Consider the following 64,920-nt stretch of genomic DNA (forward strand, 5'->3'; position numbering starts at 1 on the left):
CCCTCCCCTCTGAACCTTCAGTATTCCTACAGGTTCACAATTGTATATTCTGCCTTACACCTTGTCATAAGCACACATTTCATTTCCAATGTTAATCTCTACCTCCTTTATGTAGCCAGTTGTCTAGTTCCTGGTTTTCCCAGTAACCTCTTGTCCCAGTCAATCTGACCAGCTCTGCTCTTGCCCCATTGAAGTCAGCTCTCTGTCAATTGGTTTTTCTCACCCTGGATTGTTGCATGTCATTCTCCACCACCATCCTGGACCTGGTGCCACAATAATCATTGTCTCCTCTCTCTCACTGCCACTTCATCCAATTGGCTCATTTCCACGGACCAGGTCCAACAATACACCTTTCTCACAACTTGATGAGGGGACTATTAGGGCAGCCCATGGCAGGAGTTAACACAAAATGGCTGCTTATAGATTTTTAGTTGACATAAAGATGATGGAGAAGATTTTTAGATGTAGCAATAGAAATAGCTTGTTTAGTTCAGTATTAAAATGCGACGAAAAGTTAGGGCAATCATTGCTTTGTGGACAGGATAAATTCAAGGTCACAAAATTAAGATAGCACAAAGAATTAATACACAGAGTCCTGTTACAAACACAGCTGCAAATGTTTGTACAGACAGTTTTGTAAAGAATATCCTTGAAAGGATGGGAGACATCTGGTCACCGGTCGGAAGTTTAAAGTTTAGCAAGAATTAAAAGAAAAGTATGATCCTGAATGAGTGTTGGATTTCTCATTGAATTACTCTCTGGCTGGAGTCTCCCCTTTCTGTTGTGTATCCCAGTCACTTGCATCCTGTATCAGCTTGAGTGAAACGATACCATTATCGAGGAACCAGCTGCAACAGCCATAAAGCCAGAAATACAAGCACAGCAACTGAAATAAAGAGGGCACAGAAACTGGCCAAAAAACAAGGTATGCTGGGAATACCTCAGTCCCAGACACACAGTTAGACAAAGACAATTCTACCTGGAGACGGTCCTTGCAAGATTAACTGAACTACCATCTGGCACTGTCTCAATTGCTTTCTGTAACTTCAAACATACAACATCCACAACATTACCCTCATTCATTGCTTGTGTGACCTCTTCAAAGAACTCAATTAATTTTGTCAGATATGACCTGCTCTTGAAAAAGTCATGTTGACTGTCCAGCATTAACTTATTTTTCTCTAAGCGTGTATTTATCTTAGTCGAGAATGTGGTGCTGGAAAAGCACAGCAGGTCAGGCAGCATCCGAGGAGCAAGAGAATCGACATTTTGGGCAAAAGCCCTTCATCAGGAATCAGGAATATGCCCAAAACATCCATTCTCGTGTTCCTCGGATGCTGCCTGACCTGCTGTGTTTTTCCAGCACACTCTTGACTCTGATCTCCAGCATCTGCAGTCCTCATTTTTTCCTCGTACATTTATCTTAGAGTCATTGAGATAAACAGCATGGAAACAGACCCTTCAGTCCAACCCGTCCATGTCAACCAAATATCCCAACCCAATCTAGTCCCACCTACCAGCACCCACCCCATATCCCTGCAAAATCTTCCTATTCATATATCTATCCAGATGCCTTTTAAATGTTGCAATTGCACCAGCCATCACCACTTTCTCTGGCAGCTCATTCCATACACATATCACCTTCTGCATGAAAAAGTTGCCCCTAAGGTCTGTTTTATATCTTTCACCTCTCACGCTATACCTTTGCTCTCTAGTTCTGGACTCCTCACCCCAGGGAAAAGACTTTGTCTATTTATCCTATCCAGGCCTCTCATGATTTAAAAACCATTATAAGGTCACCCCTCAGCCTCCGACGCTCCAGGCAAAACAGTGTACTCAGCCTCACCCGAGAGCTCAAATCCTCCAACCCTGGCAACATCCTTGTAAATCTTTTCTGAATCCTTTCAAGTTTCACAACATCCTTCCAATAGGAAGGAAACCAGAACTGCACGCAATATTCCAAAAGTGGCCTAACCAACTTCCTGTACAGCTGCAACATAATCTACCAACCTCTGTACTCAATACTCTGACCAATAAAGGAAAGCATATAAAAAGCCTTCTTCACTATCCTATCTACCTGCGACTCTACTTTCAAGGATCTATGAATCTGTATTCCAAGGTCTCTTTATTCAGCAACACTATCTAGGAACTTATCATTAATTGTATAAGGCCTGCTAAGATTTGCTTTCCCAAAATGCAGCACCTCGCATTTATCTGAATTAACTCCATCTGCCACTTCTCAGCCCATTGGCCCACCTGATCAAGATCCTGTTGTAATCTGAGGTAACCCTCTTCGCCGTCCACTACACCTCCAATCACATCTGCAAACTTACTAACTGTACCTCTTATGCACACATCCAAATCATTTATGTAAATGACAAAAAGTAGAGGACCCAGCACCGATCCTTGTGGCACTCCACTGGTCACAGGCCTCCAGCCTGAAAAACAACCCTCCACCACCATATCTTCGAGTCAGTTCTGTATCCAAATGGCTAGTTCTCCCTGTATTCCATGAGATCTAACCTTGCCAACTAATCTCCCATAGGGAATCTTGTCCATATAGATCCTGGGGCTGTTTTCTCTGGAGCCTCGGAGGCTGAGGGTGACCTTACAGAGGTACATCTCTATGACTCTATGTCCACCGCTCTGTCCTCATCAATCCTCATTGTTACTTTTTCAAAAACTCAATCAAGGCTGTGAGACATGAATCCCCATGCACAAAGCCACGTTGACTATCCGTAATCAGTCCTTGTCTTTGCAAATACATGTACATCCTGTCCCTTAGGATTCCCTACAACAAATTGCCCACCACCAAGGTCAGGCTCACTGGTCTATACTTCCCTGGCTTGTCCTTGCTACCTTTCGTAAACAGTGGCACCACATTAACCAACCTCCAGTCTTCTGGCACTTCACTTGTGACTATCGATGATACAAATATCTCAGCAAGGGGCCCAGCAATCACTTCCCAGCTTCCCTCCGAGTTCTAGAGTACACATGATCAGGTCTTGGGCATTTATTCACTTTTATGCATTTCAAGACATCCAGCACTTCCTCCTTTGTAATATGGACATTTTTCAAGATGTCACCATCTATTTCCATACATTCTATATCTTCCATGTTCTTCTCACTAAATAGTAATACAAAATGCTCATTTAGTATATCCCCCATCTCCTGCAGCTCCACACAGATGGTGTCTTGCTGATCTTTGATGGGCCCTTTTCTCTCCCTAGTTACCCTTTTGTCCTTAATGTATTTGTAAAAACCCTTTGGATTCTCCTTAACTCTATTTGCCAAAGTTATCTCATGTCCCCTTTTTGCCTCCTGATTATACTGCTACTGCCTTTATGCTCTAAGGATTCACTTGATCTATCGTGTCTATACCTGACATATACTTCCTTCTTTTTCTTAACCAAACCCTCAATTTCTTAAATCATCCAGCATTCCTTATACCTACCAGCATTTCCTTTCACCCTATCCCATATTATGGCCTAAATCAGTTTTCCTACTGTTGATGTTAAGGTCTGCAGTTTTCTGAGTTATTCTTCACCTTTTACTTAAACAACAGCTTCACATTTTCAATCATCCAATTCCCACAGGACTGATCCTGTGTTCAGAGGTCTGGAAAATTTCCATCTGCGGCTTCACAACTTGCTCCATTACCTCTCTCAGCAATGCAGGATGTGTCCCATCCAGGCCTGGTAACTTCTCTACCTGGAGTACTGCTAGCCTTTTTAACACCTCTTCTTTATCTATTGCTATACTGCTCAGTTGCTCATATTTTCACTAGGCCATGGTTACATCTACAAGGGACTCATTTCATACCTCTGCCATACCCTTTACTTCAGTGAGCAGGTATCCTTTTATTTATTTGTGCACAGTACACTGGCTGGAGCCAGCTAGCTCAGAGTCAGTCCCCTGAACTGAGGAGATGCTGAATCCCCTGTTAATTTTTTTTTCTGTCTTTTTTAAACCCCCACACTACTGCCTTTCTGCAGTAGTGCTTATTTTTTTCCCAGCACCCATGGTGTGTATGTGTAGGAGTGAGACACAGTGAGAGACACAAGGTGCACAAATCTTTATTCAATTTCCACAATCCCCTGTTAATTTTTTTTTTCTTTTTTTTTCTCTTTTTTTGAGGCGCCCACCTCTCCCTGCACAACTCCAGGGTGTTGGTGGACACCGCGTGCTCACTCCTGTTTATTTATTTATTTTTTCTTTTATTTTTTTTTCATTAACTACCACCTAAGTGCGGTAGTACTTATTTTTTCCCGCACCCATGGTGTGTGTGTGTGTGCAGGTATGAGACACAGTGAAAGACACAAGGTGCACAAATCTTTATTCAATTTCCACAATCCCCTGTTAATTTTTTTTTCCTTCTTTTTTTTCCTTTTTTTTTGTTTTTTTTCCCTTACCCCCACACTACCACCTAAGTGTGGTAGTGCTTATTTTATCCCCAGCACCCATGATGTGTGTGTGCAGGTGTGAGACACAGTGAAAGACACAAAGTGCACGAATCTTTATTCAATTTCCACCACCAGGAAGATAGGAAAACACCCGGGTGGTCAGTGACAAACACTGCCCTTAATCCCCTGTTAATTTTTTTTTTCTCCTCTTTTTTTTTAATTTAACCCCCACACTACCACCTAACTGCGGTAGTGCTTATTTTTTTTCCCCAGCACCCATGGTGTGTGTGCAGGTGTGAGACACAGTGGAAGACACAAAGTGCACGAATCTTTATTCAATTTCCACCACCAGGAAGATAGGAAAACACCCGGGTGGCCAGTGACAAACACTGCCCTTAATCCCCTGTTAATTTTTTTTTTTTTCTCTTTTCTTTAACACCCGGGTGGCCAGTGACAAACACTGCCCTTAATCCCCTGTTAATATTGGTCAGCTATGGCTTCCTGATTGGCCCGGGTTCACAACCTCAATCAGGGATCTCGCAGTCACTGAGGTCCACCTGGTTACAGTCACTACGTCCCTATGCACCCCCCCCCACCCAGCCCACCACCATCCCCTCCCCACACCCCCCCTCCCGCCCTCAAAATCCAGGGATGTCGGCCTGCTCTTTGTCTTGTAGCTTTCTCGGTGATGTTTCATCCCCAAGTCCAGTCCCTCTAGTTCGGGCTCTGACAAGTCAGCGTGTAATGGTATCAAGGTGCGTCGATCTTGAGCACTGAGATTTCCTCATGGAGTAGGAGAATCTACAGTTTCTGACAGGCCTTCTGGCTGTTCTAAGGGGCCAGGTACATTTTGCTCCTGCCCCGATTGCGAAGTAACAGCTCTCAGGTGATCCACGTGCTTGTTCAGGACTGTATCACTGAGCTGAGCTTTGTAATTAAGGGACCTGACCTCACATCCATCTCGCCTCATACCCATACAGGGCCATTCCCATGGTTCCGACACCAAACGTGGTCCCCTGAATAAAACTGACCCCCTCGCTTTGAGGAGGCATTGACCAGCATTGGCATTCCTGCTGCTGTTCAGGTCTGGGAATATTGGGTTTAACTTAGTACAGTGTCATCTCTCCATCAACAACTGTGCTAGAGCTATCCCTGTTGTTGTGTGTGGGTTGGTCCTATAATCAAACAGGAACTGGGACAGTTCGGTAGCAAGTGACGCTGTAGGCTGCTTTGTTAAGCCTGCCTGCAACATTTGGACCAATCTTTCCATTAGATCATTGGACAATGGATGGTATGGAGCTGTCCTTGTGTGCCAAATGCCATTTAGGAAAATGACATCCCATTGACCATGACGAATACTTCTGGGAGTCTGTGTATCATGAACAATGCTTGCAGCTTCACAATCGTTAACCCTGAGTTTGCCAACCAAACTTTATGCACACCCAAACCATTTCAAATGGGTGTCCACAATGACCAGGAACATTAAGCCCATGAAAAGACTAGCATAGTCACATGCAACCCTGCCAATCTCACAAATGCGGGGGCACTGCTGGTGCCAATGTTTGTCCTTGTTGACACTCTGGGCACTATCCCACCAATGCAGGTATGTTGGCATTAAACCCTGGCCAACACACATGGCTTCTTGGTAGCATCTTCATCTTGGAGACCCCTGGATGACCCTGGTGGAGCTCAGCCAGTTTCTGGCGATGTCCTTTACTCTGGATAATCACCCTTGCACCCCTGTAATAATATGGAGTCCTCTACGGTGATCTGGTCTCACTGGGTCCAGAGAAGTTTCCACCTGGGTGACGATGACCCTTCTGTTTCCCCCATTACCAAAAGCTGTTTCGGTTTTGCTAGGACAGGAGTTTTGTGTCCACATTGGATATTGTCGGCAATGACTGGAAAAGTGTCCAGGAATTTTAAAACCAAAATGGACTCTTCCAGGGGATGGACCACCGGTAGGATATTTGCCAGTGGGAGGCGGCTCAAGGCATCTGCACTAGCCACTTGGCTTCCTGGATGGTATTCTAACTTGTACTCTTTGTGCTGAGAATAAGTGCCCAACGCTGAATTCTACCGGAAGCTATGGGTGGCACTGCCTTGCCTTCCTTCAGTAGCCATAGCAGGGGTTTGTGATCTGTTACTGTGACAAATTTCCATCTGTAAAGGTATTGGTGGAACTTCCTCACACCAAAGATGTCCGCCAAACTTCCATCTCTATCTAGGCATACTTGCATTCGGCATCAGCCAGAGTCGAGGAAGCATACACGATCGGGCGTTCTTCTCCATTGGGCCACCGGTGAGCTGACACTACCCCGATACTGTACGGAGGGGTATCACATGTTAGCACTACCTTTTGCTTCGGATTGTAGTGTACCAATGTGTTCAATGACAATAGCTGTTTCTTCTCGTCCCGAAAGGTGACTTCTTGGCTACACAACCATTCCCAGGGCTGACCCTTTTCCAATAACAAGTGTAAGGGTATCAAGGTGGAGGCTAGGTAATGTATGAATTTTCTGTAATAATTCACTAACACAAGGACAGACCAAAGCTCTGGTATGTAGGAGCTGGGACTCTTTTGATCACCCTCACTTATCCTCAAAGGGGTGTAATCGGTCTTGCCGACTCTGTAATCCAAGTAGGTCACATATTGTTGGAACACATATTGTTCCCATCTAAGGAGCCTGGGAGAAATGTTTAAGCACTATGTCCAAGTTCTCCAAATGCTCTTTAATGGTCTTCCCTGTTATTAGTACATCACCCAGATAAATACAACCTGAGGTAGCCTGTTATGGACCAGACTCCCTCAAAACATTTCAGAAAAGTATCCCAGACCCTAACGTTGTTCATTTTATAAGCAGGTGTATAGTGGATATTTCAGGAGTGATGCAGCTGGTCAAACCTCTTAGTTTTAAACAAAACAGAATTTATTTACAAGGTTGCTGAATGAAACACAAACAAAAGAAAACAGAATACAGAATAACTTATCAGAAAACCCAACAGATCATCCCAACTTAATGATGCTGTTCCAAATACCTGCAACAATCCCCATTAACACCCCTTGGCACAGAAGAGTGGGTCCAGCAGCTTTTACGACTGCCTGACTGTTTTCAGTGAATAGCCAGACCACACAAACCAGAGATACGCTGAGCTGGGAAGAACTGGACATTCTCCTTTCATTGTACAAGTGCTTTTTTTAAAGACTTAAAAGCCTTTTGTTGGAGGCAGCATCTGTTAGCTATAATCAAATTGGCCCCAAAACACTTTAAGCCACAGACTTTTCAAAGCCTGCGTCTTTTACTATTTCTCTCTCAAAAAAATGAGGACACCATAAAGGGGCAGCTTCATCACAAGCCCTTGGAAAATATTCTCCATGGTCCACTGGAAAAGGGCACAAGCTGATGATACTCCAAATGGTAGTCTTGTGTATTGGTATAAATCCTTATTGGTATTAATTGTAGTGTACTTCTGGGAGTCCTCATTCAGTTACAATTGCAGGTGGGCCTGGTTCATGCCCATTTTCCTAAAGGACAGAACTACCCCCCCCGCTGGCAACTTTGTGCACAAGTACTCTATGTGAGGGATCGGGTATTTATCCGGCTGCGTGAAGCAGTTTACCATTTGCTTAAAATCCCCATAAAGGTGAACTGAGTGGTCAGGCGTTACAATCAGTTTGACTGCCCATTCCACAAGCTGTACTGGTTTGATGATCCCTTCGCTCTCCTGATTTCTGCCTCTACTTTTGTCCAAAAGGCCAACGGCACTGGGCGGGGCCTTGTAAAATCTCAGAATTGCCTCCTAGTCAACATGGAAAGTGGCTTTGTCCCTTTTTGGTAGACCCAAGCCCTTCCTGAAATACTCCAGGGTATTTCACAAGGACTTCACTGAGGCAGCCATTTTCTAGTCAAAAAATGTTGAGCTAATCAAAGTGAATTTTTTTCAACCAACTTCACCCCATCAGGCTTGGGCCCAAGCCTTTTACTACCATCAGAGGTAACTCAACTAGCTGCTTCTCTAGGAGACCAGAACAGAAGTCATACCCTCATTCTGCAATAGTTCCCTAGTGTACATTCTCAGCATGGCTGAGGTTTTGTGCAAACATAATAGTTGGAATCCCAAATAAGTCTTGTTGAAAACAGATTCTGCGCCAGTATCGACCTCCATGGGAACTGGGTGATCATTTAACCGAACATTAATTTTAATTTGTTCTGATTTAGATGTCGCTAAGCAATTTAATTGTTCCAACCCACATGTAGGGGGACTTTCCAGGGTGTGCACTCTCCTGGGTACCGGCCTACAAGTTTTCCTCCTCAGGTCAGGCCTTGTAGGACTCCTTTGCTGTCTCAAGTCCACATACCGGCAGGAACTACAATGGCTTGCCAGCCCAGATGACCGAGGAACATTTTAGCCACTTGACCAAGGCTCAGCTTTGTTCTGTGGCTTTGCAGTGGGATGGCCTAGGGTCCCTCTGCTCGGGATATGCCCTGCATAAGGTTCTGCAATTGCCTACACTTGAGTGGTGTTTCCCAAGCTCAGTGGGACAGGTGAGGGAGTCCACTTCCATTGGGATGCCCTGCAGGTCCCATGGTCCACTTGTCACATCTTCTAATGGCAAACCAGGTTGAAGCCTGTTTGAAGTCCAGTTGGGCTTCACTTAGTAGATGTTGCTGCGTTTTTATTTCATTAATCCTACATACCAAATGGTCTCTCAGCACCTCAACCTCGTCAAAAGTCCCAACACTGATTCCCCTGGTTCTCTAACAGCCGAATAAAACCGATCATACCTCAGGATTAGAGACTCTGTCAACTCTTGGAAGGTTTTAGTGTCTGGTGCCTTTGAGAAAGTTAAGCCCCTTATAACTGAAAATGCTGCAGGTCCGCAAGCATTCAGAAAGGTTACTGATTAGTTTTCATCTGTCCCAGTGTCATTTGCCTGTAAATAAAAATCACATTATTTCCACATACTGGGCTGAGTCTTTAACAGCAGGATCAAATGAGTCAAGCTTCCCAAATAAAGGCATGATGCCAGAACTGCTTTCCCTGACTCTAAGATGACAGTTGCAAGCAAATGTTCTTCAGGCACATCCTGTTTTCTCTCATCACCACTGAAGTAACTGCACAGAGGCCAGTATCCTGTCACCAAGACACCCTTTATTTCCTTGTGCACAGTACATTGGCCGTTGCCAGCCAGCCAGCTTGGAGTCAGTTCTCTGAACAGAGGAGATTCTAATCTCCTGTTAATGTTGATCAGCCAGGGCTTCCTGATTGGCAGCCCAGGTTAACAACCCTACCAATGACCTTGGAGTTAATGAGATCCACCTGGTTCCAATCACTACACCTTCCTTATTCCCTGCTATGTCTGCACATACATATACTGCTGTATTAACTGCTTTCCTGTGATTATCAAAACCGTGAAGACATCAATTAATCTTTCACATTGAATTAGGGCCAAAAGCCCAAACGTCCAGGTGCAGCATGTCTAAGTCAGTTTTCCACCTCATTATCCAAATAGGCAAATTTCAAATGGACAAAATTTGATCCTGATCATTTCGAAACTGAAAACTAAAACAAAAAGTCAAATGCCAAGGGGCGATTGACAAGCTGACAAAGACATCTTTCCATCTCTTAGCAATGCAAGTAAAATGAACTGGCACAAACATAGCAACAGACTTGCTGCCTTTATCTAATCTCTGGGTAATTATCTCTTCAAAGGTTTTGCTCTCTTTAGCAAGAACAGTTCCTTAGTACCAATCAGGCTTCTAATCTAAACATTGAATACTCTTTTCCATTGAGACTGAGAGAATAATCCTTTGAATAATATCCCCACCTTAAGCCAATCAGAAACAAAACTAGAAATTGCTGGAAAATCTCAGCAGGTCTGACAACATCTGTAGAACAGAGAAACAGAGTCAATGTTTCAGGTCCAGTGACCCTTCTTCAGAACAAGCTGATCAGGATTGTATCCTTTTCCTGAGACCTGGATTCCCAAGGTGATGATTTCTGTCAGAGTTAAACGAGGTTTACTCACTGTTCATATTTATATGAATACATAGCATATCTCTTCTAGTACCAACGTATTCTCTTCGTTAAAATCGCTGGTAAAGGCTTCAACCACACACTTTCTTTTTGTATTCTCTGCCTCTATTTATAAAGCCAAGATCCTGTTTTCTTTCTTGGCTGTCTGATACCCGTGTTCAGACATCTTCAGGAGACATAGGCTTGAATGATTTCGGGGATGAGGGGTGAACTGGAGATGGTGGAGCTGCAGAACGGAAGGTTAAGGATATACTTCCAAGTGAGGCACTTTGACAGGATTGATAGTGAAAAAAGGCGAGACACAAACTTTCCAATAGTGACTGTTGTAATAACATAATGAATTAAAACTACTGTCCTTTTGTGTAAAACGGGTGAACCTTTAAAATTGGCAATTCTGATGTGCTGTGACTGAGTGGAATGTATGTGATAACATGGCCCAAATGCACAAATAAGTTTTATTTAAATAGAGAGAAAATGGCTTTGAAGTATCTAAATATTTTGCCATGAATATTTTTAAATACTTCCATATTGAATTAACAGAATGTTTGAAACCAAGATTGTGTTGGTTAATATAGCCACCTGCAAGGACTTTATATAATGAACAAATATTTGCCATATTGAATTGTGAATGGAAAAACAAGCTGTATTCATGTTTAAACTTGCAGATGTTAATGACACTGCATAGAAAATGTGAAGCAGGATAATTGCATTTCATGACGGGCTTTGATGTGATCAACAGTGATGGTTAGCAGTGACTTGTGAGCAAGCTAATAAAAAGTGGCTAACTGTTTCAAAAAAACATTAGATTTTAATATACTTTCTTCAAAAATGTATTGTCCGTCTCTGTAAAACAAGCTTCACATTTTCCCACAGGACTCAGAAACAAACATGATCAGCAAAGTGATTGTCATCCTTCCATCTGTGAGAAATGGTGGGAAAGCAGCCTCAGTATTTGCTGATATTATCTGCTGCCCTCCGAATGTCTGAACAATTGATTCTGGAAAGAATCATCATCAAACACACCCTGATAAGCTGCCTCTCTCTGACACGAGTGATAATGAACTGGCCCAAAACAGGGCAGCAAACAGTGAGCTCCTGACCAGACTGAATTTGAATGAAATGTGCCCCAAGGACTGAAGGCAGAAAACTTCATGACAGAAATCAGCTGCCTCTTGATCAGCTCCTGTTCCTACAATTATCATCCTGAGGACGACAGACAGAATGAAGCAAAAACTCAAAATATCGATGTTCCCTCAGATCGGTGAATTCACTAGGTAAAAACAATGACTGCAGATGCTGGAAACCAGATTCTGGATTAGTGGTGCTGGAAGAGCACAGCAGTTCAGGCAGCATCCAACTGTGTGATTCTCAGCATCTTCGGGTGGATCTGCAGTCGAAGTAGTGAGCTCAGGTATATTTTTCTCATCTATTCGAGTTGATCTTTCTCTGCAACTTCTCAGTAGCTGTAACATGATATTTTGCATTCTGTTCTATTACCCTAATGGATGATCTGTCTGGTTAGCACACAAAACAATACTTTTCACTGCATCACAGTACATGTGATAATAGTAAATCTGTTTTTTTTTCTGGGCCCACTAATATCCACTACCAACCCACTGACTCCCACAGTTCTATTGACTATCCATCCTCACAGCCTGCTTTCTGTGGACTACATTCCATTCTCCCAGTTTCTCCAGGTCCGTCACATTATGTCCCAATGATGAATCTCCAAAATGTCCAATCGCGGATTCCCCAGCAGGGTCCTCAGCCCAGGTCTGACCCATCTCCTACAATTCAGCCTTCACTCCTTCTCTTCCTGCCCTCAACAGTGGAAGGGTTCCTATTGTCCTCACCCACCATCCCACCAGCATTCAAAGGACCATTAGATGCTACCACCTCCAGTTGGGTACCACCAGCAGACACATATTCCCCTCTCCTCCCTTGTCAGCCTTCTGCTAGGACACTCTGGTCCACTTCTCTTTCACTCTCAACACATCCCCACAGCTCCAAGGCATCTTCTCCTGCAACCATCGAAGGTGTAAATCCTGCCCATTTAGTTCCTGCCTCCTCTGAGTTTAAGAGTCAATCACATTGCTGTGGGTTTGGAGTCATACATAGGCCAGACCTGGTAAAGACAATGGTGTCCTCCCTAAAGGACTTTAGAATTAAGGACAATCTTCATAAGAGTGCACATGATCAAAGAGACTTATGGGTACATAAGTCATTATTCTGGATGCACTGGTGTTAGATTGGGGTGGACAAAGTTAAAAATCACATGACACCAGGTTATAATCCAACAGGTTATTTGGAATAAGTAATTAAAAGTGACAGCTGGTTGAGAGAGCTGTAGAGTACACCGTATTCGAGGCTTTGTAAACAGGACATAGAGTATAAAAGTAAAGAGGTTGAAATGAACCCATGTAGGACACTCAGCTGAATTGAATTAGCTTTATTGTCTCATGTACTCAAACGAGTACAGTGTACTATGTATACAGTTTTGGACATCAGTCTTTAGGAAGGGTCTGAATGCATTGCAGAGAATGCAGAAGAGGTTTAGGAAATTGGTTCTAGGGATGAGACAATTCAGTTTTGAGGAAAACCTGGAGAACTTGGGTCTGTTCTCCTTGGAGACGGGAAGGCTAAGAGGAGATTTGGTAGATGTTTCCAAAAGCTTGAGGTGTTTGGACAGAGTAGATCAACAAAAACGATTCACAGATGTAAAAAGATTCAAGAACCAGAGGGCAAAGTATTGAGGCGTTTTGCAAAAGAAGCAAATGCAAAATGAGAAAAATCTTTTTCACACGAATGATTAGCGTCTGGAATGCACTGCCTGGAAATATGATGGTGGTAGGTTCAAAGTGAGGCATTGTAGAGGGCATTGGATGATTATTTGGATGGAAACAGCGTGCAGGGTCAGAGGGTCACAGGGAAAAGGCAGGAGATTGGCAAAAAAAACCTCAAATGCTCAATTAGCCTCTGCAAACATGATGGGCCAAATGGCCTCCATCTGCACCATAACAAACTTGTGAGTCAAGGCAGCATGAATCAAAGTCATGAGCCCAAATTTAAAGGTTTCTGAAACTGGATCAAACCAGCATCAACTGGTTAATTATTGTTTTACAGTTACAATTACACTGTACCCAATCAAAAGTGCAACATTTAGTTAATTGCTAAATGACTAGACTTTAGATTGAAAATTAGAACATAGAACACAGAATATGACAGCACACAGGAACAGGTCCTTCGGCACATTGAACATGACGCCAAATTAAACTAATCCCTTTTGCCTGCCCTTTGTCCACATCCCTCCAGCCCTTGCATATTCATGTGTTTATCTAAAAGTCTCTTAAACACCCCTATTATATCTGCCTCCACCACCCCTGGCAGAATATTCCAAACTCCTACCACTCTCTGTGTAAAACGCATACCCCTCACATTTCCTTTGAACATTCACCCTCTCCCCCCCCCCCCCCCCCTCCTCCCCTCACCTTAAATACATCCCTGTGGAAAAAGATTTACTAAACCATAATAGGCCCACAAAAGCAAAATTGGCCAAACTGTACCAAAATTGGCCAAACTGCACTCAGAATTCCCGAGCAGCTCACAAGCTGTATCAGGCAGCAAGCAGAGAAGGGAAACATTTTAAGCTCCCATGAGCATGACAGAGCACCACAGATATCTCAAAGCCCTAAGGGCAGTTTCACAACCCAGCAATACCAAAGCCACACAAGGAGCAGGTCAGACAGAGAGGTACCAACTAGATTACTCCATTTCCAGACACATTGTAGTTTCCCATTTCTAAATCAATGTCATTGTGCAGCATTACTATAAAACTGGTCTCATCCTCAGCTCTGGGAAGAGAAATCTGATCTACCTGTACAGACTGTCAGTTCTGTGTCACTTGGTCTGTTTTTTCTTCCAGCGATATCGCTTACAATAAACTGTTTGTCAATTTCACTTCGAGCTGTGTTTTGTGACCAAATTTCTCCAACAATCCCCCGAGTTTTAGACATTTCAACTCTGGGAAAATGAGTCTGACTGTCAACGCTATCTATCATTTCACAATTTTATAGACTTCTATCAAATCTCACCTCAGCCTCCATCACTCCAGGGAAAACAACTCTAATTTTTCTAGCCTCTTCTTGAAGCTCATATCCTCTAATCCAGGCAACATCCTGGTAAACCTCTTCTGCACCCTCTCCAAATCCTCCATATCCTTCCTGTAATGTGGTGACCAGAACTGAACACAATACTCTAAGTGTGACCTAACCAAAGTCTTAAATAGCTGCAACGTGACATCCTGACTCTTGAACGTAATTCCTCAACTGATAAAGGCAAGCACGCCATATGCCTACTTTACCATCTTATCTAATTGTGCAGCTACTTTCAGGGAGCTATGGACTTGAATCCCAAAATCCCTCTGTACATCAATGCTGCTCATTGCCCTGCCATTAACTATATTCTTCCTTAAATTTGATCTCCAAAAGTGCAGCACCTCACACTTACATGGATTAAACTCCATCTTCCATTTCTGCCCATATCTGCAAGTGATCTGTATCCCACTATATCCTTTGACAATCTTCTACATTATCCACAACTCCACTGATCTTCATAATGTCTGAAAGTTTACTTACCTACCCAGCTACATTTTCATCCAAGTCATTTATACACAGGGCAAAAGTGAGGACTGCAGATGCTGGAGATCAGAGTCTAGATTAGAGTGGTGCTGGAAAAGCACAGCAGGTCAGGCAACATCCAAGGAGCAGGAAAATCAACATTTTGGGCAAAAGCCCTTTATCAGGAATGAAGGCCTTCCTGGATGCTGCTTGACCTGCTGTGCTTTTCCAGCACCACTCTAATCTAGACTCATTTATATACAGGCATATCACAAACAACGGAGGTTCCAGTACAGATCCCTGGGGAACATCATTAGTCACTGACCTCTAGCCTGAAAAAACACCCTCCATCACTACCTTCTGCCTTCTATGGGCAAACCAATTCTGAATCTAAGCGGCCAAGTCACTGTGGATCCCATGCATCTTAATATTGATGACATGCCTACCATGAGGGAACTTGTTGAAAGCCTTACTGAAATCCATGTAGACAACATCCACTGCTCGGCCCTCATCAATCACCTTCGTCACCTCTTCAAAAAGTTCAATCAAGTTAATAAGACATGTCCTGCCCTGCACAAAGCCACGCTGGCTGATCTTCAAAATTTCTTTCTTGATCTCAAAATACTGTTAAAAATCACAACACCAGAGTATAGTCCAACAGGTTTATTTGGAAGCACAAATCTTCAGAAGCTCCTTCATTAGGTGGCTGTGGAGCAGGATCATAAGACACAGAATTTATAGCAAAAGCTTACAGTGTCATGCAACTGAAATGATATATTGAACAAAACAAGATTACTGTGAGTCTTTCGTCTTTCAGAATGGGTTGCAGGTTTCAGTTCATTAATATGTAAATCATAGAACTTCTTTTAAGTCACATTCTTGAGATAACTTAAGATTTTATGAAAAAAAGGTGACATCTCACCTTGGACAGTGCATTAAAGGTGTGAGGTTAGAGTCTGTCTGTATCCCAACCTTGAGTCAGACTGGTTCTATTTCCACAGTAGGAACTTATAAAATGTTACATGGATTGACTGCCTGCATTAACTGCCTGCAGATTGTGTGCTTTTTTGAGCAAAATAGAATGTATCTGCAAATATAATTTGGCAAATGTAATTTCCCACTCAATGACCTATATGTGAGCATGCATGATAGAGAGAGAGAGAGAGAGAGAGATTGTGTGCATATGAGTGTGTGCATGAGTGTAAGTGCATATGAGAGAGTGTGTGTTTGCGTGTGTGCATACTTGGTAAAGTGTGCATGTGAATGATGGAGTATAAGAGGGTGTGTGCATGGGTGTGAGTGTGGGGGGTGCATATGTATGTATGAGAGAGAGCGTGTGTATGAGAGATGGTCTGCATGAGTGTGTTAGTGTATAAAAGTGTTTGTGTGTGTGTGAGAGAGTTATAGTGTAATGGGGTCACCTGTAGTGTGACATAAACTGAAGGTGCTGGTTGAGGCCAGCCCCATGGGTTCCGAACTTGATTATCAGCCTCTGCTCGGCCACTTTGCGTTGTTGCATATCCCAAAGTCCATCCTGGAGGATGATCACCCAAAGATCCGAGGCCGAATGTCCCTGACTGCTGAAGTGTTCCCGACTGGGAGGGACATCCCTGTCTGGCGATTGTTGCGCAGTGTCCATTCATCCATTGTCAAACCAGAAAGAGTGACAATCCTGAGTGTGTGAGCTGGTAGCAATTACAAAAACAGTGTTCCCAGCTGTTCAGTGTTCCCAGAAACCAGCACACAGAGTTAATGATTTCTAAATCCATTGGATAGTTGGAACAAAGAAAAATTTCCATAATTAATCAGCTGGATTGTTTCTCCGAGACACGATGTTCCAACCTGAAGATAAACTGTATTCAAAATCATCTTCATCAAAAGTATATAAAGAGTGTAGCTCAGTGTTCAAACTGCAGATCCACCTGAAGGTGCTGAGAGTCAGTCAGTGCGTTCACCAGTGATCTGAGAGAACACCAAGATGCTGAGAATCTTCTTCACTGTGTCTGTCCTCTTTGGGCATCAAATTGCTGCACAGGAGCCAGAGCAGGAGGTTATCGACCTCTGTAAGGGTGTTGACTGTCCAGAGTCAAATCAAGTCATTCAGGACAAGGTCAGTACAGCTGAGAGTTTCCTCTGTTCTGTTGTGTTTGTACCAGTGGAAATTATTCCATGTTGTTTTTAGTCCCTAACCTGCAGTGCACCGACAGCACACATCCCAACCCTGAACCATGAAATTACACCTCGGGCGGCACGGTGGCACAGTGGTTAGCACTGCTGCCTCACAGCGCCAAAGACTTGGGTTCAATTCCCGCCTCAGGCAACTGACTGTGTGGAGTTTGCACATTCTCCCCGTGTCTGCGTGGGTTTCCTCCGGGTGCTCCGGTTTCCTCCCACAGTGCAAAAATGTGCAGGTTAGGTGAATTGGCCATGCTAAATTGCCCATAGTGTTACGTGAGGGGGTAAATGTAGGGGAATGGGTCTGGGTGGGTTGCACTTCGGCGGGTCAGTGTGGACTTGTTGGACCGAAGGGCCTGTTTCCATACTGTGAGTAATCTAATCTTTCTACATGAGCTGCCATCGCCTGCCTGGCTCCCACTGCCAGCTTGTGCACTAAGGACTTCATCTCCAGCAGCAGGTGAAGGGAGGGGTCAGTGTGCTCACAGAGAGGGGGATGGTCAGAGTCAACATAAGGACTGTAGAGTCAGGGAGCTCTCCTACTGCTCCTGTCTCCACTCAATCTAACCCTGTTTCTGAAAGGCAGCTCATCACTGGCTGAAGGTCTCTGTGCTCTATATGGAAGAGGCCAAGTCTGGTTGTGAGTGCAACCTCCCCATTCCCCAATTCCCCAATCCTGGACAGCTGCAAAGTCATATCAATACAGCAGGCTGCATACAGAAAGTAAGTCAGCTGTGAGACATTGCTCTCTGACCATGTTGGGATCACCGTGGATTGGTTAGCAGTCAGGAGAGGGGGTGGAAGATGATGAACATTAGCAAACATAGAAAGGAATAATAGAAAATTCTTAATGAAAGCATATTCTATTGACAAACACAAACTCCACAAGAAAATTGATCTCCCAAAACGATGGGGAACATTAGACAAAAAAGGAGCTTGTTATGTTGAGAGAAATGTAGTTAAACATGTACACAGGGAGACTTTTAGAAAGCAGCAAATGATGATAAAATATTGATAGGAATATTGCGTGCAATTCTGAACTCCTTCCTATCAGAAGGATGTTGTGAAACTTGAAAGGGTTCAGAAAAGATTTACAAAGATGTTGCCAGGGTTAGAACATAGAACATAGAACATAGAACATAGAAGAATACAGCGCAGTACAGGCCCTTTGGCCCTCGATGTTGCGCTGATCCAAGCCCACCTAACCTATACTAACCCACTATCCTCCATATACCTATCCAATGCCCGCTTAAATGCCCATAAAGAGGGAGAGTCCACCACTGCTACTGGCAGGGCATTCCATGAACTCACGACTCGCTGAGTGAAGAACCTACCCCTAACTTCAGTCCTATATCTACCCCCCCTTAATTTAAAGCTATGCCCCCTTGTAATACCCGACTCCATACGCGGGAAAAGGTTCACACTGTCAACCCTATCTAACCCCCTAATCATCTTGTACACCTCAATCAAGTCACCTCTAAACCTTCTTTTCTCTAGTGAAAACAGCCCCAAGTGTCTCAGTCTTTCCTTATACGATCTTCCTTCCATACCAGGCAACATCCTGGTAAACCTCCTCTGCACCGTTCCAGTGCCTCCACATCCTTCCTATAGTATGGCGACCAAAACTGCACACAATATTCCAGATGCGGCCGCACCAGAGTCTTATACAACTGCATCATGACCTCAGGACTCCGGAACTCAATTCCTCTACCAATAAAAGCCAGTACGCCATATGCCTTCCTCACCGCACTATTTACCTGGGTGGCAACTTTCAGAGATCTGTGTACATGGACACCAAGATCCCTCTGCTCATCCACACTACCAAGTATCCGACCATTAGCCCAGTACCCCATCTTTTTGTTATTCTTCCCAAAGTGAATCACCTCACACTTAGCTACATTGAATTCCATTTGCCACCTTTCTGCCCAGCTCTGCAGCTTCTCTATATCCTGCTGTAACCTGCCACATCCTTCCTCACTGTCAACAACTCCTCCGACTTTCGTATCATCCGCAAACTTGCTCACCCAACCTTCTAACCCCTCTTCCAGGTCATTTATAAAAATGACAAACAGCAATGGTCCCAAAACAGACCCTTGCGGAACACCGCTAGTGACGGCACTCCATGAAGAAACTTTGCCATCAACTACTACCCTCTGTCTTCTTCCATCCAGCCAATTCCTAATCCAAACCTCCAACTCACCCTCAATGCCATATCTCCGTATTTTCTGCAGTAGCCTACCATGGGGAACCTTATCAAACGCCTTACTAAAATCCATATATACCACATCTACCGCTTTCCCCTCATCAACCTCCTTCGTCACCTTTTCAAAGAATTCAATAAGGTTTGTGAGGCACGACCTGCCCTTCACAAAACCATGCTGACTATCCTTGATCACATTATTCCTATCCAGATGTGCATAAATCCTATCCCTTACAATTCTCTCTAAGACTTTGCCCACAACAGAAGTGAGACTCACCGGCCTATAGTTACTAGGGTTATCCCTACTCCCCTTTTTGAACAAGGTTGGAGGGTTTGAGCTATAGGGAGAGGCTGAACAGGCTGGGGCTGTTTTCCCTGGAGTGTCAGAGGCTGAGGGGTGACCTTATAGAGGTTTATAAAACCATGAGGGGCATGGATAAGATAAATAGACAAGGTCTTTTCCTTGGGGTGGGGGAATCCAGGACTAGAGGGCGTAGGTTTAGGGTGAGAGGGGAATGATATAAAAGAGATCTAAGGGGCAATATTTTCATGTAGAGGGTGGTGCATGTATGGAATGAGCTGCCAGAGGAAGTGGTGGAGGCTGGTACAATTACATTTAAAAGGCATCTGGATGGGTATATGAATAGAAAGGGTTTGGAGGGATATGGGCCGGGTGCTGGCAGGTGGGACTAGATTGGATTGGGATATCTGGTCAGCATGGATGGGTTGGACCGAAGGGTCTGTTTCCGTGCTGTACATCTCTATGACTCTATTGATTATGGGGGATGCAGATTATGCGTGTAAACAAGCGAGAAACGTACAAGCAGCTTCTGTAAGTAGAAAGGAGAGCAGCCAAAATAATTGTTAGACTCAGAGAAACTGATTCAGGAATCTGCTACACTAGGGAGGAAGGGAGTCAGTATGCTGGATGGCAGGTTTCTCATACAGAGCGATGCCAGCAACATGGGTTCAGTTTGTGCACTGGTTGAGGAGACTATGTGGCCTCTCCATCTCACCCTCTCCCCCTGCCACCAGTCTCTCTCGAATGAGAGAGCAGTACAGTAGGGCTCTGGTGATTTTAGGTGAAAGTGAGGACCGCAGATGCTGGAGATCAGAGTCGAGAGTGTGTGGTGCTGGAAAAGCGCAGGCGGTCAGGCAGCACCCGAGGAGCAGGAGAATCGACGTTTCGGGCAAAAGCCCTTCATCAGAAAGGACTTTTGCCAGAAACGTCGATTCTCCTCTGGTGATTTTACCTATGCAACAGGGAAGAAGGAAATGGCAGCATGGTCAAAATGATATTTTATATTTGTCTTCATGGTTAACAAAATAAAACATCAGAAGCACCCTGTTGAGTACCAAAGGGGTGATGAGAATTGGTGGCATTGGTGCAATCGTTACAGAAAGGAATTAAAACTAGAGAATCTAAATCAAGATTAAACATTGACATATTCCACGCACTTGGTAACCTGCATCCTAGGATTCTTAAAGAAGTTGACTGTCGGGCGACTGGATCCAATGGTTTGTGATCTTCTATACTCCGCAGATTCTCTAACAGCGTCAGCAGATTGGTAAGTGACCACTGTATCATTGGTGTTCAAGACTGGAGGGAGAGAGGAAACAGGGAACTCCAGGCAGGTTAGTGTGACATGAGTCACCAAGAAGAAGGACAATAATGTAAAGGGTAAACAGACCACAGCCACCAGAGTGTGGAGGATCAGGTCATGCCAATTGCTGGGTGAGAAGAACACCCTGTTGTGTTCGGGGTTGGTATAATCAGGGAGATAACGTTCTGTACAGTCACCATTGATCAGTCTGCAGGTTGTACAGCCTGCCCCTGGGTCTGGCTAAAGGCTGGAGAAGGGAATGCAGGAGGAGAAGGATCTGATTGATCCATGTAGGAGCAAATGACATGGGTAGACCCAAGAACAAGATCTTTCAGGGAATCTGGGCAACTCGGATTTAAAGACAGAAAAGGCAAAGAGTAAAGTGAAACAGGATATGTAAAGTTGGCAGGCTGTAATCTGGAGGAGTGTTACATGGATCAGTGCCAGGATCTCAGCTACTTAATCTAACTTCATGGTTGAGATAAAAGGACTGTGGAACATATTTGTTGGTGAAATGGGCTAGGTGCAATTTAAGCTATAAGAGGACATGAAGCATCGGCCAAGAAATATGATGCGAAGCTGACCGACAGCGCGGCCTCCCAGTCGTTACTGTCCTCTATCACGGAGGTCTTAGACGACAGAACACAGGAGAGGCTGGACCAGCCGCTATCTCTGGACAAGCTGACCAAGGCCCTCGAGTCCTTCGAAAAGAATAAAACTTCTGGAAGCGATGGCTTACCAGTCGAGCTCTATTCCGCTCTGTCAGACTTGATTGGCCAGGACCTGCTGGAGGTGTATGTCAGTATGCTTTGGGCAGGTACCATGAGTGAATCCATGAGGAAAGGCATCATCACCCTCGTCTACAAGCAGAAGGGGGAGAGGGAGGAACTCAAAAATTGGAGACCAATCTCACTGTTGAATGCGGATTACAAAATTCTGTCAAAGGTAATCGCCAAACGGGTCAGGTCTGCTCTAGGGTCGGTGATTCACCCTGACCAAACCTGTGCTGTGCCGGGCAGGCAGATCGCTGAGAGTCTCGCTCTCCTCAGGGATACGATCGCCTACGTGCAGGACAGAGGGTTGGACACCTGCCTGATCAGCCTGGACCAGGAGAAAGCCTTTGACAGGATATCACACATGTATATGAGAGATGTTCTCTCCAAAATGGGCTTTGGGGATGGAATCTGCAATTAGATCAGACTGCTCTACACCAACATTGTCAGTGCAGTCTCAATCAATGGGTGGGAATCAGATAGCTTCCCAGTCAGATCTGGAGTCAGGCAGGGCTGCCCTCTCTCTGCTGCCTTGTTTGTGTGCTGCATAGAGCCATTTGCCGAGTCCATCAGGAAGGATGCGAGCCTGAGAGGGGTGACTATTCCTGGCAGCGGGGGCCTACAAATCAAGGCCTCCCTATACATGGATGACATCGCCGTTTTCTGCTAGGATCCACTGTCCGTGCACAGACTCATGTGCATATGTGACCAGTTCGAATGGGCCTTGGGGGCCAAGGTAAACCGAGGCAAGAGCGAGGTCATACTCTTCAGGAACTGGCCCGACCAATCCTCAATCCCCTTCACCATCAGGACTGACCACCTGAAGGTGCTGGCTATTTGGTTTGGGGGGGGCTGGGGCATGCGCCAAGTCTTGGGAGGAGCGTATCAGCAAAGTGAGGCAGAAACTGGGCAGATGGAAGCTACGGACACTCTCCATCGCGAGAAAAATCCTGGTCATCAGGTGTGAGGCACTGTCATTGCTGTTATATGTGGCACAGGTCTGGCCTATTCCCAGAACCTGTGCCACTGCAGTCACCCGGGCCATCTTCCAATTTATATGGAAATCAAAGATGGACCGGGTCCGAAGGGACTGGATGTATAAAGATCTGGGCAACAGGGAAAAAGTACACCCAATGCCACCCTCACCCTGATGGCCACCTTTGTGTGTGGCTGCATCAAGCTGTGTGTGGATCCCTGGTAAGCAAACACCAAGTGTCACTACGTACTGAGGTTCTACCTGTCCCCGGTGTTGCGAAGGATGGGCCTGGCCTCGCTGCCGCGGAAAGCTCCGAGTAGTTGGACAGTTCTGTATCACCTGTCCTTTGTGGAGAAGTTTATGAAGAAAAACACCTTTGACCACAAGTCTATCAGGAAGTGGTCAGCACGTAGTGTCCTTGAGCCCCTTCGGGAAAAGGGAGAGGGTGGATCCTATCGAGTGGTTCCCTGAGCAGACTGTCAAAGCCATTTGGCAGAATGCCTCATCACCAGAACATTCCAACAAGCACCAAGACATGGCTTGGCTGGTGGTGAGAAGGGCTCTTTATACACGCCCGAACTCTCAGCCACACCATATGCGGCTGCAGGGGGGACGAGACTGTCACACACCTCCTTCTGGAATGTGCCTATGCAGAAGTCTGGAGAGGAATGCAGTGGTGTTTGTCGAGGATCGTCCCGAGCAGCGCCGTGACGCGGGACTCCGTCCTCTGCGGTCTGTTCCCTGGGACACACATTGAGACGAACATCAACTGTGCCTGGAGGATCATCAACCCAGTGAAGGACACTTTCTGGGTGGTCCGAAACCTGTTGATCTTCCAGCTGAAGGAGTTGACCCTGACTGAGTGTTGCAGACTGGCACATTCCAAGGTTCAGGACTATGTGTTGAGGGATGCGCTGAAGCTTGGGGCAGCTGCCGCCAAGGCGCGGTGGGGAAAGACCACCATGTAATATATGCCTGTCTGAGAAGAACAGGGGGCCCACGCAGTCATTTGGGCTCTGCTGACGCCTCAGCTAAATATATGGATATATGATTGATAAACGTACAGACCTGTATATACAAATGATAAATTCTGATCTCTGTATGCCAAGAATTTGAATGTTTATGTATGTATGGCATGACTAACTGTACAGACCATCAAAATATTTTATGAATAAAGTATATTTTTGAAATAAAAAAAACTGCCAAGAAATATAGAGGAGTTAAGAGAATGGGTTAAACATGGATTGTAATGTGGGAAAATTAACATTATTCACTTGAGTGAAAGAATAAAATCAGAGTTATTTTAATTGGTGGGGAGTATTTTCAATGTTGGTGTTCAGGGATATGTTCTGATTAAATGTATTCTTTTTCTCCTGGATTTCTCCCAAGAAGCTAGGAAATTGTATACCCCCATTTAAACTTGTCTGTCTAATTAATATGTTAAAACACACAGAGGAATACGATATCTATGGTGCTTAATACTGATTTAATGTAAAAACCTTTCAATGACATTCTCTGGATTTGGTTAATGCAACCTCAGGGGGAAGGGGGGAAAGCTCAGTCTGCAGGACAACACCAAAGAGAAAGGACTGAGAGAAAATGCAAACGAATCGAAAGTTACTGGTGTCAGGAGTCTCATTAAAAGCTCCAAACTCTGTTTCCAGGCCAGGCAATCGGAGATGTACTTGCTATTAGCACAATGGGGGAGCCCATGTCACAGCTCACTAGGACAGTGCACTGGAAATCAAGCCCCATTGTTTAGATAGACATCACAAATGTGAAAAATGTGATTTCAGGACCGAGTTGTCCAATTCTGCTCAACTGTCTCAGGTTAAAAGAATATGCACACTGGGATTATTCCATGAACAAGAAAATAGCTATTTATTGGAATCTAATTGTTTTTAATCAATGGAAAAAGAAAACAGGCAAGTGAGTTGCTAATCTATAATTCTATCCCTTAAATTCTATACCTTAAAATTCCCATCTACATACAATGCATCCACATAGAGACCTAAGTATTATGGGTGGGAAAGGAAAGAAAAAGAGTCCGAGAAGCCCAGTTCTGGATCCCTGACATTGATGAGTTCTTTTCTTTCAGCGACTTTGAATTCATTTTGATTCCTTCCAATCCTTTGCTGATGTCTCAAGGTTGTGGATACATTGATTCTCGGTCTTACATGAAAAGGTGTTTTTCTGTTTACTTTTCCCGTTCGATAGTGGATAGAACATAGAACATAGAACGTTACAGCGCAGTACAGGCCCTTTGGCCCTCAATGTTGCACAAGTCTGTGAAATTAATCTGATGTCCATCTAACCTACACTGTTCCATTATTACCCATATGTATGTCCAATGCTCATTTAAATGCCCTTAACATTGGCGAGCCTACTACTGTTGCAGGCAGGCCGTTCCACACCCCTACTACTTTCTGAGTGAAGAAACTACCCCTGATATCTATCCTAAATCTATCACCCCTCGATTTACAGCTATGTGTTAGCCTTCACCATTCAAAGAAAAAGGCTCTCACTCTCCACCTTATCCAATCCTTTGATTGTCTTATATGTCTCGATTAAGTCACCTCTCAACCTTCTTCTCTCCAACGAAAACAGCCTCAGTTCCCTCAGCCTTTCCTCATAAGACTTTCCTTCCATACCAGGCAACATCCCAGTAAATCTCCTGTGAACCCTTTCCAAAGCTTCCACATCCTTCCTATAATGTGGTGACCAGAACTGCATGAAATACTCCAGGCACAGCCTTACCAGTGTCTTGTGCAGCTGAAGCATGACCTCATGGCTCTGAAACCCAATCCCCCACCAATAAACACCAACACACCATATGCCTTCTTAACAACCCTATCAACCTGGGTGGCAACTTTCGGGGATTTATGCACCCGGACACCGAGATATCCATATTCATCCACACTGCCAAGAATTTTACCATTAGCCCAGTACTCTGCATTCCTGTTACTTCTTCCAAAGTGAACTACCTCACACATTTTTGCATTAAAATCCATTTGCCACTTCACAGCACAGCTCTGCATCTTATCTATGTCCCTCTATAACCCACAACATCCTTCGGCATTATCCACAACTCTGCTTACCTCAGTGTCATCCACAAATTTGAACTTGCAGAGACGGTAAGTTTCTCAGAAAGGTGAGGGAGAACACCTCACTACTTTGGAACTTTCTTTTATTTCTCCATGCAAAAGCAGGGAGAGAATGAGACATGGAGGCATTCTCCTTGCCGATTGGATGTTTCTACTGCATTGTCCACACACAAGGCTTTAACTACATATCCAGGAACCAATCACATGGTTGTTATTCTGTGGACTCTCCTGAGTCTCCAATAATGACTGTCTGTGGAAAAATTGCCCACAACACACACACACCCACATATACACAAACACACACACACCCACACACACATATACACACACACTGACACAGACAAAGACACACACACACACAGTCAATTTGTCTAGAATTTTCCCTCACTGCTGGATTAAAGCAGCTTTCTGTAGATAACTCTCAATGTACTCCTATAAGATTAGATTACTTACAGTGTGGAAACAGGCCCTTCGGCCCAACAAGTCCACACCGACCCGCCGAAGTGCAACCCACCCAGACCCCTAAATTTACACCTTCACCTAACACTACAGGCAATTTAGCACGGTCAACTCACCTAACCCGCACATTTTTTTGACTGTGGGAGGAAACTGGAGCACCTGGAGGAAACCCACGCAGACACGGGGAGAACATGCAAGCTCCACACAGTTAGTCGCCTGAGGCGGGAATTGAACCCGGGTCTCTGACGCTGCGAGGCAGCAGTGCTAACCACCGTGCCACCGTGCACCATTTTAAATGCTGCAAACATCTTCTTACACAGCTTCCTTGGTTTAAAGTTGTTTTTTTTTTCCTTCTTGTCCACAGTTCCAAAAAAATGTAAAAGGGATTTTTACAGTTCGTATGATCCTCCCATTATTGATGTTTCTCTGAGGCAGTTCAGTTGTGCCATATGGTAACACATTTTTCTCTTCTTGTCTAAGGATTATAAAAAGGTGGAATTCTCTTCTGTCCAATGGATTGAAACCGAGCTTGATGGAATGGATATAAATAGTGCAATTGATATTGGCTTGAAAAAACTTCTCAATTATTCACAGTTTTACAATGCTAAAGGTTACATCAGTTATTCCTTCAAAGTGTCAACTAGATATAAAACACTGCTTTATTCTTTAATGTTTCTTTTTGAAACTTTCTGCATAGACTGACTAAATAATGCAATAATTGTGAATATCAGAGGATTGAGTTTTCACGTTTGACTAGAGTTGTCAATTTGGCAACTGTTTTGATAAATACAAGGTCTACAGTGCTAGAATCAGAGAAGGTTTCTCACAAATGGTGGGAGTGGGCTTTCAAACACAGTATATCGCCAGCTATGGCCACTGAATGGTCCTGCTACAATAAAGGCTCTTATTCCAAAACTTCCCTTGTGGAAGCTAATACACTGTTTTTCACTTGTGTTAGTCCATGTTACTGGAATGCTGGGTCCTAGCAGAGGAAATCCTGCCTTGTTAAACGTAAATTGTGTTTGACTCACTGCAACAAGGTATTTGATGAAATAATGGTTCAGAGTGGATGAGGGCGCACATTTGGTGTTATGTACATGCACTTTCAAGACATGTTTAAATGATTACATAAACAACTATGAGAAAATTTAAAGTTCATTGGATAGCTTGGATATAGACCTCTATGGTGATACCTTAGTCATTACTCAGTCAATTAACACTTTTCTGTCACACTAGTTTGATATGTTTTCCTCTGACATCTTAAAAAAAAGTCATTTACAGGATGTGGTGTCACTGGCTATTTAATTGCAGACTCAACTCATCTCACTATGAAGGCCATCATACTATTTGACTTGTTCACCACCTGCTTACTTTCAGCAACAAGGACCCCAGGTCTCATTGCATCTTTCCCTTTCCCAATCTATCGACATTCAGATAATAATCTGCCTTCCAGTTTTTGCCACCAAATTGGATAACCTCAGATTATCCATGTTATTCTTTATCTGCCATGAATTTGCCCACTCAATCAATGTGTCCAAATCACACTGAAGCACCTCTGCATCCTCCTCACAGGTCACCCTCCCCCAGTTATGTGTCGTCTGAAAACTTGGAGATTTTGCACTTAGTTCCTTTGTCTAAACTTTTACTATATATTGCGAATAGCAGGAGTCTAAGTGCTGATCCCTGCATTACCCCACTGGTCACTGCCTGACACTTGGAAAAAGACCCATTTAGTTTTACTCTTTGCTTCCTGTCTGCTGATCAGTTCTCTATCCACATCACTACACTACCAACAATATTTTAATATTACGTGGGACCTTATAGAAAGCTTTATGAACGTCCAAATAAATCATATCCGCTTGCTCCCCCTCATCAAATGCACCAGTTACATCCTCAAAAAATTCCACTAGTTTGTCAAGTTTGATTTATTTTTCATAAACCCATGCTGACTCAAGGGAAACAAAAAAAAACAAAGAACTAAAGATGCTGAAAGTCAGAAATACAAACAGAAATTGCTGGAAAAACCCTGGGGGTCTGGCAGTATCTGTGAAGAGAAAGTAGAGTTAATATTTTGGGTCCAGTGACCCTTCTTCTTATGTAAACTCTTTATGAAACACTGGTTAGGCCTCTACAAGAGTGTGGAGTTTCATACTGAACTCTGCATTGTAGGAAGGAGGCCTGGAGAGAGTGCTGGAGAGATTTTCTGCATTAATACCAGGACTGCTGGGCCCCTGTGATATGGAGAGACTGCAGAAGTTGGGATTACTCACATTAGAATACAAAAGATTAGCAAGTGATTTGGGAGAGATTTTTAAAACCTTGAATGGTAAAGGAGGGAAAATCCAATGGCAGAGGTGTTAATAATCAGCCAATATGAATTTCAGGAAATGAATTTTAATGATTGGCTAAACAACCAGAGGGAAGATTCATTGTAACAATGTGCTGTTGTCAAGGGGCTGGTTAGCTGAGTTAGTTGTAGAGCTGGCTTGAGGTGCAGACCAATGCCAACAGCATGGGTTTAAATTCTGCACAGGCTGAGGTCACCATAAAGGGCAACCTTCTCAAACTCCTCCTTCCAAGAGGTGTGGTGATCCTCAGGTTAAACCACTACTAGTTCTTTCTCTCTCTCTCCAGAGCTGTCTCACTCTGCGAGGCTATTATTCAATCTGTCACATCAGTGTCTTCCCCACTTTAGCAATGTTATGGAGTCACAGGGATGTACAGCATGGAAACACACCCTTCAGTCCAACTTGTCCATGCTGGCCAGATATCCTAAACTAATCTAATCCCAGTTGCCAGCATTTAGCCCATATCACTCTAAACCCTTCCTGATGCATATGCCCATTCAGATACCTTTTAAATGCTGTAATTGTACCAGTCACCACCACTTCCTCTGGCAGCTCATTCTATACACACACCACCCTCTGTGTGAAAACATTACCCCTTCAGTCCCTTTTTAAGTTTTCCCCTCTCATCCTAAACCTATGCTGTCTAATTCTGGACACCCCCACCCCAGAAAAAAGACTTTGTCTATTTATCCTATCCAAGCCCCTCATGATTTTATAAACCTCTATAAGGTCACCCCTCAGGCTCTCACGCTCTAGGGAAAACAGTCCCAGCCTGTTCAGCCTCTCCCTATAGCTCAAATCCTACAACCCTGGTAACACCCTTGTAAATCTTTTTTGAACCCTTTCAAGTTTTACAACATCTTTCTGACAGGAAGGAGACCAGAATTGCATGCACTGTGCTAAAACTGGCCTAACCAATGTCATATACAGCTGCAACATAACTTCTCAACTCCTTTACTCAATACTCAGTAAAGCATACCAAATGCCTTCTTCACTATCTATCTACCAGTGACTCTACTTTCAAGGAGCTATGAACCTGCACTCCAAGGTCTTTTTGTTCAGCAACACTCTCTAAGACCTTACCATTAAGTGGATAAGTCCTGCCCTGATTTTCTTTCCCAAAATGCAGCACCTCACATTTATCTAAATTAAACTCTGTCTGCCACTTCTCAGCACACTGGCCCATCTGATCAAGATCCTGTTGTACTCTGAGGTTACCTTCTTCGCTGTCCCCTATACCTCTAATGTTGGTGTAATCTGCAAACTTACTAACTCTGCCTCTTATGCTCACATCCAAATCATTTATATAAATGATGAAAAGTAGTGGACCCAGCATCGATCCTTGTGGCACTCCACTGGTCACAGGTCTCCAGTCTGAAAAACAACCCTCTACCACCACCCTCTGTCTTCTACCTTTGAGCCAGTTCCATATCCAAATAGTTAGTTCTCCCTGTATTCCATGAGATACAAACTAGCTAACCAGTCTCCCATGGGGAACCTTGTCAAACACTTTACTGAAGTCCATATAGATAACACCCACCACTCTGCCCTCATCAATTCTCTTTGTTACTTCTTCAAAAAACTCAATCAAGTTTGTGAGACATGATTTCCCACGCACAAAGCCATGATCACCATCCCTAATCAGTCCTTGCCTTTCCAAATGCATGCGAATCCTGTCCCTCAGGATTCCCTCCAGCAACTTGCCAACCACCGACGTCAGGCTCACCAGTCTATAGTTCCCTGAGTTTTCCTTACCATCTTTTGTAAACAGTGGCACCATATTAGCCATCCTCCAGTCTTCCGGCACCTCACCTGTGACTAATACAAGTATCTCAGCAAGGGGCCCAGCAATTGTTTCCTTGGCTTCCTTCAGAGTTCCAGGGTACACCTGATCAGGTCCTGGGGACTTATCCACTTTTATGCATTTCAAGACATCCAGCACTACCTTTTCTGTAATATGGATATTTTTCAAGATGTCACCATCTATGTCCCTACAGTCTATATCTTCTATATCCTTTTCCACAATAAACACTGAAGCAGAACACTAATTTAGTATCTCCCCCATCTCCTGCGGCTCTACAAAAAGTCTGCCTTGCTGATCTTTGAGGGGATCTATTCTCTCCCTAGTTACCCTTTTGTCCTTAATGTATTTATAAAATCCCTTGGATTCTCCTTAACCCTATTTGCCAAAGCTATCTCATGTCCCCCTTTTGCCATCCTGATTTCCTTTTTAAGTATACTCACTGTTGGACGGGGTTGGGGGCGGGGGGGGCGGTGTTGGACAGGGATGGGAAAGTGTGGTGGGGTGGTGTTGGACAGGGTTGGGGGGCGATGTTGGATGAGGTTGGGGGGCTGGCAGTGGGGTAGTGTTGGATGGGGTGGGGGGTCTGGCAGTGGGGTGGTGTTGGACAGGGTTGGAGAGCGGGCAGGGGGGTGGTGTTGGATGGGGTTGGGCCGGGCAGGGGGTGGTGTTGGATGGGTTTGGGGGTGTGGTCAGGGGGATGGTGTTGGACAGCGTTGGGGGCATGGGCAGGGGGATGATGTTGGATGGGGTTGGGGGAGTGGGCAGTGGGGTAGTGTTGGATGGGGTTGGGGGTGTGGACGGAGGAGTGGTGTTGGACAGGGTTTGGGAGTGGGCAGGGTGTTGGACAGCATTGGGGGTGGGTGGGGGGTAGTGTTGGATGGGGTTGGGGCGTGGGCGAGGTTGGGGGTGTTGGCGGGGGGTAGTGTTGGACGGGGTTGGGGGCATGGGCAGGGGGTGGTGTTGGACGGGATTGAGGCCGTAGACAGGGGGTGGTGTTGGGCGGGGTTGGGGGCGTAGATGGGGGGGTGGTGTTGGACAGGTTGGGGGCATGGGCAGAGGGGTGATGTTGGATTGGGTTGGGGCATGGGTGGGGGGGGCGGTGTTGGACGGGGTTGGGGCGTGCAGGGGGTTGGTGTTGGACGGGGTTGGGGGCGTGGGCAGGGGGTGGTGTTGGACAGGGTTGGGGCGGGGGTGGTGTTGGTTGGGGTTGGGGCGGGCGGGGGTGGTGTTGGACGGGGTTGGAGTGGGTGGGGGTGGTGTTGGACGAGGTTGGGTGCGTGAGCAGGGGTTGGTGTTGGACGGGGTTGGGGGTGGGAAGGAGCGGTGTTCGATGGGGTTGGGGCGTGGGCAGGGGGTGGTGTTGGACAGGGTTGGGGGCGTGGGTGGGGGGTGGTGTAGGACGGGATCTGGGGCGGAGGGTGGTGTTGGACAGGGTTGGGGCGTAGGCGGGGCTGGTGTTGGATGGGGTTGGGGGCGGGTGGGGGTGTGGTGTTGGACAGGGTTGGGGGCGTGGGTGGGGGGTGGTGTAGGACGGGATTTGGGGCGGAGGGTGGTGTTGGACAGGGTTGGGGTGGGAGGGGGCGGTATTGGACGGGGTTGGGGGCGCGGGTGGGGGGATGATGTTGGACGGGGTTGTGGGCGGAGATGGGGTGGTGTTGGACGGGGTTGGGGGCAGAGGGGTGTTGGACAGGGTTGTGGGCGGGAGGGGGGTGGTGTTGGACAGGGTTGGGGGTGTAGACGGGAGTGGTGTTGGATGGGGTTGGGGGGAGGGGGGTTTGAACAGCATTGTGGGCAGGAGAGGGGTGGTGTTGGATGGGGTTGGGGGCGTAGACGGGGCTGGTGTTGGATGGGGTTGGGGGGGAGGTGGGGGGTGGTGTTGGATGGGGTTGGGGGGGAGGTGGGGGGGGCCAGGAGGGGGCGATGCATGGGCGGGGGGTGGTGTAGGATGGGATTCGGGGCGGGGGTTGGTGTTGGACAGGGTTGGGGTGGGGGGGGGCGGTGTTGGACGGGGTTGGGGGCGCGGGTGGGGGGATGATGTTGGACAGGGTTGGGGCGCCGGCGGGAGGATGGTGTTGGACGGGGTTGAGGGCACGGGCAGGGGTGTGGTGTTGGACAGGGTTGGGGGGCGTGAGCAGGGGGGTGGTGTTGGATGGGGTTGAGGGCGTAGACGGGGGTGGTGTTGGACGGGGTTGGGGCAGGGGGGTGTTGGACAGGGGTTGTGGGCGGGAGGGGGGTGGTGTTGGACGGGGTTGGGGGTGGGAGGGCAGTGTTGGACTGAGTTGGGGTGGTGAGGGGGTGGTGTTGGACTGAGTTGGGGTGGTGAGGGGGTGGTGTTGGACTGAGTTGGGGTCAGGAGGAGGCGGTGTTGGCCTGAGTTGGGGAGGAAGGGGGCGGTGTTGGCCTGAGTTGGGGCGGGAGGGGGCGGTGTTGGTCTGATTTGGGGGCGGCAGGGGGCAGTGTTGGTCTGAGTTGGGGGTGGGAAGGGGTCGGTGTTGGACTGATTTGGGGAGGGGAGGGGGTCGGTGTTGGTCTGAGTTGGGGCGGGAGGGGGCGGTGTTGGACTGATTTAGGGACGGGAGGGGTTGGTGTTGGACTGAGTTGGGGAGGGGAGGGTGGTCGGTGTTGGTCTGAGTTGGGGTGGGAGGGAGCGGTGTTGGGTTGAGTTGGGGGCGGGAGGGAGCGGTGTTGGGTTGAGTTGGGGGTGGGAGGGGACAGTGTTGGGCTGAGTTGGATGCAGGAAGGGTGGAGTAGGGCTGAGGTGGGGGCAGGAGGGGGCGTATTGGTCTGAGTTGTGGGAGGGGGCAGTGTTGGACTGAGTTGGGGAGGGAGGGGCGGTGTTGGGCTGAATTGGGGTCGGGAGGGGTCGGTGTTGGGCTGAATTGGGGTCGGGAGGGGTCGGTGTTGGACTGAGTTGGGGTCGGGAGGGGTCGGTGTTGGACTGAGTTGGGGCCAGGAGGGGGCGATGCTGGGCTGATTTGGGGGCGGGAGGTGGCGGTGTTGGACTGAGTTGGGGTCGGGAGGGGTCGGTCTTGGTCTGAGTTGGGGTCGGGAGGGGTCAGTGTTGGGCTGAGTTGGGGCGGGAGGGGGCGGTGTTGGGCTGATTTGGGGGCGGGAGGTGGCGGTGTTGAACTGAGTTGGGGCAGAAAGGGGCGGCATTGGGCGGAGTTGGGGCGGGAGGGGGCGGAGTTGGGCTGATTTGGGGGTGGTAGGGGGCGGTGTTGGACTGATTTGGGGCAGGAGGCAGCGGTGTTGGACTGAGTTGGGGTCAGGAGGGGGCGGTATTGGTCTGAGTTGTGGGCGGGAGGGGGCGGTGTTGGCCTGATTTGGGGACATTAGGGGCGTAGTTGGGCTTATTTGGAATAGGGGGCAGTGTTGGGCTGAGTTGGGGGTGGGAGGGGTCGGTGTTGGACTGAGTTGGGGGTGGGAGGGGTCGGTGTTGGACTGAGTTGGGGCGAGAGGGGGCGGTTTTGGACTGAGTTGGGGCGGGAGGGGGTGGTGTTGGGCTGAGTTGGGGTGGGAGGCGGTGTTGGACTGAGTTGGGGCCAGGAGGGGGCGGTGTTGGGCTGATTTGGGGGCGGGAGGGGCGGCGTAGGACTGAGTTTGGGGCGGGAGGTGGCGTATTGGTCTGAGTTGTGGGCGGGAGTGGGCAGTGTTTGACTGAGATGGGGCGGGAGCAGTGTAGGACTGAGTTCGGGAGGGAGGGGGCGGTGTTGGGCTGAATTGGGGGCGGTGTAGGACTGAGTTCGGGAGGGAGAGGGCGGTTTTGGTCAGAGTTGGGGCAGGAGTGCGCAGTGTTGGACTGACTTGGGGTCGGGAGGGGGCAATGTTGGACTGAGTTGGGGGAAAGAGGGGGTGGTGTTGGACTGATTTGGGGACGGGAGGGGTCGGTGTTGGTCTGAGTTGGGGTCGGGAGGGGTCGGTGTTGGTCTGAGTTGGAGTGGGAGGGAGCGGTGTTGGACTGAGTTGGGGGTGGGAGGGTCGGTGTTGGACTGAGTTGGGGTGGGAGGGGTCGGCGTTGGACTGAGTTGGGGTGGGAGGGAACGGTGTTGGACTGAGTTGGGGTGGGAGGGAACGGTGTTGGACTGAGTTGGGGACATTAGGGGCGTAGTTGGGCTAAGTTGGGATAGGGGGCAGTGTTGGGCTGAGTTGGGGGTGGGAGGGGGCAGTGTTGGGCTGAGTTGGGGGCAGGAGGGCGCAGTGTTGGACCGAGTTGGGGGCGGGAGGGGGCGGTGTTGGACTGAGTTGGGGGGCGGGAGGGGGTGGTGTTGGACTGAGTTGGCGGGAGGGGACAATATTGGACTGAGTTGGGGGAAGGAGGGGGTGGTGTTGTACTGAGTTGGAGGCGGGAGGGGACAGTGTTGGACTGAGTTGGGGGCGGGAGGGGCCGGTGTTGGGCGGAGTTGGGGTTGGAGGGGGCGGTGTTGGCCTGAGTTGGGGGCATGAAGGGGTGGTGTTGGACTGATTTGGGGACGGGAGGGGGCGGTGTTGGGCTGAGTTGGGGCGGGAGGGGGCGGTGTTGGTCTGAGTTGGGGCGGGAGGGGTGCGGTGTTGGACTGAGTTGGGGACGGGTGGGGGCGGTGTTGGACTGAAGTGGAGGTGGGAGGGGGCTGTGTTGATCTGAGTTGGGCAGGAGGGTGCGGTGTTGGTCTGATTTGGGGGCAGGAGGGGGCGGTGTTGGATTGAGTTGGGTGCAGGAGGGGGGCGGTGGTTGGACTGAGTTGGGGGCGGGAGGGGGCGGTGTTGGACTGAGTTGGGGGCGGGAGGGGGCGGTGTTGGACTGAGTTGGGTGCAGGAGGGGGTCGATGTTGGACTGAGTTGGGGGCGGGAGGGGGCGGTGTTGGATTGAGTTGGGTGCAGGAGGGGGTCGGTGTTGGACTGAGTTGGGTGCGGGAGGGGGCGGTGTTGGACTGAGTTGGGGCTGGGAGGGGGCGATGTTGGACTGAGTTGGGGGAAGGAGGGGGTGGTGTTGGTCTGAGTTGGGGGAAGGAGGGGGTGGTGTTGGTCTGAGTTGTGGGCGGGTGGGGGAGGTGTTGGACTGAGTTGGGGGCGGGAGGGGGCGGTGTTGGACTGAGTTGGGTGCAGGAGGGGGTCGATGTTGGACTGAGTTGGGGGCGGGAGGGGGCGGTGTTGGACTGAGTTGGGGGCGGGAGGGGGCGGTGTTGGACTGAGTTGGGTGCAGGAGGGGGTCGGTGTTGGACTGAGTTGGGTGCGGGAGGGGGCGGTGTTGGATTGAGTTGGGTGCGGGAGGGGGCTGTGTTGGACTGAGTTGGGGGAAGGTGGGGTGGTGTTGGTCTGAGTTGGGGACGGGAGGGGACGGTGTTGGACTGAGTTGGGGGCGGGAGGGGGCAGTGTTGGGCTAAGTTGGGGCGGGGGCAGTGTTGGTCTGATTTGGGGGCCGGATGGGGCAGAGTTGGACTGAGTTGGGGTCGGGAGGGGGCGGTGTTGGACTGAGTTGGGTGCAGGAGGGGTTCGGTGTTGGACTGAGTTGGGTGCAGGAGGGGGCGGTGTTGGATTGAGTTGGGTGCAGGAGGGGGTCGGTGTTGGACTGAGTTGGGTGCGGGAGGGGGCGGTGTTGGATTGAGTTGGGTGCAGGAGGGGGTCGGTGTTGGACTGAGTTGGGTGCAGGAGGGGGTCGGTGTTGGACTGAGTTGGGTGCGGGAGGGGGCGGTGTTGGACTGAGTTGGGGCCGGGAGGGGGCGATGTTGGACTGAGTTGAGGGAAGGAGGGGGTGGTGTTGGTCTGAGTTGGGGACGGGAGGGGACGGTGTTGGACTGAGTTGGGGGCGGTGTTGAAATGAGTTGGGGACGGGAGGGGGCGGTGTTGGGCTGCTTTTGGGGGTGGGAGGGGGCGGTGTTGGTCTGAGTTGGGGGAAGGAGGGGGTGGTGTTGGTCTGAGTTGTGGGCGGGTGGGGGAGGTGTTGGACTGAGTTGGGGGAGGGAGGGGGCGGTGTTGGACTAAGTTGGGGCGGGGGCAGTGTTGGTCTGATTTGGGGGCCGGATGGGGCAGAGTTGGACTGAGTTGGGGTCGGGAGGGGTCGGTGTTGGACTGAGTTGGGTGCGGGAGGGGGCGGTGTTGGATTGAGTTGGGTGCAGGAGGGGTGCGGTGTTGGACTGAGTTGGGGACGGGTGGGGGCGGTGTTGGACTGAAGTGGAGGTGGGAGGGGGCTGTGTTGATCTGAGTTGGGCAGGAGGGTGCGGTGTTGGTCTGATTTGGGGGCAGGAGGGGGCGATGTTGGATTGAGTTGGGTGCAGGAGGGGGGCGGTGGTTGGACTGAGTTGGGGGCGGGAGGGGGCGGTGTTGGACTGAGTTGGGGGTGGGTGGGGGAGGTGTTGGACTGAGTGGTGGCAGGGGGCGGTGTTGGACTGAGTTGGGTGCGGGCGGGGGCTGTGTTGGACTGAGTTGGGGGAAGATGGGGTGGTGTTGGTCTGAGTTGGGGACGGGAGGGGACGGTGTTGGACTGAGTTGGGGGCGGGAGGGGGCAGTGTTGGGCTAAGTTGGGGCGGGGGCAGTGTTGGTCTGATTTGGGGGCCGGATGGGGCAGAGTTGGACTGAGTTGGGGTCGGGAGGGGGCGGTGTTGGACTGAGTTGGGTGCAGGAGGGGTTCGGTGTTGGACTGAGTTGGGTGCAGGAGGGGTTCGGTGTTGGACTGAGTTGGGTGCAGGAGGGGGTCGGTGTTGGATTGAGTTGGGTGCAGGAGGGGTTCGGTGTTGGACTGAGTTGGGTGCAGGAGGGGGTCGGTGTTGGACTGAGTTGGGTGCGGGAGGGGGCGGTGTTGGATTGAGTTGGGTGCAGGAGGGTGCGGTGTTGGACTGAGTTGGGTGCGGGAGGGGGCGGTGTTGGACTGAGTTGGGGCCGGGAGGGGGCAATGTTGGACTGAGTTGGGGGAAGGAGGGGGTGGTGTTGGTCTGAGTTGGGGACGGGAGGGGACGGTGTTGGACTGAGTTGGGGGCGGTGTTGAAATGAGTTGGGGACGGGAGGGGGCGGTGTTGGGCTGCTTTTGGGGGCGGGAGGGGGCGGTGTTGGTCTGAGTTGGGGGAAGGAGGGGGTGGTGTTGGTCTGAGTTGTGGGCGGGTGGGGGAGGTGTTGGACTGAGTTGGGTGCGGGAGGGGGCGGTGTTGGATTGAGTTGGGTGCAGGAGGGGGTCGGTGTTGGACTGAGTTGGGTGCGGGAGGGGGCGGTGTTGGACTGAGTTGGGGCTGGGAGGGGGCGATGTTGGACTGAGTTGGGGGAAGGAGGGGGTGGTGTTGGTCTGAGTTGGGGATGGGAGGGGACGGTGTTGGACTGAGTTGGGGGCGGGAGGGGGCGGTGTTGGATTGAGTTGGGTGCAGGAGGGGGTCGGTGTTGGACTGAGTTGGGTGCAGGAGGGGGTCGGTGTTGGACTGAGTTGGGGGCAGGAGGGGCCGGTGTTGGTCTGAGTTGGGGCAGGAGGGTGCGGTGTTGGTCTGAGTTGTGGGCGGGTGGGGGAGGTGTTGGACTGAGTGGTGGCAGGGGGCGGTGTTGGACTGAGTTGGGTGCGGGAGGGGGTCGGTGTTGGACTGAGTTGGGGGAAGGAGGGGGTGGTGTTGGTCTGAGTTGGGGACGGGAGAGGACGGTGTTGGACTGAGTTGGGACAGGAGGGTGCGGTGTTGGTCTGAGTTGTGGGCGGGTGGGGGAGGTGTTGGACTGAGTGGTGGCAGGGGGCGGTGTTGGACTGAGTTGGGTGCGGGAGGGGGCGATGTTGGACTGAGTTGGGGGAAGGAGGGGGTGGTGTTGGTCTGAGTTGGGGACGGGAGGGGACGGTGTTGGACTGAGTTGGGACAGGAGGGTGCGGTGTTGGTCTGAGTTGTGGGCGGGTGGGGGAGGTGTTGGACTGAGTAGTGGCGGGTGGCGGTGTTGGACTGAGTTGTGAGCGGGAGGGGGCTGTGTTGGACTGAGTTCGGGCAGGAGGGGGCGGTGTTGGACTGAGTTGGGGCTGGGAGGGGGCGATGTTGGACTGAGTTGGGGGAAGGAGGGGGTGCTGTTGGTCTGAGTTGGGGGTGGTGTTGGTCTTAGTTAGGGCCGGGAGGGGACGGTGTTGGACTGAGTTGGGGGCGTTGTTGGTCTGAGTTGGGGGAAGGGGCGGTGTTGGACTGAATTGGGGCGGGAGGGGGCGGTGTTGGACTGATTTGGGGTGGGAGGGGGCGGTGTTGGACTGAATTGGGGCGGGAGGGGGCGGTGTTGGACTGAATTGGGGCGGGAGGGGGCGGTGTTGGACTGATTTGGGGTGGGAGGGGGCGGTGTTGGACTGAGTTGGGGCCAGGAGGGGGCGGTGTTGGACTGAGTTGGGGTGGGAGGTGCGGTGTTGGACTGAGTTGGGGCCAGGAGGGGGCGGTGTTGGACTGAGTTGGGGCCAGGAGGGGGCGGTGTTGGACTGAGTTGGGGCCAGGAGGGGGCGGTGTTGGACTGAGTTGGGGCCAGGAGGGGGCGGTGTTGGACTGAGTTGGGGCGGGAGGGGGCAGTGTTGGACTGAGTTGGGGCAGAAGGGCACGGTGTTGGACTGAGTTGGGGAGGGAGGGGGCAGTGTTGGACTGAGTTGGGGCCAGGAGGGGGCGGTGTTGGACTGAGTTGGGGCAGAAGGGCACGGTGTTGGACTGAGTTGGGGAGGGAGGGGTCGGTGTTGGTCTGATTTGGGGACGGCAGGGCACGGTGTTGGGCTGAGTTGGGGACGGGAGGGGGCGGTGTTGGACTGAGTTGGGGCCAGGAGGGGGCGGTGTTGGACTGAGTTGGGGCGGGAGGGGGCGGTGTTGGACTGAGTTGTGGTCGGTGGGGGTGGTGTTGGACTGAGTTAGGGTGGGAGGGGGCGGTGTTGGTCTGATTTGGGGCAGTGGGCGGTGTTGGTCTGAGTTGGGGCAGTGAGGCGGTGTTGGTCTGAGTTAGGGCGGTAGGGCGGTGTTGGACGGGGTTGGGGTGGTAGGCGGGGTGGCAGTATTGGATGGGGTTAGAGGCTGGAGGGTGCGGTGTTGGACAGGGTTGGGGGCAGGTGGGGGGCAGTGTTGGTCGGGTTTGGGGCGGGAGGGGGCGGTATTGGACTGAGTTGGGGGTGGGCGGTGGGGTGGTGTTGGGCTGAGTTGTGGGCAGGAGGGGGCAATGTCGGACTGAGTTGGGGAGCGGGTGGTGGGGTGGTGTTGGGCTGAGTTGGGGCAGTGGGCCTGTTTTGGCTAGGGTTAGAGCATGGAGGGGTCAGAGTTGGAGGAGTTTTGGGTTGATGGCGGTGTTGGTTGGGGTTGGGGAGTGTGTGGTGTGGTGGTGTTGGACTGGATTGGGGAGCGGGTGGGAGGGCGGTGTTGGATGAGGTTGTGGGGCGGTGTTGGATGGGGTTGGGGAGCGGGTGGTGTGGCGGTGTTGGACTGGATTGGGGAGCGGGTGGGAGGGCGGTGTTGGATGAGGTTGTGGGGCGATTCAGTCAATCGATTAACTGAATAATCGATTATCCGAATGAAATAGTGCCAGCCCATCTCTTTCAGACAATTGAGGTTCCTCTGTATCTGTGCCTCTGACTAGAGACTCCCCATTCACAATTGAGTGCTTGGAACTCAATGTATCCCTCGTTAAATTAGAGCCAGTCTTGATACCAGAAACTTAGCTGTACGTGCTACATTCCCCTGAAAGTCCATCACACCCTACATTTTCCAAAACAGCATGTTTGTTTGAAATGGGGATCGCTGCACTGTCTGCCTACCTCTCCTACTTTTCCTGGAGTTAACCCATCAACCTGACTGTATCTGCAGCTTTTCTTCCTTGGATGGGGTTGGGGAGCGGGTGGTGTGGCGGTGTTGGACGGGGTTGGGGGCGGGTGGTGGGACAGTGTTTGATGAGGTTGGGGAGCGGGTGATGTGGCGGTGTTGGACGGGTTTGGGGGCGGGTGGTGGGACAGTGTTGGATGAGGTTGGGGAGCGGGTGGTGGGATGGTGTTGGACGGGGTTGGGGGCGGTCTTGGACGGGGTTGGGGGCGGTGTTGGATGGGGTTGGGGAGCGGGTAGTATGGCGGTGTTGAATGGGGTTGGGGGCGGGTGGTGGGGCGGTGTTGGATGAGGTTGGAGAGCAGGTGGTGGGGGGTGTTGGACGGCGTTGGGGGCGGTGTTGGATGGGTTTGGGGGGGCGGGTGGTGGGGCGGTGTTGGACAGGGTTGGGGAGCGGGTGGTGGGGTGGTGTTGGACAGGGTTGGGGAGCGGGTGGTGGGGTGGTGTTGGACGGGATTGGGGAGCGGGTGGTGGGGTGGTGTTGGACGGGGTTGGGGAGCGGGTGGTGGGGTGGTGTTGGATGGGGTTGGGGGACGGGCAGGGTGGCAGTGTTGGAAAGTGTTTGGGGTCGTGGGCAGGGGACGGTGTTGGGTGTGTTGGGGGCTGGAGGGGGTTGTTGGGTTGGAGGGGGCAAGACCTCGCATGCGTTGTGATGCTGCCTCCTCTCCTGAACAGGAAGCAGAGTCTACAGAAAACTCCAAGCTCCAGAGAAAAGGCATTGAATCGATTAACTGAATAATCGATTATCCGAATGAAATAGTGCCAGCCCATCTCTTTCAGACAATTGAGCATCCTCTGTATCTGTGCCTCTGACTAGAGACTCCCCATTCACAATTGAGTGCTTGGAACCCAATGTATCCCTCATTAAATTAGAGCCAGTCTTGATACCAGAAACTTAGCTGTACGTGCTACATTCCTTTGAAAGTCCATCACACCCTACATTTTCCAAAACAGCATGCTTGTTTGAAATGGGGATAGCTACAGAAGACTCCTGCACTGCCTGCCTACCTCTCCTACTTTTCCTGGAGTTAACCCATCAACCTGACTGTATCTGCAGCTTTTCTTCCTTCCTATAACTGCCATCCGTCACACCCTCTAGCTCTTGTAAATTCTGCATTGCACTAACTGCCACTCCAACCAACCCATGCAATCTGATAGGATTTGCAACCAATAACACTTCCTGCAGACATTATCATCAGTAACATGGAAATTCTCCCTAAACTCCCAAATCCAACAGGAAGAGCATATCACTCTACTAAAGGCCATCATTGCTCCTTCATAATCTACAGACCCAGAAAATAGCACGATCTTCTTGCTCTGAAAAAAGTGCTCCTGTCTTAGTACTTATGGTTTATATATTTAATATTTAATAAAGAGACAGATTTCAATAAAACATATAATAAAGGAAGGGCCCACTCTACAGACTTACAGCAAGGTTAAATGTAAAATCTATTATCTGTTCCTGTGGTGCGAACTCTCCCACACAAGTTCTTCCAAGGTCAGCTGTGAATTTTGTTAATTTTTCCTAGACGCACTCTGATGTCCAGACATACATGAACTCACCCTGCCCACTCACCCGGAACCTCTGACTCTCTGTAAGTGACGTCACAAATGCTCACCGAGTAAAATGCTGGAACAGGGTTCACCTTTATCTACAGAAACAATTGTTCCTGTCACTGCACCTTGGGGTGTTATTGGCTTTTTGGTCAATGGCAAGATCCAGCAGCGACTGATTGTATATCTGATTATATCCAACCGAGTCACAAGTCCACCTGTACACACAGATCAACCGGTTAAGCTAGGGAAAGTACAATGCAGTTGGTTCTATATCAGGTGAGTTTTGTTGCTGAAATATTGTGATTGATGTTTCTTTATGTCACCATAATTTCATTCTGGGTCAGACTGAGATTAACAGGACCATCCAGTTACACTGGGACATTGGTCAATATGAATGGTGTTGTGGAGTGGTTCATATCTCACAATCTGCAGCTCCACCTCCTGAGAACACAGCCAGTCCTCCACATTCACATTACTCCAGTTCACACAGAGCTGGCTCCTGGATTCTGAAATTCTCATCTGCAGCATGGTCCATATTTCAGGAAGCTATCCTTTTGTTAGCGGGTGACCCAAGGTTTCAATGAGATGTCTGATGTTCTATTTTACTGTATTTGCTTTCAATATCTCTTTGTCAGCTCTACCCTCCTCTTAGCCATAAATGACACTGTTTCAATGTTCCTGGCCTACTCATTCCCTGTAGAATATATTTTCCATATATGTGACCAGGCAATGGATGTCAGTGCGATTTATTGATCACAGAGAAGCTCAGAGCTGGGCACAGTCAATATTCTCTAACTCAGCATCAATTATATTCATTAAAAAGCTCAATCCCACAGCACATCCCAACGTAGACAGGGCCCTCCCTTTGGAATGAGCTGTCATCCAGTTTTTTTCATCAATAGGGTATCCACACTGGGCTTAAAGAGTGATTACAGAGACTGTGGTTGGGAAAATGATGGCCTGGTCTTCCAGTCTATTTAAATTATTGTGGGGGGGGGGGAGATTTCTGGGATTTTGGGCCTATGAATACCCAGCCAGCCCATGAAAAATAATTTTCTCCAGGAACTAAGGTACATTGATCAGTCCTCAGACACAGAACCACTAGAAACAATGGTGTAGGAGGTATATTTCCGAGGTTTTGGATAGTCGGGGTGATCCTTTCTTTGAGTAGACCATATACTGGTCGGGGTGGGGGGCCGCAGGATTAAAATGTAGATGGCACAATTACACAAGTGGTTGCATGAGGAACAATCTCTCAGTTTTAGAAAGTACTAAACTCCCTCTATAAACAGGGAGGAGCAGATGATTCTTTCAGGACACTTCTTTTCAATCATTCACCCACAGAATGTTGATGTCACTGGCTAGGCTAGCATTTATTGACTATTCCTAATTGCCCAGAGGGTCAACCACATTGCTATGGGTCTGGAGTCACTTGCAGGCCACACCAGGTAAGGAGAGAAAATTTCCTCGCCGAAAGGACATTAGTCAAATGGATAGGTTTTACTAACAGTCGATTGTGGCTCATCATCATTATTAATTCTTAATTCCAGATTTTCTTATTGAATTCATATTTCACAGTCTGCCATTTATTTTGTTCTCCAATCTTATTAATCCAGTGGTTCACTAGTTCTTTGACAGCAGGTCTTTCGTGACCCCCTTGTCATGGTGACTGAGCTGACCTCTCTCAGAAACCTCCTCAGTCACTTCTCACTGACACCCTCTGTTGGGTGCTGCTGCACTGGGAATACTGAAATGTTGGGAATCATGCACTGAGTAAATCCCCAAAGCCTGTCCAACATCTACACCTACATAATTTGATACTGTCCTATTCCCCCAGTCCAAAGATTCCCCACTTATGTTCAGGACACCACCCACACCCTCCATCTCCTCTATGACTTTTGTTTCCCTGGCCCCCAATGCCTCACCTTCACCATGGACATCCAGTCCCTATACACCTCCATTCGCGATGACCAGGGCCTCCAAGCCCTCCATTTCTTCCTCTCCCGCCGCCCCCACCAGTACCCTTCCAGCGACACTCTTATTCATTTGGCTGAACTGGTCCTCACCTCAATAATTTCTCCTTTGAATCCTCCCACTTCCTCCAGACCAAAGGAGTAGCCATGGGCACCCGCATGTGCCCCAGCTGTGCCTGTCTCTTCATTGGGCATGTGAGACAGTTCATCTCCCGCTGCTACACTGGCACTATTCTCCACCTTTTCCTCTGCTACATTGATGGCTGTATTGGCGACACTTCATGCTCCCACGAGGTTGAACAGTTCATCAATTTCACCAACACATCCAACCCTGACCTCAGTTCATCTGGCCCATCTCTGACACCTCCCTCTCCTTCCTGGACCTCTCCACCTCCATCAACGGTGACCGACCCAACACTGACATCTTCTACAAACCCACCGACTCCCTCAGCTACCTGAACTACACCTCCTCCCACCCTGCTTCCTGTAAAAACGCTTTCCCTTATTCCCAATTCCTCTGTCTCCACTGCATCAGCTCCCAGGAGGAACAGTTCCACCACAGAACACACCATCTTCAAAGACCACAATTTCCCTTCCCACGTGGTTGATGATGCCCTCCAGCACATCACATTCTTCCCGCACCTCTGCCCTCAAACCCCTCCCCTCTAATTGCAACAAGGACAGAATCCCCCAGTCCTCACATTCCACCCCACCAATGTCCGGATACATCTCCACCATTTCCACAACCTACAAACGGACCCCACCACCAGAGATCTATTTCCCTCCCCACCTCTATTTGCCTTCTGGAAAGACCGTTCCCTCCTTGACTCCCTTGTCAGGTCAATGCCCCCCACCATCCCACCCTCCCTACCCGGCACCTTCCCCTGCCACCGCAGGAATTGCAAAACCTGTGCCCACACCTCCCCCCCTCACCTCCATCCAAGACCCCAAAGGGGCCTTTCACATCCATTAATGTTTCACCTACACTTCCACAAATGTCACATACTGTATTCGATGCGATCTCCTCTACACTGGGAAGACAGGACGCCTACTCGCAGGACACTTCAGAGAACATCTCCGGGACACACGCACGGAGCAACCCCATCTCCCTGTGGCCAAAAACTTTCACACCCCCTCCCACTCCACCATGGACATGGAGATGCTGGGCGCCCTCCATCGTCAAACCGCAACCACCTGACATCTGGAGGAAGATTTTGGCACTCCATAACCACACAGGATTAATATAGATTTCACGAGTTTCCTCATTTCCCCCACCCCCACCTAATCCCAGAGCCAACCTTCTAACTTGGCACCACCCTCATGACCTGTCCTACCTATCCATCTTCCTTCCCACCTATCCGCTCCACCCACCTCTCCAACTATTACCATTACCCCCACCTCCATCCACCTATTGCACTCTCAGCTACCTTCCCCCCCCAGCCCATTTCCCCTCCGATTTATCTCTCCAACCCCTTGGCTCACAAGCCTCATTCCTGATGATGGGTTTATGCCGGAAACATCGACTCTCCTGCTCCTCAGATGCTGCCTGACCGGCTGAGCTTTTCCAGTACCACACTCTTGACTCTGATCTCCAGCATCTGCAGCCTTCACTTTCTCCCACCATCTGCAAGGCCCAAATCAGGAATGTGGTGGAATACTCCCCACTTGCTTGGATGAGTGCAGCTCCAACAACACTCAAGAAGCTTGACCCCATCCAGGTCAAAGCTGCCTCCTCGAATTACACCATATCACCACACACCTACTCCCTATAATGCCAATGCTCAGTAGTGTGCCAACTACAAGATGTAATGCAGAATTCACCTTAGACAGCGAGTTCCAAACCCATGACCACTCCCATCTGGAAGAACAATGTGCAAATTCCCTCTGAGCCACTCACCATACCGATTTGGGAACATATTATTGTTCCTCAGTGTGGCTTGGTCAAAATTCCCTCCCGAACAGTGTTGTGGGACTACTACAGTAACTGGCTGCAGTGGTTCAAGAACATAGCCCACCACCACCATCTCAAGGACAACTAGGGATGGGCAATAAACATTGGCCCAGTAACACCAACATCTCATAAGCAAAGAAAAAAAAACTTCATATCTCTCTTACATCATTTGCTCAAAGCCATAAATCTGTGCTCTCATTTCTGTACCATTAATAACCCATGCTGTTATAACCTCATACAGCCTCCAATCAATTGTCCTTCAAACTCCTTTATTCAAAGAAGAACAACTCAAGACTCTCCAACTTCAACCTCTTGCTAAAACCCTCCGTCCTCGAACCATTCCAGTAAGTCTCTCATTACCCTCTGAAGTCCCTTCATAACTTTCCTAAAGTGTGATAATTACAAGTGAACACAAAACTCTAGTCATGTCTTATGAAGATTCAGCTTATCTTCCCTTCATTGTACTCAGTGTCACCATTTATTAACTTCAAGGGCCCAAGTACTTTGCTAACCATTCTTTCGATAAGTGCTGTCTTCTTTCTGCACACACGTTTGGACTGCTATTAAATTTTGCCTGCCACCCTTTAAACTTTCTGCAAATTACTTCACTTCCCCCTTCTCATCTGCCTCGTATCTGCCCATTTTGTTCTCCATTATCAGTGTATCATTGAGCAAACTGAGCAGAGGCTGCTCAAAGGGCTGAATGAACGTCTCCTGTTCCTATTGTCCTGCTAATCCACTTTGGTCCAGAACATTAACATTCTGCATTCTTAATTCTGCTGCAGGACTTTTAACAAGAAATATGAAGGACAGCAATATGAAGAACATGTGATTAAGTTTATGAAGGACATGGAACAGGACAACTAACAATTTGATAAGACATTTTTTTACATCAGTTTGTTTAACAAACATGGGCTAATGGAAATAACTTTCATGATGAAAAAAAATAAACATCAAACAGTGAAATGTGTAAACCTACTATTCCAAATAATGCAAAGTACATGCTGGATTGAACCTGAAGTAGTGTGCCTAACTATGGTCTCCTTATCTAAGGACAGAAATACTTAATGTTGAGATTCGGACTCTGTACAAAAGTCCAGAATGAGAAAGTTCTTGTCAGGAAATAATCTTACTCGTAAGAAGGACAGCACGAAATGTAAGCCAAAAACGAATGATTTTACAATCAGGGTTAAGGTTAATACTAAACCTTCCATTAGTTGATTCTTTCAGTTGTCTCCAACCCATGTTTCTCATTCTCAAACTGAATACTAAATTCTATGATGTCATGATCACTTATAATCCAACATATTTTGTGAAACCTGCATCACTACATAATACCAGACCCAAAATAGCCCGATTCCTCTTTGGATCTACAACATATTGTTCTAGGAAAATGTCCTGAATATACTGTATGAATTCTTCCCTGTAGCTACCTTTAGAAATATGATTTTCCCAGTCTGCATGAAGATAAAATTCACCTCCAATTAATGTACTACTTTTTTTTCCATGCCCTTTTTATCTCCTGATTTATTATGTACCCTTCAATATAGCTACTGTCAGAGACTAAAGACAATTCTTAGTAGTGTCACTTTCCCTTTGTTACTTCTGACCTCCACCCATATGGACTCTACAACTTCCAATTCAAGATCATATGCTACTTATTCCATCCCACACTAAGAAAACAACGCTTCAAGCTTTTCCTTTCTCTCTGTCCTTTTGAAAAGTCGCATATCTCTGAATATTTAGTTTCTAGTTTTGACTTCCTTGTAATCATGTCTCAATAACCGCTTATAAGTTCATATCCATTATTTTGTTCTGAATGCAGCATGCATTTAAATAAAGAACCATTCATTTTGCCTTTCTACCATTTTCCCCCTTTCATCCATTTGTTTTTTTCTCTCACATTTGCACTTTTTATCCTTTCCTGTCTAATTCTGGGTATCATTCCCGAAAAGGCTGCCCTACAATACTACCAGTCTCTTTAGACTTGCGTCTCCGTGTCACTTTGAAGGGCTTTTGTTAGAAGTTCCCTTTGTATCTGTAGGTGAGACATCTGCAGGTCTCTCTCTCTCTCACACACACAGAGAACAACATAATTCACAAATGCATTCATACAAAAACGCCATTTTTTAAAAAAAATACATTTTGTAATTTTGTCACTGGGGCAGGGCACAGGAAATCAAGCCCTACTATTCCTGAAGTCATTATAAATAAAAAGTGATTTAATCAAACAATCCGAATTCCTCTAATCGATCTGACTGAAGGACACCAGTCAGGTTTCTGAACTTAAAAAAAATACTATTCACCGCAAAGGGACTGTATCTAATGACAGAAGAGAAATATGAAATGCTAACTTATAACTCTATAACTTTAATTTTACCCCTTTAAGAAATTCCCACCCATCTGCAAACATATCAACAGTGAAAAGACTAGGCCACTTGGTCCTTCAAGAATACTCCGCCATTCAATAAGATTGTGGCTGACCTGATTTTAACCTCAACCCTGCATTTCCCCAATAATCTTTCATCTCCTTAGTAATCAAGAATCCATCTGCCTCTGTCTTAAAAAAAATCTAAAGATTCTGCCTTTTGAATAAGGGAATTCCAAAGACTCTCAATCCTCTGGGAGAAAAACATGTTTCCTCACCTCGTTTTCAAATGGACAACCATTTATTTTTAAACTGTGACCCGTACACAGAAAGAGACATGATACAAATATTACTGGTGATGAAAGAGCGGAGATGAAGACAGTGGAGCACAGTCCTGGCACCAGTCCAGATTACAGGCATTGCTGAGCTGTTGCTCTTCGGTTCCCTCTGAATTCCATTTTACCCTTAGAGGACAAGGGTTTGTGGACATGTTGATTCTCAATCTTTCATTCACCAGTTAAGGATTCAGTGTCTCTGAAAGTGTTTTCCCTCTTGTCCATTTCAAAAGGGAGAGAGAGAGAGGGAGATAGAGAGTAGCCAACTGCTTGGGAAGGTGGGATTGGTTGGGGGGTGGGGTGCCTGGCGGGGAGGGGGTGGAGGCGGAGAGGTGGCAGGTGCAGGGGAGGGACTTCAGTGCTTTCTTTCTCACAGGTTGGATCTTCCTGCTGGATGGCCCAAATAAGAAACTTGGATTCCCTTGTCCAGGAACCAATGAGAAAGTGGCCATTGTGCTGAGCACTCTGAAATATACACAGCTGGTCCTGGTTCAAACACAAGCAAAACTTCCCTGAACACACACACACACACAGAGTGGAGGTGTCTAACATCCTCCCCAAGCCCCACCACTGCTCAAATCAGGCAACATAACTGATACAGCTCACAGTGCATAGCGGTAACCTTTTCTTGAATCTGTAACATCTTCTTCCACAGTGCCTTAGTAAAAAGCAGCAAAACTTCCCAACTTTAAGTCCACAATCCAAAAATATGAAAGCGGCCTTTACACAAGTTGAATGTATTCACACAGGAGTCATGACAATGCACAAATCCTGATGTGCTCTGTATCGTACACTTGTCATTGAAAGTGAGCGTGGGGAGAGGGGGTTGCAGAAAGCGTTCAGGAAAGCAAATGGTGTACCAGCCAGCTTTGCAAGAGGGTTAGAGCAAAGGAAAGTCTTACAGTTGCCATATATTGCTATGGTGGCACCACACCTGGAGTACCTTGTAGTGTTTTTGGTTTCTTTATCTCTGAAAAGATGCGCTTACCATAGAGGGGCGTGCAGCTAAGGTTCACCAAACTGCTTCCTGGGATGGCAGGTCTGAGGAGGGATTGGATTGACCGTGGCCTGAATTTACAAGAATGAAAGCAGATCTGATTGAAAAGGGTCGGTCCTCCCAGATGCAAGGATGATGTTTCCCTTGGCCTGAGATTGCGCGGGGACGGAATTGGGGCTGTGGGGAGGGGAGAGGTGGTGATCCAGTCCACAGAGTCTCGGTAGACCATTTCAAACTGAGACAAAGATAAATATCTTTATTCAGAGGATGGTGAACTTGTGGAATTCTCTATGGATGGCTGTGGGGGTAAGGTCACTGAATATATTTAAACGTAATAGATTGATTTCTCAAAGCTAAAGGTGTCAAGGGTTATGTGGATGAGACTGGGAGTATGGTGTTGAGATATAGGGGATCAGCCATGATCATGCTCAATGTTGCATCACCTCAATGGGCTGAATGGCTCACTCTGAATCCTGTTTTCTGTGTCGCTCAATTCCCTCTTTGAGATTTTCTCGTGCCTCCCACATCCCTGAGAATTTTCTCCAAATCCAAATCAATCAAAATGCTCCAATAGCAACTCAACCCTGACTCTGTTCAGTCCTGCTTGTACAGGTGTCATCTCTCTCACAGCCTGTGCCCATGTCCCAGGAACCTAAAACTGTCCCTTCTCCACTGTCCTCCCAAACACACAGTCATCTGCCTCATTCTCGTCTGTCTGTACTGACCAGAAGACCATAAGGCATAGGAACAGAAATTAGGCCATTCAGCCCATCAAGTCTGCTCCGCCATTCAATCGTGGCTGGTAAGTTTCTCAACCCCATTCTCCCTGTAACCCTTGATCCCCTTGCCAATCAATAACCTATCTGTCTCCATCTTACATATACTCAACGACCTGGCCTCCACAGCCTTCTGTGGCAGTGAGTTCCATAGATTCACCACTCTCTGGCTGAAGAAGTTTCTCCTTATCTTCATTCTCAAGTGAGTGTGGAACTGGGTGTAATCTGAAGTTTGCTACTTTCAAGTCCTGCTTGCCAATATTCTACCCAGATTCCTAAATTCTGACTGCAGTACGATATTCCCGCTTCTGACTCATATCCCTGATACCAACATGGATCAGAACTCCGGCTGATCACCCTTCTTCAGCAGATTTCTCTGGCCAGCTCTGTAACATCCTTTACCAGGTCCTGGAGAGGCAATGTTCCAACGTGGAGTCACATCTACAGCTCCTGATATGCCTGTCCGCTCCCCTAAACAATGAATCCCCGACCATATTACTCTTCTGTTTTTCCCTTTCCTCCCACAGTGCCACAGGCTTGGCCCTTGTTACACTTCGCTGAGGAACTGTGCCTTGCCTAGTATCCAGAACAGAAAGCAGTTAGTGAGCAAAATTGTCTCAGAGTATTCCTGCACTGCCTACCGATTTCTCTTGGACTGGTGGGCAGTCATGCAATACCTACCTACCAACTGCATGGCTCTATCCTACTGCATGACAAAAGAGACCTTGGGGTGTAGGTTCACAGTTCCTTGAATGTGCAGTCGCAGGTAGACAGGATAGTGAAGAAGGTGTTTGGTATGCTTGCCTTCATTGATCAGCGCACTGAGTACAGGAGTTAGGAAGTCATATTGCAGCTGTAGAGGACATTGGTTCGGCCATTTTTGGAATACTGCATTCAATTCTGGTCTCCTTGCTATCAGAAAGATGTTGTGAAGCTTGAAAGGATTCAGAAGAGTCTTACAAAGATATTGCCAGGGTTGGAGGGTTTGAGCTGCAAGGAGAGGCTGATTAGGCTATTTTTCCGAGAGAATTGCAGGCTGAGGGTTGACATTATGGAAGTTTATAAAATCATGAGAGGCATGAATAAGGTGAATAGTCAAAGCCTTTTCCCTGGGGCAGGGGAGTCCAAAACTAGAGGGCATAGGTTTAGGGTGAGAGGAGAAAGATTTAAAAGGGACCTAAGGGGCAACATTTTCATGCAGAGGGTGGTGCGTGTATGGAATGAGCTGCCAGAGGAAGTGGTGGAGGCTGGTACAATTACAGCATTTAAAAGGCATCTGGATGGGTATATGGATAGGAAGGGTTTAGAGGGATATGGGCCAGGTGCTGGCAAATAGGACTGGATTAATTTAGGACACCTGGTCAGCATGGACAACTAGGACTGAAGGGTCTGTTTCTGTGCTGTACATCTCTCTGATTCCCTCCAGAAATGTACTGTACCTTACAAATAACCTCAGTGACAGCAACTGCTGTTTGAGTTCCGCAAGGCAGAGCTTCCGTTTCTGCAGCTGGTGACATTTCTGCAGATGTGTTCACCCGAGGTCATGTGAAGTTTTGACATCTCCTCACTTGCCCCTGGACAGACGTTCCACATGTCTGCCACACCTCAAACTGACTTTCAGATAAGCTTTATTAAACTGGACGTTGAACAGTAGAAAGTTGAGATACTTATCCTTTTGCATCATTTAGCCCTTTGTCCTGTACCTATACATTAGACACTTAATGGTGAGAGACAGGACCAATTCCTAAAGGGTGAGAAACTTAAACTATAAAGTTAAAAGGGCAGTTCCTTCCCTTTACTCCCCCAACTAACCATTCAAGTTGCATGCCACGCTAAGTCACATTGAGATGCTATATTTCGACAGAGTATTGAGTACAGGAGTTGGGAGAACATGTTGCGGCTGTACAGGACATTGGTTAGGCTACTTTTGGAATATTGCATGCAATTCTGGTCTCCTTCCTATTGGAAGGATGTTGTGAAACTTGAAAGGGTTCAGAAGACATTTTCGAGGAGAAAGTGAGGACTGCAGATGCTGGAGATCAGAGCTGAAAATGTGTTGCTGGAAAAGCGCAGCAGGTCAGGCAGCATCCAAGGAGCAGGAGAATCGACATTTCGGGCTCATGCCCGAAACGTCGATTCTCCTGCTCCTTGGATGCTGCCTGACCTGCTGCGCTTTTCCAGCAACACATTTTCAGTTCAGAAGAGATTTGCCAGGGTTGGAGGGTTTGAGCTATAGGGAGAGGTTGAATAGGCTGGGGTTGTTTTCCATGGAGCTGAAAATGTGTTGCTGGAAAAGCGCAGCAGGTCAGGCAGCATCCAGGGAACAGGAGAATCGACGTTTCGGGCATAAGCCCTTCTTATGCCCGAAACGTCGATTCTCCTGTTCCCTGGATGCTGCCTGACCTGCTGCGCTTTTCCAGCAACACATTTTCAGCTCTGATCTCCAGCATCTGCAGACCTCACTTTCTCCTTGTTTTCCATGGAGACTTGGAGGCTGAGGGGTGACCTTATAGAGGTTTATAAAATCATGAGGGGCATGGATAGGATAAATAGACAAAGTCTTTTCCCTGGGGTGGGGGAGTCCAGAGCTAGAGGGCTTAGGTTTAGGGTGAGAGGGGAAAGCTATAAAAGAGACTTAAGGGACAACTTTTTCACGCAGAGGGTGGTGCATGTGTGGAATGAGCTGGCAGAGGAAGTGGTGGAGGCTAGTACAATTGCAACATTTAAGAGGCATCTGGATGGGTATATGAATAGGAAGGATTTGGAGGGATATGGGCCAAGTACTGGGAGGTGGGATAGATTGAGTTGGGATATCTGGTCGGCATGGACGAGTTGGACCGAAGGGTCTGCTTCCGTGCTGTACATCTCTATGACTCTATGACTCTATGTTGGAACTGAATCCCCATTACAAATAAAACATGTTAGATTAGCTTCCTTAAGTAACTGATTACAGTTGTTCCCCAGTAAATAGTTTGTCTTCCTCTGTTTTGGCCCTTGAATTCAAATGGCACACTTCAGTGAAATCTTAGCTGTTAAATGCGAGAAAGTTTACATTTTCAAAGATTCTCCTCAACTCACAAAACTAACACCACTCCGTTCATGCTCTACTCTAGCCATTGGGAAGGGCACTTATGGTTTCTCTGCAGCAACTTAAGTGAAGCTTCCACCCAATTCTTCTTAAATAAATGGGAGAAGTAGTTACGGCTTCATACAACAACTGAAACTTGTATCTTTTTCAGCTAATTCTTGCCATCCGTCCATTCTAACCAATTGATCTTCCAGTTTTGTTCACAGCTAATAACACACACACTGAAACCCAAATACGGAAATGTATTCTGTGTTTAATTTTCCCTCCGTTAAACTACATGACTGCATTTAACGCTCGAAAAGATGCCAACATCACCACCAATTTATATCTCGATAATACATTGAAATTAAGGCTTTCCATCACTATGTTTTGTATAGGACAATATGGTAATTTAACACTGATTAATTATACAAATGCGTCAATGAAGAGAATTCTGACATTAACTTGGAGGAAAACAACAAATGCTGGAGATCACAGCAGGTCAGGGAACATCCGTGGAGAGATTGCAAGGCAACAAATCTAGATGACTCTGAGCTAACGTGAAGTCTGTCCCCTCCAGCTCTGATGAAGAGTCAGCTAGACTCAAACTGTTAGCTTGCACTCTTTCCATGGATGCTGCCTGGCCTGTTGTGATCTCCAGCATTTATTGTTTTCAGTACAGATTCCAGCATGTGCAGTAATTTTCTCTTACATTAAGATTAGATTCCCTACAGTGCGGAAACAGGCCCTTCAGCCCAACCACTCCACACCGACTCTCCGAAGAATAACCCACCCAGATCTATTTCCCTCTGACTAATGCACCTAGCACTATGGACAATTAAGCATGGCCAGTTCACCTAAACTGCACATCTTTGGACTTTGGGAAGAAACCAGAGCACCTGGATGAAACCCACGCAGACATGGGGAGAATGTGTGCAAACTCCACACAGTCACCTGAGGCTGGAATCGAACCTGGGACCCTGGTGCTGTGAGGCAGCAGGGCTAACCACTGAGCCAATGTGCTGCCCAAAACTTGAAGAAAATGCAACGTGTGTTCATTAATTGGGAGATGCCGGTGTTGGACTGGGGTGTACAAAGTTAAAAATCACACAACGCCTGGTTATAGTCCAACAGGTTTAATTGGAAGCACACTAGCTTTCGGAGTGACGCTCCTTCATCAGGTGATAGTGGAGGGCTCGATCGAGCCTTCCGCTATCACCTGATGAAGGAGCGTCGCTCCAAAAGCTAGTGTGCTTCCAATTAAACCTGTTGGACTATAACCTGGTGTTGTGTGATTTTTAACTGTGTTCATTAAGCGGGCGTACATACTCCCAGAGAACCTCAGGGCAACTCTCTCATCAGAGATAGATAATTGATGGTGGTTTAACCTAACAGTCACCATGCGGTGTGGGAATTCAGCCTGTGTTGTTGGAACAAACCAACTGAGCTGACTGACCCCCTAAAACAGCCTAATGAAATGAGCCTGGATGTAGACCTTGAAAGCTTCCATCATCGCCAAAGACTTTTGATTTGTTTGTAAGTACTGCCCTCTACTGGTAGTTAGCAGTATTGGTCTCTTAGATCAATTCTTTATCCAAAATTATTCAGCGACATTAATATCATGAGCGAGGCTTTCTTCCATATTTAGGCTCATTGATCCCGTTAGTTTAGTTCAACAATTATAATCAATGGCACTGTTCAGGCTGCCCAATTCAATGGGTCAACACGTTGTGCTATGATGGAAAGACCTTGGTTGTTATTTGGCACTGGACCATTTTGTCTTTCCTCAGGTTGAACAAGAGAGATGCTCTTCAAGCCTGTTTCAGTATTCAGCCAATCACAGCTGAGCTTCACTTCTCGGGGTATTCCTTGGCATAAAAAGTCAATGGGGATAGATGGGAATATGAAATTCAAAAACAAACAGGCCAGCCATGATCTTATAGGTTAGCCAAGCAGGTTTGTACAGCTGGATGGCTTCTACTTACTTGCAGTGCACAATCTGTCTAATGAACACTGGTTACACTCCCAGTAAAGCAAGAATATTCTTTCCCAGGTAAAGGAACCTGGTCAAGACTGTGGTCTCACTTCACTATTTTAAGTAAGAATTTTGTACTTTCACTTCCTTTCTAATAAAATCTAAGATAAAGCTAGTATTTCTCTAATAGCTTGCTGAACCTGCACGCTATTGTTCTATGGTTCATATAGAAGGACGTCCAGGTCACTCTGAATGCCACCATTTTCCAGTCACTCATCAATACAAAACATTCCCCTGGGATATTTTTTCCACATTTGGCTACCATCACATTTCCCCAAATTCTATCCCATCTGCCCAGTTCCTGCCCCCTCCCTCAAACCCATATGGAGGAACCATGTGGTCTTCCAGCCACACATTAACCAGACATCAGGTTCCAGCTCTGGTCGCTCTGACTGTCCCTGACAGAGCTGTCCTGGATGCTTGTGTTCCTTTTAATATCCTTTATAGTGAGGATTTCTCTTCAAAGCTAAATTATTGCCCAGTGTTTCAGATTCATTTCTGACCAACCATCTCTATTGGGCATTGGTGACATCAGTTTGAAGTCTTCATACAGCACGTACAGGGGGTTAAATTCTATTGGAGTTGTGGAGTTGGCTCCTTTGTTGGGGAAACAAATCATTCACTGCAGCAAATGTCTCTTTGTTGTAAAAAAGCTATTTGTTGCTTTAAATGAATCGATTGAGATCGATACGGTTCTGTTGAGGTATTGTATTTATGTTTAGCTCAATCATTCTGACAAGAATGTTCAAAGTTTATGAGAGAAGCACATTGAAAATTGGAGGTGTTGTAGAGCACATTGAAGCTGCCACATGTGAAACCACGCAATGGTCAGATGTGGGATCATATTTGAATTCTCTTACTCTGAAAAAATTATTGGTTGGATTAGTTAATTAGTTGGAAATATTTAAACAGACTGTGTTCACCACTTGTATAAATTGAGTCTTTCATCACATCTGAAAATGTGTTGCTGGAAAAACGCAGCAGGTCAGGCAGCATCCAGGGAACAGGAGAATCGACGTTTCGGGCATAAGTCCTTCTTCAGGAATGAGGAAAGTGTGTCCAGCAGGCTAAGATAAAAGGTAGGGAGGAGGGACTTGGGGGAGGGGCGTTGGAGTTGTGATAGGTGGAGGGAGGTCAAGGTGAGGGTGATAGGCCGGAGTGGGGTGGGGGCAGAGAGGTTAGGAAGAAGATTGCAGGTTAGGAAGGCGGTGCTGAGTTTGAGGGATTTGACTGAGATAAGGTGGGGGGAGGGGAAATGAGGAAACTGGTGAAATCCGAGTTCATCCCTTGTGGTTGGAGGGTTCCCAGGCAGAAGATGAGGCGCTCTTCCTCCAACCGTCGTGTTGCCATGGTCTGGCGATGGAGGAGTCCAAGGACCTGCATGTCCTTGGTGGAGTGGGAGGGGGAGTTAAAGTGTTGGGCTACGGGGTGGTTGGGTTGGTTGGTCGGGGTGTCCCAGAGGTGTTCTCTGAAACATTCCGCAAGTAGGCGGCCTGTCTCCCCAATATAGAGGAGGCCACATCGGGTGCAACGGATGCAATAGATGATGTGTGTGGAGGTGCAGGTGAGTTTGTGGCGGATATGGAAGTGTCCCTTGGGGCCTTGGAGGGAAGTAAGGGGGGAGATGTGGGCGCAAGTTTTGCATTTCTTGCGGTTGCAGGGGAAGGTGCCGGGAGTGGAGATTGGGTTGGTGGGGGGTGTGGAACTGACAAGGGAGTCACAGAGGGAGTGGTCTTTTCGGAACGCTGATAGGGGAGGGGAGGGAAATATATCCCTGGTGGTGGGGTCCGTTTGAAGGTGGCGGAAATTACGGCGGATGATACGCTGTACATGGAGGTTGGTGGGGTGGTATGTGAGGACCAGTGGGGTTCTGTCCTGGTGGCGGTTGGAGGGGCGGGGTTCAAGGGCGGAGGAGCGGGAAGTGGAAGAGATGCGGTGGAGGGCATCGTCGACTATGTCTGGCGGAAATTGCGGTCCTTGAAGAAGGAGGCCATCTGGGTTGTATGGTTTTGGAACTGGTCCTCCTGGGAGCAGATGCAGCGGAGACGAAGGAATTGGGAATATGAGATGGCGTTTTTACAGGGGGCAGGGTGGGAGGAGGTGTAGTCTAGGTAGCTGTGGGAGTCGATCGGTTTATAGTACATGTCCGTGTCGATTCGGTCACCAAAGATAGAAATTGAAAGGTCTAGGAAGGGGAGGGAGGAGTCTGAGACGGTCCAGGTGAATTTGAGGTCAGGGTGGAAGGTGTTGGTAAAGTGGATGAACTGTTCAACCTCTTCGTGGGAGCACAAGGCAGCGCCGATACAGTCATCAATGTAGCGGAGGAAAAGGTGGGGTGTGGTGCCAGTGTAGCTGCAGAAGATGGACTGTTCCACATATCCTATGAAGAGGCAGGTATAGCTGGGGCCCATGCGGGTGCCCATGGCTACTCCTTTGGTTTGGAGGAAGTGGGAGGATTGGAAAGAGAAGTTGTTCAGGTGAGGACCAGTTCAGTCAGTCGAAGGACAGTATCAGTGGAAGGGTACTGGTTGGTATGGCAGGAAAGGAAGAAGCAGAGGGCTTTGAGTCCTTCGTGATGGGGGATGGAGGTGTACAGAGACTGGATGTCCATGGTGTAGATAAGGCGTTGGGGACCGGGGAAGTGAAAATCATGGAGGAGGTGGAGGGCGTGGGTGGTGTCCCGAATGTAGGTGGGGAGTTCTTGAGCTAAGGGGGACAGGACCGTGTTGAGGTATGCAGAGATGAGTTCGGTGGGGCAGGAGCAGGCTGAGACAATGGGTCGGTCGGGGCAGTCAGGTTTGTGGAATTTGGGCAGGAGGTAGAAATGGGCGGTGCGAGGTTGTGGGACTATCAGGTTGGAGGCGGTGGATGGGAGATCCCCTGAGGTGATGAGGTTCTGGATGGTCTGGGAGATGGTGGTTTGGTGGTGGGAGGTAGGGTCATGGTCAAGGGGGCAGTAGGAGGAGGTGTCCGCGAGCTGGCGTTTAGCCTCAGCGGTGTAAAGGTCGGTGCGCCAAACTACTACCGTGCCTCCCTTGTCTGCTGGTTTGATAGTGAGGTTGGGGTTGGAACGGAGGGAGTGGAGGGCTGCACGTTCCGAGGGTGAGAGGTTGGAGTGGGTGAGAGGGGTGGAGAGGTTGAGGCGGTTAATGTTGCGGCGGCAGTTGACTATGAAGAGATCGAGGGCAGGTAAGAGGCCAGCACGGGGTGTCCAGGTGGATGGGGTGTGTTGGAGGCGGGAGAAGGGGTCGTCAGAGGGTGGGCGAAAGTCTTGGTTGAAGAAGTAGGCGCGGAGGCGAAGGCGGCGGAAGAATTGTTCGATGTCACGCCGCATGTTGAACTCGTTGATCCGAGAGCGTAGGGGAATGAAGGTGAGGCCTCTGCTGAGGACTGATCTTTCATCCTCAGAGAGGGGTAGTTCTGGAGGGATGGTGAAAACACGGCAGGGCTGGGAGCTAGGACCTGGTGTTGGGCTGGAGCTGGGAGTGGAGGCGGAGTTGGGCGTGGGGGCGGGGATGGAGATCAGCGTGGGGGCGGAGTTGGGCGTGGTGACGGAGATCGGCGTTGGGGCAGGGTTAGACGTGGTGACGGAGATCGGCGTGGGGGCGGGATTAGGCATGGTGATGGAGATCGGCGTGGGGGCGGAGTTGAGCGTGGTGACGGAGATCGGCGTGGGGGCGGGATTAGGCATGGTGACGGAGATCGGCGTGGGGGCGGAGACATATGCGGCGTTATGGTCGTGCAGGTTAGTGATGTCACTGGGGGCGGAAGTGGCTGCGGCAGTGGCAACCCAGGGGGCGGAAGTGGCTGTGGCGACGACCGAGACAGTGTTATTCCCGATAGCCGCGGGAGCCGCAAATCTGTCGGCGATGGTCTTCCTGGCGATCGTGGAGGCGGTTGTCTGGGCGACGATCGTGGAGGCGGTTGTCTGGGTGGCGATCGTGGAGGCGGTTGTCTGGGCGGCGATCGTGGAGGCGGTTGTCTGGGCGGCGATCGTGGAGGCGGTTGTCTGGGCGGCGATCGCGGAGGCTGCGAGGTCGGTGGGGGCGGAAGTAACGTCATGGTCCGCGGCGGCGTTTGTTGCCGCGGGCGACGTAGCAGACGCGTGGTTAATGGTGCCGGAACGATTTCGGAGGCCGATGGAAGATTCTGGAACAGTTGAGGAACCCAGAGTGTGGGGGTAAGTACATGAAAGTTTTTGGTACTTACTGTCTTTAATTTCCGATATGGCTAGGAAGGCTCTTTCATCACATCATCTGGAAGAACTCCTCCGCATGATTTGTTTTGTCCCTGTTCTCTATAATAGAGTTATCATGGATCAGATACATAATCATTGCGCATGATCATATTAGGTCCTGCACAAATACTGGTGCCAAATTTCCAAGTTTGATACCACAGTATTGAAGATTAAAATAAACAAAGAGAAAGAATAAAGAGACAGAGTGCAGAGTCTTCTGTTACTTAGAAGCAGGATGTTGACATAATGAGCCAAGGTGGTGGTGACCTGGAGTCTCACTGATCAACTGAGTTCTAGGGAGGGAGGCTTTAGCTCGATTCCTATTGTATGAGGCCGCCAGTGCTCGGTTAAGGACCAGCTCCTGGCCTACACACGTCAGGGCTACTTTTCTTTCAGTTCCAGGTGGGATCGAAAGTGTCAGATCCCCCTGACTTTAACCCAGTGCAGTCTGTCTGCTGTGGAGGCAGGATCCCCAGATCTTCACTAATTTGGGCACAATCGAGAGACTGGGCATAGTTCAGGGAGGTGGGCTCTGAGAGCCAATGCTCTTGCCCTTGCTTCTGTCACCCTGCCCCCTCTCTCATTTTGCCCTAACTCCAGAAAGACTGCCACAAATATCCTCAAGCAGCTCTTGCCTGAGACCTTGTCCTCAGGATGTTGGATGTCCTCCTGGGAGAAGCTGGGAATATTGCGGTGAGTAACTCACCTCCTGACTGTCCAAAGCCTGTCCATCATCGACAAGTCACAAGTCAGGAGTGTAATGGGATACTCCCCACTTGCCTGGATGGGTGCTGCTCCAACAACACTCAAGAAGTTTGACACCATCCAGGACAAAGCAGCTCACTTGATTGGCACTACATCCACAAACATCCACTCCTTCCACTCAATAGCAACAGGGTGTACAATCTATAAGATGCACTGCAGAAATTCACTGGATCCTTAGATAACACCTCACAAACCCACAAACACTTCCAACTAGAAGGTCAAGAGCAGCAGATACATGGAAATGATACCATCTGCAAGTCCCTCTCCAAATCACTCACCATCCTAACTTGGAAACGTATTGCTGTTCCTTCTGCCTCACTGGGTCAAACTCCTGGAACTCCTTCCCCAGCAGCATTATGGGTCAACGCAGAGTACATGGACTGCAGTGGTTCATGAAGGTAGCTCATTGCCACCTTTACAAAGGTAACTAGGACACAGGTAGCAACACCCATGTCTTGTAGTGAATATAAATATGTATGTATGTCATCTTTAAAGTTTGGATTTCGAACTAATGGCATTTAGGTATTCGTTAATTTTGTAAATGGGTTTAAGAAAACAAAAACAAGGTCAGACAGTCCTTACAGAATCATGACCTCATTCAGTATGTGTCAAAGAGAAGCTGATTTAAGCCCCCTGGAGTGTTAATGGAAAAGTCTTTGTTTATACTGTGGGGTTTATAACAGAGAGTAAACATTGAAAGGCATTAGTTTGTAGAAGCTTGGGAGAATATATGACATGAGATTTGTTTTAGCTCAGAAAAATCCAGAAATTTAAAGATTTTAAGACATTTTTTGGAGGAGATCTGACAGGGGTCCAGAAAATGATATTTTCTGCCTCTGAAGGGAGTATAGGACAGTTTCATAACAACACAGTTACCTAGTATAAATATCCAGCTTGCAAAACTTCCAAACCAGGAGTATTTGGTTTGAAATTGGAGAGTTACTGAAAGATTGACAAACTCTAAGATTTCGATTTTGAGAGTGTTCATGACTGAAGATTTCAGAATTCAATTTACAGAATTGGATAGAAGAGCAAGGCTAATTCAAACTGAAATATCTGACATAGAGGGACCATTCCTTTGGGTTTTGATCTCTGCAAATCTGGGAAATAGATCAGACTTTGCTTCTCAATGTGTTTTGAGAACTTTCAAACTGTGTTGTTTATTTAGATAGCTTCACTCATTTCAATTTTTCATTCCTTTGTGTAATAAATGTCTGTAGTACTGATAAAGAAAATCGGCAGCCTCATGCACCCATGTTTCAGAGAATGACTACCACCATTAACATAAGAACATTTGCTTTGATCGAACCAGATTTCATTCTTGGATCTGACTTATTGAGCAGTTTGGGATCATAGTACAGAAGCAGTGAAGATACAGTGATCCAGTTCAATGTTAGGGTGGTATGAGGCTTGAACGGGAACTTTAAAGTGGGGCTGTTCCCATGTGTCTACTGCCCTTGTCCTTCTAGATGGTAGAGACCACAGATTTGGAAGGTTCTGTCAAAGGAAATTTGGTGCCAGCGATCAAACAAAGAAATGAATTATTCTTTTATCAGCTCCAAAATTACCTGGTCTGGGTTTGGATCCACAGTGTATTGCTCTTGGAAATTGTCCCAAATATACTCTCTGAATTATTACCTCTACCAATTTTACTTTTCCAATGTACATGAAGATTAAAGTCACCTATGATTAATGTACTGCTTTTGTTACATGCTCTCATTATCTCCTGCTTTATTCTCTGTTCCACCATACAATTACTGTTAGGAGACCCGTAGATGACTCCTAGCAATGTCTCCTTCCCCCTTTCGACTTCCTACCTCCACCCATTGGGATTCTATATCTTATGACAGATGTCCATTTCTTGCCATCGTACTTATTCCTTCCTATAATACCAATATGATACCATCCACCCTTTACATCTCGTCCTTTTGAAAAGTCATATACCACTGAATGTTTAGAATATAGAACAATGCAGCATACAAACAGGCCCTTCAGCCCACTACGTCTGTGCTAAACATGAGGTCATTCTAATCTATCTCCCATCTGCCTCCATCTAAAGTTTGGAAGATTACTACTAGGGGAGCCACTATCTCTGTAGTTACATCCTTCAGAATCTGAGGATATATCCCGTCAAGGCCAGGGGGTCAGATCAGGCTTGAGCGTCTTGAGTTTCCCCAGCAATTCTTCTGTAACTGCAGTTTTAGTTTGTCCATGTTTGTTCAAACTCTTGCTAATACAGTTCAATCCAGGCAACATCCCGGTAAACTTCCTTTGCACCTTTTCCAAAGCCTCCACATCCTTCCTACGGTGTGGCAACCTGAACTGCACACAGTACTCCAAATGCAGCTGAACTAAAGTTTTATACAGCTGCCACATGATTTGCCAACTTTTCTACTCAATGTCCTGACCGATGAGGGCAAGCATGCTGTATGCTTTCTTTCCCACCTGCTTAGGAGACACTTAGACAAACACGTGAATAGGCAGGGCATAGGAGGTATGGCCCATGTGGGGCAGATGGGATTAGTTTCGATAACAATCATGTTATGGCCATCTGGAATGACAGTAATTTGCTGTAGGCTTTGTTGAGATAAGGAGATGTGAGATGTGATCTCAGAAGTAGAAATTTGGGGAAGATGTAGTCTAAAGAGTTAATGTGAATATCTAAATAAAATTGTTTGCAGCATCACTGGGTAATGACATAACATTGGATAATGATTTGGAGATAGTTCTCTCTCTTCGCCTTGTAGCAGAGCTGAGGTTTTGACCATTGTGTTCTTGTACCAACATGTCTGTCTAAGAGCTGCTGCGGTGCTCCAGTGAAGCTTAAACTGGAGGAACAAAACCTCGTCTTCTGCCTGGGCGTGTTACAGCCCTCAGGATTCAGAACTGAGTTTAACAATTTCAGAGCGGGAACACCCACACTCCCAGCTCATATTCTGTTCTGTATGGGTTGTTCCCAATGCAGCCAATCTACTTACAACAATTCACACATCCCATTAGCAGCCATTCAATACTTATCCCTCTCCCAGCAATCCTCACCTCTGCTGCTTTTTCACTCCCTCCCTCTGTCTCGAGGCTCTGTCTCCATTTATTTGACTCACTCCTTTACCCCACCACCGACAATCTCAATCATCATCGGCTTTTAGTTCTGATGAAGGGTCACTGGACTTGAAATGTTAACCAGGCGGAAGTGGGTACGGCAGATGCTGGAGATTAGAGTCAAAATTAGAGTGGTGCTGGAAAAGTACAGCAGGTCAGGCAGCATCTGAGGAATGATGAAGAGCTTTTGCCCAAAACGTGGATTTTCCTGCTCCTCGGATGCTGCCTGACCTGCTGTACTTTTCCAGCACCACTAATCTTGACTCGAAATGTTAACTGTTTTTCTCTCCACAGATGTTGCCTGACCCACTGAGTTTTCTCCAACATTTCTATTTTTTGTTTGCAACCTGCAGCATCCGCAATTCTTTGTTTTATTTCAATGAAGTTTTGACCAGTCAGTGTTCAACGTATTGAAACAGAAGTGCGTACTTGCTGACATCAAAAGATTGCTTCAATATTTACCAGCCACTCTCCAGATGTGAAAAACCTTCAGGATCCTCCAGCAAATCATGACAATGCCTCTAAAGTTTAATCTCAGTACAAGTCAATCGAATGCAGGTCAGTCACCCAGATGTGGCCATCATGGTCGTTCAGTGGTTATCACTGATGCCTCACAGCACCAGGCACCCAGGTTCAATTCTAGCCTTGAGTGGCATTTGCACATTCTTCTTGAGTCTGTGGGGGTTTCTTCCCTAGTCTGTGGGAGTTTCTTCCCACACTCCAGAGATGTGCAGGTTAGGTGGATTGGCTATGCTAGATTATCTGTGCTGCGCAGGCTAGGTAAATGAGCCTTGGTAAATGTGAGATTATGGAGATAGGCTAGGATGCTCTTTGGTTCAGACTTGATGGACCAAAAGGGCCTCTTTCTGCAGCATAGGAATCACATGATTTTAAAAGCACTTCTGGGTGTGATGTGTTGAATGAACTTCTAAATAGCTCCAGGACAGTGCACATATTTCTTATTGATGCCAGAGTAAATAGGAAGGTGCACCTAGAGTCTTGTTGACCCATGTGATACTGGTGCAACTTGTCGGCTTATTGAGATCTCTCTGTGAGGGGGGGTGGGCACTTGGCTCCTGAGCAGCATGGGCCATTCCATTGATCCTATCCCACTAATGCATGACAGAGGCAGGCAGCAGCAGCTCCCTTTATCTACAATGAAGGCAAAGAGAAAGTGAGGACTACAGATGCTGGAGGTCAGAGTCAAAGAGTGTGGCACTGGAAAAGCACAGCAGGTCAGGCAGCATCCGAGGAGCAGGAGAGTCAATGTTTCGGGCATAAGCCCTTCATCAGGAATGTGATGGCAAGTCTGTGTGGAGCCACTAGAAGCAGCCCTTATGCAGCCTTGTGCCTTCTGATTCTTTGAAAATCTGAATGTGGGGCATACCAAGCACAGAAGTCCCTCTTCCAAGATCATTGCAGCGTCAATGCAAATAGCCAGCCTCCATTTAGCCACCTCCTTGCATCCTGTTTGCTTTCCCATCTCCTTTGTGATCATTTC

At 48.0% G+C, this 64,920-nt stretch overlaps 1 pseudogene; it reads left to right on the plus strand.

Annotated features, from left to right (window-relative positions):
• The first annotated feature begins 17,036 nt into the window (after positions 1–17,036).
• Positions 17,037–49,218, plus strand: LOC148151347 (heme-binding protein 2-like; annotated as a pseudogene).
• Positions 49,219–64,920: the final 15,702 nt, after the last annotated feature.

The sequence above is a fragment of the Chiloscyllium plagiosum genome, unplaced genomic scaffold (genome assembly GCF_037043375.1).
Source record: "Chiloscyllium plagiosum isolate Xiang-an unplaced genomic scaffold, Cpla_swu_hap1 HiC_scaffold_3, whole genome shotgun sequence".
Classification (NCBI taxonomy): domain Eukaryota; kingdom Metazoa; phylum Chordata; class Chondrichthyes; order Orectolobiformes; family Hemiscylliidae; genus Chiloscyllium; species Chiloscyllium plagiosum.